Source organism: Syzygium oleosum, unplaced genomic scaffold (assembly GCF_021117445.2).
Source record: "Syzygium oleosum isolate NSW1041296 unplaced genomic scaffold, Sole_v2.1 Sole_v2.06, whole genome shotgun sequence".
Taxonomy (NCBI): Eukaryota; Viridiplantae; Streptophyta; class Magnoliopsida; order Myrtales; family Myrtaceae; genus Syzygium; species Syzygium oleosum.
The window spans coordinates 2918768-2989751 of record NW_026607490.1 but is presented as its reverse complement, the minus strand read 5'-3'; the positions used below and the strand labels follow the sequence as shown (position 1 = coordinate 2989751).

The window sequence follows — 70984 nt, the reverse complement described above, 5'->3', positions numbered from 1 at the left end:
GTGATCCTATTATAGAGGAAGGACATATTATATTTTAAACACAAATAGTCACGACAATATTTTAAGCACAATTAATCAGATATATTAGAATACATACCTGATTTGCTTCCGAAAGTAACAAATACGAAAATATCCTGCCAGAAATGCCAAAAATATACCCGTCAAAATTTGAATTAAGAACGTACCTTTCTTTGTGAGTCTGAAATGGACATTCATATGGAGAACAATTGAGTCTGAAAAATTCCTGTCTAACAAATACTTCAAGAAAATGGATAAGTAATGCACAGTTTATTTCTAATGTACTCAAATGAAGACTTATCAAGAGGTTTTGTGAATATATCAGCTAATTGATTCTTAGAATCAATGAATTGAATATTCACATCACCATTTTGAACATGATCTCTGATGAAGTGATGCTTGATTTCAATATGCTTAGCACGTGAATGAAGAATTGGGTTCTTGGTCAAATTGATAGCACTTGTGTTGTCACATTTGATTGCAACACTTGAATCTTCAATAGCAAAGTCTCGCAATTGTTGCTTCATCCATAGAATCTGTGCACAGCAACTTCCCAAAGCCACATATTCTGCTTCTGCTGTAGAAAGTGCAACTGTATTTTGCTTCTTTGAGTACCAGGATACCAACATGTTTCCAAGTAGTTGACATGTTCCTGTAGTACTTTTCCTGTCCACTTTATATCCAGCTAAATCAGCATCAAAATAACCAGTAAGAATAAAATCTGAATCTTTGGAATACCAAAGACCTAACATTGGATAAGTTCCAATGTATTTGATTATCCTTTTAACTGCAGAAAGGTGTGATTCCTTTGGGTCTGATTGAAATCTTGCACACATACAGACACTAAATAGAATGTCAGGTCTAGATGCAGTAAGATATAACAATGATCCTATCATGCTTCTATATACCTTCTGATCAACCTTTTTACCATTTTCATCTTTGTCCAGTTTGGATGATTAAGACATGGGAATGTCTATTTTCTTGCAATTCTGCAATCCAAACTTTTTGACAATCTCCTTTGCATACTTCTCTTGGCAAATGAATGTACCACCTTTGGTTTGTTTCACTTGTAGGCCGAGAAAGAATGTCAATTCGCCCATCATACCCATTTCAAACTCATTCTGCATATTCTTGGAAAATTCTTTGCAAAGCAGTTCGTTAGAGGATCCAAAAATGATATCATCAACATAAATTTGAACAAGTGAAAAATCCTTATCTTTTCTCTTAATGAACAAGGTTGTATCAACCTTACCTTTTGTGAAGTCATTTTGCAGAAGGAAGTTACTTAACCTCTCATACCAGGCACGAGGTGCTTGTTTCAGACCGTAAAAGGGCCTTTTTGAGTTTATAGACATAATCAGTCTTCCTTGGTTCTTCAAAACCAAGTGGTTGTTCCATATATACTTCTTCTTTGATATATCCATTCAGGAAAGCACTTTTCACGTCCATTTGAAACAATTTAAAGTTATGGAAACAAGCATAAGCTAATAGTAGCCTAATGGCTTCTAACCTGGCAACTGGTGCATAGGTTTCATCATAATCTATGCCTTCTTCTTGAGAATAGCCTTTTGCTACCAGTCTTGCTTTGTTTCTTATGACTTTCCCTTTGTCATCCAGTTTGTTTCTGAGTACCCATTTTGTTCCAATTACTGGATGATTTTTGGGTCTTGACACAAGTTCCCATACTTTATTAATTCTGAACTGCTGAAGTTCCTCCTGCATAGCTTCAATCCATTTTTCATCTGATAATGCTTCACCAACTTCTTTTGGTTCTATTTTTGATATCAATGCCAAGTTACTGATGTTCTCTTTGTGTTTAGATCTAGTCTTGATGCCATCTTCTATTTCTCCAATGATGAGGTTCTTCGGATGACTGGATTTATGTTTTCAGTTTCTGTCAAATCTTTCCTTCTGAATATCATCAGACTCTGAAGGTTCTGATTGAGTCTGGATTGTATCTTCTTTTCTTTCTTCTACAGATTCAACGATCTTTGGAGATTCTTGTTGAGCTTCAGATATCTCTTGAATATTGGAAGATGGTTCAGATTCATCTTTGTGAGTCTGAATATTTTCATCAAACCTTACATTCATTATTTCTTCCACAGTTTGAGAATTCTTGTTGAAGACTCTGTATGCTTTACTTGTGGTAGAATATCCAAGAAAAAATCCTTCATCTGCTTTCTCATTAAACTTACCAGAGCGATCATTTGGATTTTTGAGTATAAATCATTTACAACCAAATATACGAAAATATGAAATATTGGGCTTTCTACCTTTGTAAAGCTCATAGGGGGTTTTCTCAAGAATGGGTCTGAGAAAAACTCTGTTAATAATATAACATGCTATAAAAACTGCATCTGCCCAAAAATGAAAAGGAATCTTGCTTTCAATCAACAGAGTTCTTGCCATTTCTTGCAAAGAACGATTTTTTCTTTTCACAATACCATTTTGTTCTGGTGTATAAGGAGTAGAAAAATTGTGTTGAAAGCCATTTTCCTCACAGAAATCTGAAAATTTTTTATTTTCAAATTCTCACCCATGATCAGTTTTAATGCAGGAAATGATATAGCCCTTTTCATTCTGAACTCTTCTTGCAAATTTTGAAAAATATGAAAATGCTTCATTTTTATGAGCAAGGAAGAACACCCATGTAAATCTTGTGAAGTCATCAACAATAACTAAATAATATTTCTTACCACCAATACTTTGTGTTCTGGTTGGTCCAAATAGATCCATATGAAGAAGCTGCAAATCACGATTAGTGGAAACATGATGTATAGACTTAAAAGAACTTCTTACTTGTTTTCCTAGAGTGCAGGCATTGCATAACTCTGTTTTCTTGTATTCCAAATCTGGCAGACCTCGAACCAATTTCTTGTTTGAGATTTTTGAGATTTGTTTCATACTGATATGCCCCAATCTTCTGTGCCATAAATCTTCATCCTCTTTGATTGAGATCAAGCAATGAGTGGAGTTTGGATTGACATCTAGAAGATAAATATTGCCATGTCTTCTTCCTGTGAATGTTTTTAGAAGAATCTTTGCTTGTTCCTGAGCATGTATCTTCTTGAAAATTGATTCTGAAACCTGTATTACATAGTTGGCTTATGCTTATCAAGTTGTAGTTGAGTCCTTTTACCAATGACACATCATTGATTGTGAGTCCTCCAATTTCAACCGTTCCTTTGCCAACTATTTTTCCTTTGTTATTTTCTCCAAAGAAAACTTTTCCACCATTCAGGCTTTGTAGTTCAACGAATATGCTTGGATCTCCTGTCATGTGTCTAGAACATCCACTGTCTAGGTATCACTTTCTTTTTCTCTTTGTGGTAACTTGCAAAAATCACAACATCTCAAGTTTTCTTTGGTACCCAAATTTGTTTGGGTCCTTGAGAATTAGTATAGGCAGTCTTAACAAAGTCTCTTCGAATAGGTCTCCAGACCTTAGGACATTCATTCTTAAAATGTTGTGGATCTCCACATTTTGAGCACTTGAGTGCACTTCGGCCAACAGGTTTGACAAAATTCTTTTTGAAATGATTTTTATAAACTTGTCGAGGAGGTTTTTGTCTTAATCTCTCCTTGACTTTTGGAAAATCAATTAAGCTATCACTTTCCTTCACAAATCCGAGACCAGATTTGTTGTAGTAAAGAATTTGTATAGAAATGATATGCTTCAAGGTTTCTGAACCTTTTGAAAACTTGGAAGTAATTTCTGAAACTTCCTTTTTCAAAACAGCATTTTCTTTGGAAAGAAAATCTCGACTTTCCTTGACTTGATGAAATTCTTTTTGAAGGAAATCAATTTTTTTTTTGTGAAACATCTTGTTGCCTCAGTGATGAATTTTCCTTTTTCAAAGAAGAGATTCTTTTAAGAGCAGCCTTAAATTCAAAGCATAATTCATCAATGTAATTTGACACTTCAATAGGCATTTCAGAATGCTTTACCTCAATCTCAACTTTAGCATCAGAATCAGAATCTGAGTTTGAGTCTGACTTAGCCATCAGACAGAAGTTTGAGATATCTTCATCACTGTCTTCACACTCTATATCACTTCAGGTTTGTGCCTTTAAAGCCTTCTTTGCTTTCTCAAATTTGGTCTTCTTTTTCAGAAGTGGACAATTTGGCTTGATATGTCCATGTTTTCTACAGTGAAAGCAGATTACTTCCTTTGATTTTTCTGTCTCATCAAGAGCCTTCTTCTTCTCAAAAGGCTTCTTCCCTTTGAGGTTTCTTCCTTTGATTTTCATTTTATTATACTTCTTTATGAAGAGAGCCAGCTCTTCATCATCAACATCTTCATCTTCAGAATCTGCATCAGAATCAATGTTAATTTTTAATGCAATTGACATTTTACCTCTGGATTCATTCTCCTCATTCCGTTGCTCGGTCTCATATGATTGAAGAGTTCCAATTAACTCATTCACTGATAGAGGCATGATCCTTTGTGTCTCTCGAAGAGATGTTTTGATATTATCCCACTGTTTTGACAGTCCTCTCAGTAGTTTGTTGACTTTCATCGCATCTGAGACTGGTTGTCCTTAGTATGCAAGGCCGTTTACTATGTCAGCAAACCTGTCATACATATCAGCAATTGATTCTTCAGGCTTCATTTTGAAGGCTTCATATTGATCAAGCAATAGATTGATTTGAGTTTCCTTGGCTCGATCTGTTCCTTCATAAGTAGTATAGAGAGTATCCCAGATATCCTTAACTGATTCACAAGAAGCAATTTTTTTATATTCAATAGGTGCTAAGGCACAATAGAAAGAATAAATTGCTTTGGAATCTAAGGCTTCTCTTTTTGATATCTCAGTTTGAGATAATGGAGGATCTGCTGGTATGCTTGCATCTGCCTTTTCTTTTGAATCAGAAGATTTTGGTTTGACTACTCTGATGATGACATCCCATTGCATGTGATCAATTGACTTTATGAATGCCTTCATCTTATTCTTCCAGACACTATATTCCTTGCCATCGAAATATGGTGGTCTGTTGTTGCTTTGTCCTTCAATAAGACCTGGAGCACTCAAGCTAGCCATATAGATCGTGAGCTCAGAAGTAAAACACTTCAATAAACGAGCAACCTGCTCTGATACCAATTGATAGAGCTAGCAAGGATCACATAGAGGGGGGTGAATAGGTGATCTTAAACAGTTTTTAATAATTTAAGCGGAAATGAATGAACACAGTTGAGTCTGAATAAAATTCAGATTCAAAACAGTTTATATAGACAGTGCTCTTGATGTGCAGTATGTAAAGTAAGAGATAAGGGATAGAAAAACTGCACGCAAGTTTATAGTGGTTCGGCTTATAGCAAGCCTACATCCACTCTCCCACGCTGACAGCCTACCGGCTGAATTTCACTATGTAATCAAGAGGAATTACAGCTTTTGAGTGACAGCACTATTGTGTATGATAGGACTCTCTATCTCACACAATCACTTTTACAAAGTATCCCTCAAGATCTTAATGTTTTGGCTCAAGAAAGACAAGAGAAAGGATCGGAGTATGCTCAGACTTTGGATTTGTTGATTCTTGATTCTGTACATCCTTCTGCTGCTCGTTGATCTCCTTAAATACTCCTCCACTTCCAAACTAGCCGTTGGACAGCTTTCAGAGGATCATCTTCCAATCTTCACCTTGGACAGATTTGTATAAAAATGATTGAGTAGCCGTTGGATGACAGATTCTGAATCCCACTGATTCTGGTCGCCCATCCAATCAGAATCTTGGTTTCTATAAGTAGAGCTTTATCCGTTATAATGCATACTTGTCGTAATGTTTGATTGTCAATCAATTAGACTGAGATTGAGTCAATCAAAACTTTTCTTCTGTGAAATCCACGCCAGATCACTAGCTGTTATTTTTCGTTACGAGTTACGCATGCAACGTCTGCGTCCGAGTAACCTGCGCGTGCGCGTGCAACGTGCTGCGTGCGCATCTACGTTTGCGTACGAGATAACTTCTGCGTCTGCTTTTCAGAACTAAGATTATGTGGGTCTTCAGTAAGATATGAATTTATAAAAGTCTGAGTGACTTTTATGTTAAAGTCTGAACTTCTCATTTTGACAGCTTGTAAAGTCTGAAAAACTTCCTTCTGAGCTTCCAGAATATATATACCTGGAATAAAATGTTTCAGAATAAGTATCAGATTTATAATAACATGGAAAGTTTTGTCAACTTCAAAATCATTAGGAGTTTTTCTCAACAACCTGTATATGGTGACACATCTTGTCTAGGTGTGTTGAAATAATGTCATTGTCACAGCATTTCTTTAGAATTTCATGACATTTATTTGCAAAGGATGTATGCACACCAGTAATGAATGTAAATAGTATTTTTTTTCCAACTCATTGTCTGATGACGATTCGCATTGATGATTGCAGCAGATATAAATGTCATCTCTTGCACAATGACTTGACTGAGGAAGCGAGGCGCGTTCTCCACCAGCCCGTTGCTCCTGGGGTTACCGGTGAACGATAACTAACTGGTTTCGTGAATGGACCACCAAAGGACCCAGCGTGGTGACGAGAGAGCAGTTGGGAAAGGGATGACAAAGATATATCAAGGGGTAAAAGAACAGAGAGACAATTTCATCAATGTATAGTAGGGCTATCTCTCTAAAATACACTTGAAGCGGCTATAGGTACATTTTCTGTGTGCATGGCGGTGAGATTTGGGTGAGAGTTTCAAGCTCAGGTATGACCATGAGCTTTTTCATACGTTATAGCCGATCTTGTTTCGAATGAAAGGATATCAGACGAATTATTCTTCTTTGGAAAATCAGTCCGAACACCAACCTTGGAATCCTCTCTTTTTAATTCCTAGCAAGTTTACAAGGCTCGATGCGTCGCATTGGCCGTAACGTGTTTAACTTACCTCTGCAGCAGCTTATAACGGAGACCAAACGCAACACTCTCATTCTTTCTCTGTCAACAAAGTAAAACCCCATCACAAGAATCCAATTACATGCATGGTTTAGATAAGTCCAATGCCGTAGACTGCTCTTTCTTTTCGGATCATTTACAATGCCGTTGGCTATGCCAACTGTACGAGTGCTCTGCTCTTCCCACATAGGAGAAGTGCGAGACTAATGAACATTGTTTTGCAGGTCAACCTACGAATCAAGCACGCACACGTAAGCAGTTCAATCACTAATTAGGATTATAAATTGTAAGAGTTGGCAATGTGGTTCACATTGTGAAGCGGAAACAATCACGTATACATAAGCTGCATATGCGAAAGAGTGGATCGTAGGAGAATCGTGCTATTGCAATACGCGAACGACGAAGATGGCTGCTTTGTATGTGCGCAACTGCATGAGGACTTTACTCTTTGTTTCTCTTCTCAGTCTCGTGTTCTCCTTGGATAAGGGTTATGCACAGAGAGTGCAATACAAGCCGGAGAGCCACCACATCTTCCAATTCAGCTCTCTATTACCTTCTGCTTCTTGCACATCTTCAGGTATTGGTACTAACAAACCCTTCCCCCCCATAAAAAATATATATATGTATGTATATTTATATTGTGTGAGATGATTGTCCTTTTGATTTTTCTCTGTCGTGATTACTCTTTTGATTTTTTAGTGTCATGATTGCCCTTTTGATTTTTCACTCTCATATGTGATTGCTAAAGTGATTTCCCAATCTTATGCATTGACTAGTTATATAATATATATATGTATGTAAATGTAATGTGGGTGAATCTCATTGATTGGTGATAATATATGTTGTCCTGTCTCAGTGATGAGTCGGTCTCTCAATTACCGTGTCACCTCAAATAGGGTGTCGTCAATCCATGTCGGAATCTATCGATCCTAGCTAAGATTAACGATTTCAAAGCATCAACCTTGTGTGAGGAAATTAATGGAAAAAGAAGAAGAAGCTAAAAACAGGAAGATTTTTTGGAATGATCAAGTCCTAGAGAAAATTCACATTAATCTAATTCTGCATTAGATTAGCTCCTACAAGCTATCATAGTATATTATGATGCAGGTGGTATCCGGAAATCGTCCCTAGAAGTAGTGCACAAGCACGGTCCATGCTCTTCGAATGCTCAAGCCAAGCCTAACGCGCTCAACTACACGAAAATCCTGGTTGGAGACCAATTGAGGGTTGATTCGATTCGATCAAAGATCTCGACGAGCTTAGGAGGCTCAAAGGTCACTCTCCCGGCCATGCTCGGCATCCCATTCGACACGGTCGAGTACGTTGTGACCGTTAGCATCGGCTCGACACAGTCAAACCTCACGCTCATCTTTGACACAGGCAGCGACCTCACTTGGACTCAGTGCGAGCCTTGCTCATACTGCTACCCTCAATCCCAGCCGATCTTCGACCCATCTCACTCCTCGTCCTACGCTAATATGCCGTGTACCTCACCTGTGTGCAGTGCTTCTGGATCAGGTACATGTCTTTCAAGTACACATAGTTCTCTCTTTTTCTAAACAAGGACTGTGCCTCACAAGATTATGATTTTATTGAATGAGAGCAGCTATTTCAACAAGTTGCTTGGGCTCGACTTGTTATTACCAAATAAGTTACGGCGACAGTTCGTCTTCGTCCGGGAACCTTGCGACAGATACGTTGACGTTGACGTCCATGGATGTGATAAGCAACTTCCAATTCGGGTGCGGTGAAATCAATTATGGCCTCTTTGGCGAAGTGGCCGGCCTGCTTGGCCTTGCCCGGGACGGCTTGTCGATCGTGGGACAAACCGCCAGCAAGTATGGCCAATATTTCTCGTATTGCTTGCCCTCATCGTCCAGCTCAACGGGGTACTTAACATTTGGCAACACTAGTGAATCGCCAAAGTCATCAACCTTCACAACGATGGCAACAATTCCAGGAAGCCCATTTTTCTATGGCATCAACATAATGGAAATTGCTGTAGGAGGGACTACATTGCCAATCCCGTCGACAGTCTTCACAAACGCAGGGGCGATCATCGACTCTGGGACCGTGATCACGCGACTGCCCCTGACGGCGTACAATGCCATGAGGACGGCTTTCCAGAAAGAGATGGCGAGCTACAAGAGGGCACAGGGTGTCGGAATCTTAGACACGTGCTATGATCTCCGCAACACACAATCGGTCGTGGTCCCAAAGATAGGGTTCACTTTCAGCGGAGGGGTGTTCGTGGACTTGGACCGTAGCGGCATATTGTACACCATAAGCGATGCGCAGGTTTGCCTTGCGTTCGCGCCGAACAGTGATGACACCGAGATCGCCATTTACGGAAACGTGCAGCAAAAGACGTTCGAGGTGATCTATGATGTTGCCGGAGGACAACTAGGTTTTGCCCCTAATGGTTGTCCATAAACTGAAGTATAGAGCGACAAAGATAAAACATACAAAATAAAGAATGTGACATCCTTATGACGTCACATTTTGGGTCTCATGGAAGCCAAGAAATAAGTAAGAGTCTGTTTTGCGATGTCTACTTGTGGTTATGTTGGAATGTGGCTGTCCAGTATATAATTAATTATGTGCTGGATGGTGGCTGTTCAGGATATATATACTTACGCGGTTATCTTCTATTCCTATTGGAGCTTCCTTGTTCTCCCTTGTTCAAGAAGAGACATATTGTAGATCTTCCTATCCCTAAACTTCTCTCTGGCTTGCTCATTTTTCATAGAAATTTCTTACAAAATCCCGGTTTATGTGAGCCAAACTCACATGAATCATCAAATCAGGTAGAGACTCGCATGATTTGATGTTTCATATGAGTTTAGCTTACATGAATCGGACCGTGTTTGCAATAATTGCTCATTTTCACGGTCAGAACAACAAAAGAAAAAGCTACCAAATGGAATCCGTGATAGGATGAAGCTAACACCATACATCTGATAATCAAAGAACTAATCAATCATACGCAGTTGATGTGGTTTTGTAGATCGACTAGATGGTTTTCTTGAATGAGCAGTTGGATTTACAGGTATGAATCTGAGTTCTTCCAATATGTAGTCCACGGACGTGGTATAGTGTCTTGGGCAGCCAGTGACCATATCCGTGATGACGGAAAATGTGATGAGCTAATTGGATTCGTATTGGCAAGGGTTGTTCTAGCAAAAGAAAGTGAGGTGAGCGTCTACTGTCATTGGGTGATCACTTTTATTGAAGCTTCTTACTATATCGTTCTTCCTCAAGCACTATTGGAGCCGGAAATGGATTCTCTGTTATGAAACTGAAGAAGATTCTGGGGGGTGTGTTAATATAGCTTTACGCTTTGATGCCATAAGAGTACGAGTTTCTGAATTTGAAAATTCTTTCAATTAAAATTGTGCTTGCAGATCATGGATCTGCTCAACTCTGATTCCGCAGAATCAAAATGGTCATTAGTCTACAATTTGACGCTGGGACTGATGGATAGTTACAGAAATCTTGGAATACGTGGGTCCGTGTTCTCTTTCTCTGTGGCTTTTTATCCTATTCTGTGAGCACTAAAGGAACCAACTTGTTCTTTGATGTTCAGCCTCTTCCCTTATTCTTGAGGTTATCAAGTATGCCTCTAGCATCCCAACTAGTCGAGCTGTTTATTTGCATGTGATAGCTTACAACTTTCCCGCCATACACCAATACAAGAAAATGTCATTGGGTTTTTATCTGATTGATGGCCAGCATTATCATTCGTACCTGTTTGTTTACTTTGTAAAAGGGTGTCAGTCTCCTTGCTCACCAGTGCAAGTTTCCAAACAGCTATATGGGACTGTGATGCTGTATTTGCCATTGGCTGTTTTTTATTTGGTAAAAGAAAGAATGCATGTTATTCCTCTTATTCTTCTTTAGATTCTGTCGGGTGACAGTTTCCTTTGCCAGAACGTCATCTGACTGAAAATTTAAGTTCCAATGTTTTAGGTCATTTTCTATGTGCTCTGTTAGAGCTTCTTCTAGATGATCGATTTCCTAATCTTCTCTTGCTAATTTAACTACCGGCATGGCATAGATGCTCCTGGGTTCTTATACTCTTCAAGTTTGATTTATTTAGTTGTCCAAGGTGTCATCACACTGATTTTGAGACTATCAAAGTTGTCCAAAACAAATTAAAGAACAAAAATATACAGAGCGGTTTCCGTTGATTACTGCAGAGCTATGGAGCATTGAAGGAAGGTTGGTGGAGGGTCCAGATGCAATGAAGCTCATCCTCCAATATAGGCAGCACAGAACAAGAGAATCCTCGAGTCTCAGAGAGTTGGGAATGAATGTATTCTATGTGTACGTTTTGTTAACCAATAGTCAGTATTTTAGGGAAGGATACGGATATACCGTCGGCTTTGTACTTTTTGTTCGTACCAGCATACGGTAATGAACGTGTGTGTGTGTATTGTTTCCCAACTCATTGTTTGATGATGATTCATACCTTGAAGATTGCAGCTGATAAGGATGTCATCTCTTGGAAAATTACTTGACTGAGGAACCAAGGCGCATCCTCCACCGGCCCATTGCTCTAGGGCTTACCAGTGGACGATAACTAACTAGTTTCATGAATGCACCACCAACGCACGCGGCGTGGCAACAAGAGAGGGGTTGGGAAAGGAATGAAAGAGAGATTTAATCCATGTCTGAAGCACAGTGACAATTTGATCAATGTACTGTAGAGCTATCTCTCGAAGATACCCTTGAAGGGGATGGAGGTGTGATTTGGCCGAGAGTTTGAAGCTTACATATGACCACGAAAGCTTTTACATATCATAATACTGATCTCATTTCCAATGAAACGATATTAGAGGAATCATTCATCTTTGGATCCTCTCTTTTTTTTATTACTGGCAACTATACAAGGCTCAAACCCTCGTATTCGCCATCATGTTCAACTTATCTCTTCGATGGCTTATGACAGAGGCCAAATGCAACAATCTCATTCTTTCTTTGTCAACAAAGTATAACCCCATCACAAATATCCAATTACATAAATGGCTTAATTTAGATAAGTCCAATGCCGATTACAATGCCAAATATATGTGCGCTCCTCTTCCCACGTGCAGGAAGTGCGAGACTACAGAACATTGTTTTGCTCCGTCAAACTATGAATTAGGATCATGAATTGTAAGAGTTGGCAATGTGGTTCACATTGTGCAGCGGAGACAATTGCATATATATATAAGCTGTTTATGCGAAACAATGGATCCTAAGAGAGTAACGCTATAGCAATACATGCATGTCGAAGATGGCTGCTTCGTTTTTGCACAACTTCATGAGGACTTTACTCTCTGTTTCTCTTCTCAGTCTTGCGTTCTCTTTGGATGAGGGTTACGCACAAAGAATACAAGTCTGAGAGGCACCACATCTTCGAAGTCAGCTCGCTATTGCCTTCTGCTTCTTGCACACCTTCATCTACTAGTACTAACAAAACTCTCTCTCTCTCTCTCTCTCTCTCTCTCTCTCTCTCTCTCTCTCTCTCTCTCTCGTCACTATTATAATGTATGCCGTCCCGTCTCAATGATGAGTCAGTCTCTTAATTACCGCATCACCTCAGATAGGGTGTTGTCAAACCATGTCAGAATCTATTAACCTTAGCTAGAACTAATGATGTTCAAAACATCAACCGTGTGTGAGGAAATTAATGAAAAAAAGCTAAACTGGTGGACGTTTTTGGAATGATCAAGTTCCTACTGAAAATTCACACTACTAGAGGTGGTATCCGCAAATCATCACTAGAAGTACTGCACAAGCACGGTCCATGCTCTCCGCACACTCGAGCCAACCCAAACACACTTAACCACACGAAAATCCTGGTTGGAGACCAATCAAGGGTCAATTCGATCCAATCTAAGATCTCAACGAGCAGCAGCAACAACACCAACAAAGGAGGCAGTTTAGGAGGTTTAAAGGCCACTGTCCCAGCCAAGCTCGGCATCCCATTTGACACGGTTGAGTACGTTGTGACTGTTGGCATTGGCTCACCAAAGCCATCGAAGATCACGCTGATCGATCTTCGACACCGGCAGCGACCTCACTTGGACTCAGTGCGAGCCATGCTCATTCTGTTACCCTCAATCTGAGCCGATCTTCGACCCGTCCCACTCCTCATCCTATGCTAGTGCACCTTGTACCTTGCCGGTGTGCAGTGGTTCTGGATCAGGTATATATCTTTAAAAAACACACGGTTCTCTCCTTGTTCTGGATAAGGATTGTGCCTGATAAGATAATGATTTTATTCATGAGAGCAGGTATTTCAACAAGTTGCTCTGGCTCAACTTGCGATTACGAAATAATTTACGGCGACCTATCAGTTTCATCTGGGAACCTCGCGACCGACACGTTGACGTTGACGTCCACGGATGTTATAAGGAACTTCCAATTCAGGTGCGGTGGATTCAATTTTGGCCTCTTTGGCAAGGTGGCTGGCCTGCTTGGCCTAGCCCGGGACGGCTTGTCGATCGTGGGACAAACTGCGAGCAAGTACGGCCAATATTTCTCCTATTGCTTGCCCTCATCATCCAGCTCAACGGGGTACTTGACATTTGGCAAGACTAGTGAAACGCCTAAGTCGTTAACCTTCACACCGATTGCAACAATTCATGAAAGCTCAGTATTCTATGGCATCAACATAGTGGAAATCACAGTAGCCGGGACTAAATTGCAAATCCCGTCGACAGTCTTCTCGAAGGCAGATGCTATCATTGACTCCGGGACTGTCATCACGCGATTGCCCCCGACGGCATACAATGCCATTAGGACGGCTTTCTGGAAGGAGATGGCAAGCTACAAGAGGGCAAAGAGCTTCGAAATCCTAGACACTTGCTATGATCTCCATAACACAAAGTCGGTCGTCGTCCCAAAGATAAGGTTCACCTTTAGGGGAGGCGCGTTCATGGACTTGGATCATAGCGGCATATTGTACACCATGAGCGATTCGCAGGTTTGCCTCGCGTTCGCGGCAAACAGCGACAACACTGACCTCGTCATCTACGGAAACATGTAGCAAAAGACGTTTGAGGTGATCTATGATGTTGCCGGAGGACAACTAGGTTTTGCCCCTAATGGTTGTCCATAAACTACAACTATAGAGCCACAAAACAGACATAAAAAATAAAGAATGTGTCGTCTTTATGATGTCACATTTTGGGTCTTATGGAAGTCGAGAAATAAGTTGAAGAGTCTGGTTTGAAATGTTTACTTGTGTTTATGTTGGATTGTGGCTGTCCAGTGTACAAATAGTAATGCGGTTATCTTCTTCTCCTATGGAAGCTGCCTTGTTCTCCCTTGTTCAAGAAGTGACATATTGTTTTTTTTTTTTTGGTAAAGTAAGTAACATATTGTTGAGCTTTCTTTCACTAAAATTTCCTTTGGCTTGCTCATTTTTGTCATGGATATTTCTTACAAGATCCCGATTTATGTGAGCCGAACTCCCGTGAATTGCAAAATCAGGTGGGCACCCTCACGATATGGTGTTTCATGTGAATTGAGCATACATGAACCGTGATTGCGCATGTAATAGTTACTTGTTTTTCCGATCAGAACGACAAAATGAAAAGGCTAAAAGCCACGTCTTCTCGGAATTGATTTTGTGTTAAACAAATGGAATCCCTGATAGAATGAAGCTAGTACCACACGTCTGATCATCAAAGAACTAATCAATCATATGCAGTAACAAGAAAATTTAGTGCATATGGAGTTCGCAAGGTCGCTTTTGATCACATGAGCTCGTTTATTGGATTCAGCAAGTCCCAAAATAGGAACTGCAATATCATACAAGTGACAGAAGCAAAAACACAAACAGAATTAAATTCTCCAACCATGAACTCCCCCACACATGTGGTAGACTTGACTAATGACTTCATCTAACACGCATGGCTGCATATCTTAATAACTACTTATCATAATCTCCATCGTAAGAGAAGGGGACACAGGGCTCAGCAACCATGATCAAGGGAGTCTTCCTGCTAGAAGTGATCCCAAAAGTCTCAGACATGTCCAGGTCTCCTGCCTTAAGCCCATCAGCCAGAGACCAGTCGAAGTGGTACAGGAGCTGAGCCAAGGGAAGCTCAATGTTTGCAATCCCAAAATTGATCCCAGGACAAATCCTCCTCCCACCACCAAAGGGTATGTACTCGAAGCTCGATCCTCTGAAATCAACTGAAGAGTTCATGAACCTCTCGGGCACAAATGACTCAGCGTCTGACCAGAACCCGGGGTCCCTCCCCACTGCATAAGTGTTGATCACAATCTTGGTCTTCTTGGGGATCTCGTAGCCGTTGATCGTGCACGCCTCCCTCGACTCTCTGGCCATGAGCGGGCCCGGCGAGTGCATCCTCAGGGTTTCCTTGACTACGAGCTTCAGGTACTCGAGGCCCTGGATGTCCTGCTCGCGGACCTGGGTCTTGCCCTTGAGGACGGCTCGGACCTCGGCCTGCGCCTTCTCCATCACTCTGGGGTTTCGCAGCATCTCGGAGAATGCCCAGTCTATGGTCGTCGAGGATGTGTCTGTCGCAGCAGAAAATATTTCCTGCACATAACAAGAAAAATTACGAACAGATTGATCTAAGATTTCAGAATGATGTCCATAAAAAGTACATGAAAGATAAAGTGTCATATGATATGATGAGTTGGTAAATATTTTTTTATTAAGACTTCTTGCCACCCACACACACACACACACACACACACACACACACACACACACACACATATATATATGTATGTATGTATGTATGTATGTATATGTATCAAAGCAGTTCACACTGATTAGTATATATTATATACATTTGCAGCCGTATAGAAATAGTTGCATTAGATCAGATGTCGCAACAAACATGTATGGAAGTGTGGCGTCATCGAGATGGTCAAACTTGGACTCGAAGGCTATTTAGAGCTTTGAATAAGTGTGTGTGTATATATATACAAAATAAAATTTATGGAGACTGTATTTTTCTGAGCAAAACTATATATGGAGATCACTTCGAATCTCACGGAAACTTTAAAACAAACTCTTGATTTGGGAATAACATAAAAATAACAAGGGGAAAACTCTATGATCCACCAAGCGATGTATTCTTGTGATGCATCTTGAGAACATTAGGGTTTCATGGATGTGGTCATCATATTTTCTATCAAGAATACATATTAGACGATCCATTCCATGGTTAAAATTCTCGTATGCCGACTCTATATTGATTAATAAGAGCTCTTTTTTGCAAATATAAGTAGGTAATTAAATGACTTAAATCGAATATTTCGTAGCGAGTGTGAGATCCTTATGATAAAGCCAAAACGGACTGCTAGCTAGCGCTAGCCGCCCCTCCCCTTCACTTCACTTATGAAAGAAAAGAAAGAAAAGTAGAAAATTTATAGTATTTAAATAGTACATGCATATATAAAAGATCAAGCAGTATAAAAGCTCATTAATAACTAAGATAGAAGAAAAGTACATATTTAGTGAAATTATTCATGAAACAGGCCTTACCATGACAATATTTTTGATGACGTGTGGCTTGATGAAGTAGTTCATTTCACTACTCTTTTGGAGATTCAAGAGCACATCCACAAGATCTTCTCTTGCATTTTTGTCCTCGTTGTTCCCATCGTTTCCCTTCAATTTCTCCCTGTGTTCTTCAATGATGTGATCAAGAATCACATCGATCTTCTTGTGCAGTCTCTCCCAAGCCGGTTTCATTCTTGAGAGATAACGCAAGAACCAAATTGAAGGGAAGAGATCTGGGAGCTCAAATCCACCACCAAGCAATGTCACTTCCTTGAGGAAAGACAGGAACTCATCTCTATATTTACATCTCTCACCAAATGCTGCCCTAGAGGTGACGTCGTTAATCAAGTTCAGTACCATCTTGCTCAAGTTCATAGGCTTTCCTTGAGATGATTGTATTGCTTTCATCATGTTCCAACACTCTTGCTCTCTTATGGATCTAAAAGAGAGGACCCTCTTCATGCTCAGGAGCTCCAGCACGCAAATCTTGCGCATCTGCCTCCAGTACTCGCCGTAGGGCGAGAACACGAAGCTTGAGTTCTCATAGGACATGACCTCAAGGGCGGTGATCTCGGGCCTCTGGGCGAAGGTGAGCTCATTCTTGCCAAGGATTTCCTTGACCATGTCCGCCGACGAGATGACAATTGTCAGGATCTCGCCTAGTTGGAGGCGCATGATCGGCCCATGTTTCTTGGCCAACTCCCGGAGCGAGTGGTGAGGGAGCGACCCTGTCATCTGGTGAAGGTTCCCCAGAAGGGGGAGCATCTTCGGCCCTGGAGGCAATTTCGAAGAAGGGTCTTTGGCATTATTGGATTTTTTCCATTTCTTTAGAATGAGGAAGAGGAAGAGGAGGGAAGCGAAGATGACAGAAGGAGAAGGCAACAGGATTGCCATTGAAGAGAATATTGTCATTGCTGCGGAGGAAGGAAGTGGTATGTTCGCATGCAAGGCTTCAGACGTGGTATAAGCTCTTCTTGTGCTCTGACTTATATAGTTGATGGATATTAATAAAATAATGATGGGGTTTACATCTATCTTTGACATTTGAAGTTAAGATGCATTAATTCATGGAACGGTCTCTCTTCTGAAAAATCTTCTTTAGCTTACAAAAGCTGGCAGCTAAGAATTGCATGAAAATTATCAAAAAAGTCCTAAAATTATTACATTTTTGCTAATTCAGTCCCAAATATTTTAACAGTGTCAATTGAGTCCTAAATCATTTCACGGCTTGCCAATTGAGTCCAATCGGCTAATTTTGGTCTGAAATTGCTTATGTGGACACCGGCCGTCCCATGTGGCACGGCTGCCACTGACATGGACATTTTTAATAATTTTTTTCAATTTTTCATAATTTTTTTGGTTTTTTTTCTTTTCTCTTTCCTTTTCTTTACTTTTTATTGTTTTTTGGAGTGAGGGCCGGCAACCCTCACCGACTCTGGGCAATGGCGTCACGGCCCTCGCCCACGCCCTCGCCAGGTCTAGCCCTCACTCCAAAAAATAAAAAAAAGTAAAGAAAAGGAAAAAAACTATAAAAATTTAAAATATTATTAAAAATATCAATGTCAGCAATTTTCGGCCAATTCTTCTTGTACAGGCATGAATTCAAGCTTCATTTTAGAATTCCACGACAAACAAATAGAGATTGGATCATTAACTTAGCGTGCCACGACAAAACTTCTGTGTGCTTTCGGAGCTCGATCGATGACACCATTTATTTAATTTAATTATAGTGCATGTGTTGAGATTCATAGATTTCTCTTTTTTCTCCTTTGGAATTATAACGTCGTTTGGATGGGATGAGGGTCCGATGTATTGCTCGGACAACATTAGAAAAAGTATCGGGACATATCGTAGGACAATCTAGACTAAGAGGCATTTGTATTTTCAGCAGAATGAATGTTTGTGAACCAAACCCATATCATCATGCGACAAGTTTGTTGATACACCTGTTGAAAACTCAACGTAATTCAAAGTCTGACCGTGGACCATTGACAATATTGACAATTCCATAAGCATGTGGGCTTTGCCGGAGCATAAAGTTTACAATTAGCCACCATAGCAACAGATAAGATTAGGACCTAAGCAAATCCCTAAAATACTTTATTCAGGATATCATCCAGACCTCGGGATCCCCTGAATTTAAAGCAGAAAGAGGGTATTTTCACCTCCCCGGGAAGAAGAAGATTTGGAAGAGATTGAGAGGGCAGAGCATGCGGACACCGGCAAGTTAAAATAAGGAGCATATCCGTGAAACCCGGCGTCACTGCAATGCAAACGGATAGACTGCGAAGACCCCTGTCAAAGTTTCGGCTCCCTTCCTTTAATGAGGATACTCTTAACCGAACACCAAGAATCCAAGAGAAGCCCCTGGTTTATCAATCACATTTCAAGAATTAAACATGAAATACTCGATCATTTGCGGGCTTCTAATGCGTTTTTTCTCTAGATTACATATTCGAATAATGGAATGAGTTCCATGATTGAACAAAATAATGTAAAATATATACTGAGATCACTTTTACTAGATTGAGTTAAGAAAACATATACCGAGATCACTTTTACTAGATTGAGTTATGAAGTTATTTTTGCCGTATCACTTAATAAATGAATTGAGTATGTAACCCAATTTCTAACTCCTCTAGAGCTACTCTATATTAAAAAAAAATGGGTAATAGAATATGGAAGCCTAAGTAGATGTTTTCTATTAGCAATAATAACCATGAAGAAAGATCAAATTGGGTTGGATAGGGAAAAAACCACCAAAAACCCCAAACTTTCCCACTTGTGACACATTTACCCCGAACTTTTTTTTGTGACACCAAAAACCCCAAACTTTGTTATTTGTGACACATTTACCCCGATATACATTGTCCATGGGCATTTTCGTCTTTTTAGCTTTTTCTTTTTCTTTTTACTTTTTTTTCTTTCCGGCGAGGCCCCGTCGGGCGAGGGCCGCCCTCGTCGATCCGGCGAGGGCCGCCTCGCCGGCGTCGGGCGAGGCTCGCCCTCGCTCGCCCGAGGAGGCGAGCCGCCCGCGCCGGCGAGGCTCGCCTCGCCCGGGCGAGCGAGGGCGAGCCTCGCCGGCTCGGGCGAGCCTCACCGGCTCGGGCGAGGAGGGCGAGGCTTGCCGCGTGCCGGCGAGCCTCGCCCGGCCCGGGCGAGGAGGCGGAGGCTCGCCCTCGCTCGCCCAAGCGGGCGAGCCTCGCGCGGCGTCGGGCGAGCCTCGCCACGGCCTCGGGCGAGGGAGGCGAGGCTTGCGCGTCGGCGAGCCTCGCCCTCCTCGCCCAGGCCGGGCGAGCCTCGCGGCGTCGGGCGAGCCTCCTCCTCTCGCCAGCCAGGGCGAGGCTCGCCCGGCGCCGGCGAGCGAGGGCGGCCTCGCCCGACGCCGACGAGCGAGGGCGGCCTCGCCACGCAGCGAGGCCGCCCCACGGAAGAAAAAAAAAAAAAGAAAAAGAAAAAGCTAAAAAGACGAAAATGCCCATGGACAATGTATATCGGGGTAAATGTGTCACAAATAATAAAGTTTTGGATTTTTGGTGTCACAAAAAAAAGTTCGGGGTAAATGTGTCACAAGTGAGAAAGTTTGGGGTTTTTGGTGGTTTTTTCCCTTATAAGATAGCATGTTGGACCTACCAAGAGGGCTCTCAAATCGACGTCGGTCAGCAATTTCAGCTGGCGGCTTGGAAAGGTTGGCGGCGGCTTGGAAAGGTTGGCGGCGGCTTATATCCTGTATTTGTCTTTCGAAGGAATTTGTCTCTATGTTTGCTTCCGTACCTTGGCAAGTTTATATGTTTTTGGAATGAATTTTCAACTATAAAATCGTCCAACTTCGTCTGTATTTTCATCCAGATAGGAAAATTATCTAAATTTATTGTGGAAATGTTAATTCAATTCTAAATTTTTCAATTTTATCAATTTAGTCCCAAACTTCATCTTTATTTTCATCTAGATAGGAAAATTATCCAATTAATCATAAATCCATTGTTCAAGTGCCAATTCAGTACTAAATTTTTCGATTTTGCCAATTTAGTCTCAAATCTTTTTGTGCAAAATTTCAATGTAAATTGACATATGCACAATAGATTTAAGACAGGTTGGACAATTCCTGCCATTGTTACTCATCAGCCAATCAATGCAGAGAGGCCCAATGGCAAGTCCAAATATATACAAAAAGAGGGGGGAGGGGGCGGGGGATTCCAACAAATACATCTCATCAATAAAGTAACTGTGTGTTGTACAGTTATTCGGTATGTCATTTTCTAGATCATAAAATTTTCATTTTAAGACACATAACTTAGCACAAAATATTTTTTTTTCTCAAACGTTGTGTGATATGGAGGAGCATCACAAGACAAGACAAAAGTTCGTTACACAATCCATCAACAACAGCCCCATCAAAACCCACCACTAGCACGACATTGTCTACTTTGGTTTCAGATCAGCCGAACTTTCACAACCCAGAAGTACGAGACTTATTTACTTATATAATTATCCAAGTTATAACGATTTGAGATCAAAGACATATTAAATGTGTAATATCCTTCCGGTCACGATATCATTACATGCAATCTCACCCACATATCGTTTTGCTCATAGCTCATCGACTTTAGGGCAACATTGTAACGTTCCTTACTGGTGTGAGGTTGTAGATTTATCTATCAGTGAAACAGCATGAGATCATCAATATATTCGACTCGGAAAACGAGGAAAAAACAGATGAGAGAATGAAGTCACCATCCACATCTTGCGAGGAACGAAATCCGACATGGCCTTGCCCCAAAGTTGCCAAAGCAACAACGTGGGTTTGAACAATGGGAGAGAACGTCCCTTCGTTGAATCCGAGAATTCAAGATTTTTCTTCCGACAAATTAAATGGCGGCAATTTGACTACTCCTTTGATTTTTGCTTCGCATATGAAGTCAAGGATTTTGATTGTTATAACTAGCGGTCACTGATTACACCAACCCATGCCGCGAAATTAATTGTAACGTGAGGCTGCGCTTGTTTTTGCGAAAAAATAAATTATTTAAAAAATGTTTACCTAAAAAAATCATTTATGTTTTTTGAAAAAATTAGTCAATTGAAAATATTTTCAATATCGACAACAGTTTATGTGTAAATATTTTCGTGGACGATGAAAAAGAATTTCCGTTCATTCATTTTGTAAGAAAATACAACCGATCATTTTTAAGGAAAATGTTTTCCAAATCATCTATTTTTCGCGAAACAAACCATGCCCAATGAATTTATTTTCTACATATATGGGTGGATGCACTCGAGTGCAATGACGGACCGAAAATTCGAGACTAGAGGTAGCGAAATAAAAAAATTCAGTTATTTATCATATATAAAGTTTTTCGAAAAAATTTTCCTCTTAAAATAAGAGAAAATTTTTACCTTGAGAGCTAGGGCCACCTAAGTAGCACCGACATGCGACATGCGACACGCGACACGCAACACAACACGATACGCCGATACGTCATTTCTCAAAAAATAGAGAAATCCGATACATTGAGACACGTTGTATATTTAATGTATATTTTTATATATACATAATCAATGATCATTTTATGATTATTTCAATCAAATTAATTTGATTTAAATTCATAAATAAATAAATAAAAGAGTGTCGGTGTCCAACACTTGTCCGACACAACACTGAAGCCCCGGAGGGTGTCCGTGCATCCTAGGGGGCCACCGCTAGCTCTCTAAGTCTTGCCGAAGCTTGAGCGAAGGCGGGAAAATTACCAAAAAAGTCCTAAACCTTTTGCAGTTGTGCCAATTCAGTCCTAAACCTTTTTTTTTGGCCAATTCAGTCTTAAACCTTTTGCAAACCAGCCAATTCAGTCCTTTTGGCCAGTCGGCGTCCACGTGGCAATATTTTAATATTTTTTTTTATTATTTTCGAATTTTTTTTCCTTTTTTCTTTTTTTTTTCTTTTCCTTCTCCCCCCTGGCCTGTCCGGCCAGGGGGGAGGCTCGCCGGCGAGGGCCCAGCTCCGGCGAGGCGAGCTGGGCCCTCGCCGCCGCTGGGCGAATAGAATATGGGTAATAGAATATGGAAGCCTAAGTAGATGTTTTCTATTAGCAATAATAACCATGAAGAAAGATCAAATTGGGCTGGATAAGATAGCATGTTGGACCTACCAAGAGGGCTCTCAAATCGACGTCGGTCAGCAATTTCAGCTGGCTGCTTGGAAAGGTTGGCGGCGGCTTAGAAAAATGATACAAAATATATATATATATATATATATCCCGCATTTGTCTTTCGAAGGAATATGTCTCTATGTTTGCTTCCGTACCTTGGCAAGTTTATATGTTTTTGGAATGAATTTTCAACTATAAAATCGTCCAACTTCGTCTGTATTTTCATCCAGATAGGAAAATTATCTAAATTTATTGTGTAAATGTTAATTCAGTTCTAAACTTTTCAATTTTATCAATTTTGTCCCAAACTTCATCTTTATTTTCATCTAGATAGGAAAATTATCCAATTAATCATAAATCCATTGTTCAAGTGCCAATTCAGTACTAAACTTTTCGATTTTGTCAATTTAGTCTCAAATCTCTTTGTGCAAAATTTCAATGTAAATTGGCATATGCACAATAGGTTTAAGACAGGTTGGACAATTCCCGCCATTGTTACTCATCAGCCAATCAATGCAGAGAGGCCCAATGGCAAGTCCAAATATATATATAAAAAGAGGGGGGAGGGGGTGGGGGATTCCAACAAATACATCTCATCAACAAAGTTACTGTGTGTTGTACAGTTTTCGGTATGTCATTTTCTAGATCATAAAATTTTCATTTTAAGACACATAACTTAGCACAAAATATTTTTTTTTTCTCAAACGTTGTGTGATATGGAGGAGCATCACAAGACAAGACAAAAGTTCGTTACACAATCCATCAACAACAGCCCCATCAAAACCCACCACTAGCACGACATTGTCTACTTTGGTTTCAGATCAGCCGAACTTTCACAACTAAGAAGTACGAGACTTATTTACTTATATAATTATCCAAGTTATAACGATTTGAGATCAAAGACATATTAAATGTGCAATATCCTCCTGGTCACGATATTATTACAGGCAATCTCACCCACATACCGTTCTACTCATAGCTCATCGACTTTAGGACAACATTGTAACGTTCCTTACTAATGTGAGGTTACAGACTTATCTATCGGTGCAGCAGCGTGAGATCATCAACATATCCGACTCAGAAAACGAGGAAAAAACACCTGAGAGAATGAAGTCACCATCCGCATCTTGCGAGGAACGAAATCCGACATGGCCTTGCCCCCAAGTTGCCAAAGCAACAACGTGGGTTTGAATAATGGGAGAGAGCGTCCCTTCGTTGAATCCGAGAATTCAGGATTTCTCTTCCGACAAATTAAATGGCGGCAATTTGACTACTCCTTTGATTTTTGCTTCGCATATGAAGTCAAGGATTTTGATTTTTATAACTAGCAGTCACTGATTACACCAACCCATGTACACCGAACTTAGTAAAGCCAAAAAGACCGCGAAATTAATTGTAACGTGAGGCTCCGTTTGTTTTCGCGAAAAAATAAATTATTTGAAAAAAATCATTTATGTTTTTTTGAAAAAATTAGTCAATTGAAAATATTTTCAATATCAACAGCAGTTTATGTCTAAATATTTTCGTGGACGGTGAAAAAGAATTTCTGTTCATTCATTTTGTAAGAAAATACAACTGATCATTTTTAAGGAAAATATTTTCCAAATCATCTATTTTTCGCGAAACAAACAATGCCCTATGAATTTATTTTCTACATATATGGGTGGATGCACTCGAGTGCAATGACGGACCGAAAATTCGAGACTAGAGGTAGCGAAATAAAAAAAATTCAGTTATTTATCATATATAAAGTTTTTCGAAAAATTTTCCTCTTAAAATAAGAGAAAATTTTTACCTTGAGAGCTAGGGCCACCTAAGTTGCACCGGCATGCGACATGCGACACGCGACATAACACGATACGCCGATACGTCATTTCTCAAAAAATAGAGAAATCCGATACATTGAGACACGCTGTATATTTAATGTATATTTTTATATATACACAATAAATGATCATTTTATGATTATTTCAATCAAATTAATTTGATTTAAATTCATAAATAAATAAATAAAAGATTGTCGGTGTCCAACACGTGTCCCACACGACACCGAAGCCCCGGAGGGTGTCCGTGCATCCTAGGGGGCCACCACTAGCTCTCTAAGTCTTGCCGAAGCTTGAGCGAAGGCAGAGAGGGTCAAAAGTCACTTTGGGATCAAATTCTTATGGTCAAAATTGATGGAGTTTCCTCAAACATTGACCAGCAATGTTAGGCTTAAAATATTTGAACAAATGTTGCAGGATTTTTTTTTTAATAATTCATCGTTCCAAACCGGTAGATATCTAAAGAAGTAGGTAAGTCGAAAAAACGAGCATTGGTAATTGACCAGCAAAGTAATTGTGTGTAAGGTTATTAGGAATGTCATTTCCTAGATCATGAAATATTAATTTTAAGACACAACTTAACATAAGAAAAAAAAAAGAATTCCTCAAACCTAGCGTGATATGGAGAAGCATCACAAGACAAGACGAAAGTTCGTTGCACAATCCATCGGCAACAATCCCACTAAAACCCACAATTGAAACGACATTATCTACTTTGATTTCAGATTGCTCGAACTTTCACGGTTAAGAAGTACGAAACTTATTTACCAGTATAATTATCCAAGTTATAACGACGTGAGATCAAAGACATATCGGAAGCGCAACATCCTCCCGGTCACGATACCATTATAGGCAATTTGACTCGCATCCATATCGATACTACCGATATCGTCCATTCTACTCATAGCTCATCGACTTTAGGACAACATTGTAACGTTTTTTACTGATGTGAGGTTACAGACTTATCTATCGGTGCAGCAGCGTGAGATCATCAACATATCCGACTCAGAAAACGAGGAAAAAACATATGAGAGAATGAAGTCACCATCCACATCTTGCGAGGAACGAAATCCGACATGGCCTTGCCCCCAAGTTGCCAAAGCAACAACGTGGGTTTGAATAATGGGAGAGAGCGTCCCTTCGTTGAATCCGAGAAAGTCAGGATTTTTCTTCCGACAAATTAAATGGCGGCAATTTGACTACTCCTTTGATTTTTGCTTCGCATATGATGTCACGGATTTTGATTTTTGCAACTAGGCATGAGTCACTGATTACACCAACCCATACACACTGAACTTAGTTAGTTAAGCCGAAAGGACTGAGAAATTAAAGGCATATTCCACGGGAAATGAATTAAGCGTAAAGTAAAGTTCAGTTTGTTTAGCGAAAAAAATAGATGATTTAGAAAATATTTATCTAAAAATGATCGTTTATATTGCTAGAAAAAATTAGTTAATGGAAACTATTTTCATTATCGATAATAATTTATATCTAAATATTTATGTGAATAATGATAAAAAAATTCTTTTGATTTATTTTTTTAAGTGGTCATTATTAAGAAAATATTTTTTTAAATCATTTATTTTCGCGAAACAAACAAAGCCTAATAAATTTATTTTCTACATATATGTGTGGATGCACTCGAGTGCAACGACGGACAGAAAATTCGAGATTAGTGGAGGCGAAATAAAAATAAAATTTCAGTTATATATCGTATATAAAGTTTTTCGAAAATTTTTTCCTTTTAAAATAAGAGAAAAATTTTACCTTGAGAGCGGGGGCCACCACTAGCTCTCTAGAAGTCTTGCGATGCTTGAGCGAAGGCAGAGGGTCAAAAGTTACTTTGGGATCAAATTCTTAGGGTCAAAATTGATGGAGTTTCCTTAAACACTGACCAGTAATGTTAGGCTTAAAATATTTTAATAAATGTTGCAGGATTTTTTTTTAATAATTCATTATTCCGTACCGGTAGATATCTAAAGAAATAGGTAAGTCGAAAAAAATGAGGGTTAGTAAAAGTGTCTATCGGTCATCCGATTCCGAGTACAATGATAATCTATTGACACTTCTATGAAATTATAAAAAAAAAATCATATTTTACAAATTTGCAACTTTTTTTAACAATGTTTATCTGTCTTTCTTACCAAACTTATATTTGCCAACTCTTATTTGAATTTACTGATCTTTATTGGAACGATCACCAACTTCTTTTCCAAATTAAATTACCATATAATTTTGGGTTACCAACTCTCATTTAAGTTACTAGCCAACTTTTATTTGGCTTTTTTATTTATCAATTTTTGTAATCATTTACCAATTTTTATTTGTTTCTCTTATATGCATGTTCAATTTATCAACCCTTTTGCGAACTTACCCTTTTTTATTTGCATGATTTACCATCTTTTTTCCATCAATTTATTGATTAATTTTGGATTACCAACTCTCAGTTGAGTTGCTTACCAAATCCTTTTGGTTTTTTTTTCCTAAATTTACCAACTTTTCCGTTAAGTTGCCACTTGTATTTGCTTTACTTAAGAACTATTTAAATCTACCAATTCTTTTTATAAGTTACCAACTTCAGTTAGAACGGTTACCAACTTTTATTTGATTAAGTTACCAAATACTTTTGCATTACTATATAGAAGGGCAACATAATTTAGTATTTTAGAATGGTCAAGCCCATATGAAAAAATAGAAAATTCAAGATAATGCGCCAAAATTGATCTAAAATATCACTTTCAATAACACTAAAATGGAAGATATCATTGCCTAGAAACGAGCCCAACAGAATTTTGATGGCAATGTCTGCTCAATGAAACTTCTCCAATCACCCATGATATTTTCTAAGTATCAACCAAAGCCATCGCATCTTTGATTGCAAAGTCCCGTGCATTCGTCACTTTTTGTTGTCGATCGAGAGAGGCCGCATTAATTGATTCATAAGGCAACATTTGACTCCAAATGATGCCCACCTTGGGCAATTATATCGGACACTCCTTTTGAGCACTCGGCTTTCTTGAAAAAAGCCAGATCGTTACCGCGACATTTTCATGCGTATTGTATTATTTATCGAATGACGGTCAAAATCAAATGAAGCATTGCAAATGACACTGCCCTATGAATATACTAAGCTTAAATCTCTTTACAGAACCAATATTGTCAAGCAAGTGATAAAGCCATTCAATGGCCGAAAAAATCTTCCACTCTTCAGGTTTGACTTCGATCCCTCGGTGGGGTGCAATCTTCAATGTTGGATGCTTATGATAGCGAACCTCCCAAATTCATCTGAGCACGAAAATTCTTGGTCAAATTTTCGCGCTGAAAACCCAGTTGAATCTTTCAATTTTGCACGCCGGAGAGGGTGAGAGTCACAGAGAGAGAGAGAGGAGATCCAGACGAACAATTGACAAATTTGTACTTAGATCACAAAAATATATGGAGTCAAGGAGGAGGAAAAATTTATAAAAGGGTGGTCAAAAGTCGCAATTTATCATAGTGAAACCTTGAGATAAAATGTCGGCTGACACTGTTTCCCACGTACCATGACACCAGCAAGAGGTTCAGCTAACGAAATTTCAGTACAGTAATCTCTTGCTATCACAATCAAGCAAAGAATTTGCATCACATCACCCCTGCAATATACCCTATATTCAAGAAGACGGATCGAGTTTCTCATCCTTAATGATTATTTAATCGAGTCTCTTTCGGCCCGATTTACTTCATATTGGGTTTCGCCTTATAATTGTCGTATTAAGGCTCCGTTCGTTTGGCGGAAAATATTCTCCTTTTGGAAAATATTTTTTCGGAAGTCATTTTCCTGGAAAATGTTTTCCCAGAACATAATTTTCCGGTGTTCGGTGATCAATATGAAAAAGTTTCGGAAAAATATTTTTCGGCGGAGGCGGCGGCGGTGACCGGCGGCGGCGACCGCAGCGGCGGCGACGGCGGCGGCCAGCGGCGGACGGCGACCTTAGTGAAGAAGAAGAAGAAGAAGCTCAAAAAATGATTTCCGCTTTTGAAGAAGCGAAGTCATTTTCCATGACTTAGGCTATTTTGTGAGGGGAAGGAAAATATTTTACCACGGAAAACGTTTTCCGCCCCCCGAATACCGGAAAATCCGGAAAATATTTTCCGGGAGAATATTTTCCGCCAAACGAACGGAGCCTAAGTATTTCAAAATACCCGTTTTCCCTACGTTCGCTGGTCCCACATTGCTTGAAAATCTATCCCTTAGTTGTTTTGACGATTGGGTTTCCTTTATTAGATTGTCAACAACAAGAAAAATGCGGCGGGCTTACGTGAGGCCTGGCCCATTGTCGAATTTTTTAAATTTCGTCTTGAAATTTTATCTCGAAAAGTCTATCAATGAGTAAATAAAAATACCCTTACCGTACCTTGGCAATTAGTCAAACTAGTTGTCGTAGCCAGTCGTTTCTCATTTGATCTTCTAGTTGTTACGGTGTTTTATTTACCTAGCCGTTTTCTTATTCTCCTCTTCCATGTTTAGTGCATCGAAAACACCATATGTAACACTCTCTTCTCGCATTTTCTCTGCTAGTTTTACATTTCTCGCCATTTCTGTTTCGTTCGGGTAGTTCAGTGCACACTAATCGAAAATTTTAAGGAAGATAACCATGTTCTTTCGAGGGGCGAAAATTATCTTAAAAACAATGCTTGCTTGTCTCAGGTATCTAGGAGCTTTGAATTTGGTGGTTCTCGTCGTTTTCACAACAAAAGGAGTGTTTGAATTTAGTTGGAATTTTTCCAATTTAGACGCTAGGTACATCCCAAGTACTTTTCTTCTGCTTTGACCGTCGAAACTCTCTTTCTCATATAGTCAAGTGTCATAAAATAGACAAGTGAATGAACGAAATTTTCAGCTGTAAATAAAAGGGTTTGGCTTCGAGTGTCACCACTAAAGGAAAGTCGAAAGTAAATAGTATTATCACATAAATTGAGCATTTCCTCAAGTTATGTTCGATCATTACTAATTCAACAAGCGTTAAACAATAGCACCTCATCAGTTCGTAGTCTCGTATCGACATATCATGCGAGATAAGCATTAATCAGACGACATACTCCCTTGAAGAATGAAAGGGGTCGCTGGACCACATGGTATTTTTCGAAAACAACGTTTTGTTATCCTATGCACATTTTGCTCAATCTATCCAAGATCCAAGAGCGAGATCTATAGAGCACATAACTCTCTCTTAGTTCGCAACTCAAACGCACATAAGGGATGCTTTTATAAGTCACATAGTCGTAAATTATGCAACTATATCAGCCAGTACACCATAAATAGCATCGTTTTCGCAATTATTGATAACAAAAAAAAGGGGCTCTATAACTTTAATTATGGTGACTTTCCAATTATCACCAAATCAAAGCAGCAACAACTAGTTACCGGCGCTAAATCCATATTTCCAGATTTTTGACTTCTCATCAAATTTCATTTCTGAAAACTACAAGTTACTGCATGCCACTGTATTTTTTTTTAATTATTCTTTTTTGTCCCTTTTGTATGTAAAAATCTATGATAGTTGAAAAAAACAAAAAAAAATTTGCTTTGAAAGGAATAAAGCAAAAAAAAGACAACATAAGATCGGTGTGATTTATCAGTTGGTCATTAAGGAAGATAGTCAATGGTCAAACGTAGGAACATTATTTTGTCTGATTGCGCGTCTGAAGCGAAGTAAGTCTCAGGTTGGCGGGCTGATGATTATGAATATTGTTTTTAACTACGTGCCAAAAAAATCCTCTCGTCGAGCGTCAATCCGCAAGTGCATGCGACATGCATGGAAGTTCCATGTGTCCGATTCAAGAGGTGAGAACTTCTCTGCATTAGCCAACACTTGATGAGTTTATTCAACCCTAGTGATGAATTGACATGTAATTAGTCAAGTAATTAAGGTTTAAAGCAGCGAGTTGCCTATGTTGAATTAGTCTTATCAATGCCTACATATATATTGTTAGCTAGGAGTGTAAAATTCAAAAGCACGCAAATCTCTTGTCAGGGGAGTTTCAATGGACCTTATATCCATTTAAGTATCTCTTCTCCCGTCGGTTTTAAGCTTTTGAGTTGGACTTTCCGATATAGTATCATAAATAGGCCTGCCTCGGATTCATGTTGCGTGTGAGGATCCTCGTTCGCTAGCGATCCATACTTGTTGTTCTCGATCCGAGTTGTACGTAAGCGTAAGAGGAGGCGCAAAAGTATCCACATTGCTCGTCTGTGGGATTTGAATAGATCTTAGACTCTGATTATTTTGCGAAAAATGAAGAATTTGGAAAACATTTCCTTGAAAATTATCACTTGAATTGATCGGTCAAAGGAAAATATTTTCATTTGGGATGATAATTTATGTTCGAAAATTTTCGTGGACAGTAAAACTATGGAAAAAGTTTGATGTCCGGCTAAAGTTAATAAAAAAAATGATTGGGCTTTATTGGCAATTTGATCAAAATTAAAGGGTACTCGAAGAAGAAAAGTTGTTCAAGAAAGGGAGAGTATCAAAGGAGCTAGACAACGTGGGCCGGCCTACGTCATTGCTCTTTCCTACTATCAAGCCCAGTATATGCTTTTTCAGTGGAGCAAAGGCTTGAGTTAGACGCACAACCTTCTAGTATTTCATTTCCATCTTAAAGCTTTGAGTTGCTTAGACTTCCGCCCGTTTGTTTTGCGAAAAATTGATGATGTGGAAAGCATTTTCTAAAAACAATTGCTTATATAAACTTACAAAAATAAATGAGCGAAAAATATTTTCATTGTCCGCGAAAAATGTTTAGATAAAAATTATCGTCGACAATGAAAACATTTTCAATTGACTGATTATTTCAAGCAATACAGCCATGGTGACAAGCGAGGATAACTAACTAGTTTCATGAATGCACCATCGAAGCGCATGGCGTGGTGACAAGAGTGGTGTCGTGAAAGGGATGAAAGAGATATTTTAATCCATGTTTGAAGCACAGTGACAATTTGATCAATGTATAGTAGAGCTATCTCTGGAAGATACCCTTGAAGGGGATGGAGGTGTGACTTGGCTTGAGAGTTTCAAGCTCACATATGACCATGAAAGCTTTTTCATATCATAATACTGATCACATCTCCAATGAAACGATATTAGAGGAATTATTCATCTTTGGAAAATCAGTCCCAAAACCTACTTACGGATCCTCTCTGTTTTTTTTTTTTTTTGGTGAATTACTGGCAACTATACAAGGCTCGAAACCTCGTATCGGCGGTCGCGTGTTCGATTTACCTCTTCGACAGCTTACGACAGAGACCAAATGCAACAATCTCATTCTTTCTTTGTCAACAAAGTAAAACCCCATCACGAATATCCAATTACATACATGGCTTAATTTAGATAAGTCGAATGCCGATTACAATGCAAGTATATGTGCGCTCTTCTCTTCCCACGCGCGGGAAGTGCGACACTAAAGAACATTGTTTTGCTCTGTCAAACTATGAATTATCAACATGTATTGTAAGAGTTGGCAATGTGGTTCACATTGTGCAGCGGAGACAATTGCATATATATAAGCTGTATATGCGAAAGAGTAAATCTTAAGAGAGTAACGCTATCACAATACGTGCATGTCGAGGATGGCTGCTTCGTATTTGCAAAACTTCATGAGGACTTTACTCTCTGTTTCTCTTCTCAGTCTTGCGTTCTCTTTGGATGAGGGTTATGCACAAAGAGTGCGATACAAGTCTGAGAGCCACCACATCTTCGAAGTCAGCTCGCTATTGCCTTCTGCTTCTTGCACACCTTCATCTACTAGTACTAACAAAACCCTCTCTCTCTCTCTCTCTCTCTCTCTCTCTCTCTCTCTCTCTCTCTTTCATATTTGTGTGATGATTTTCCTTTTGATTCTCTGTTGTAATATTGTCATTTTAATTCTTCGTCGTTGTGATTGCCCTTTTGATTCTTATCGTCGTGATTATTTCTTTCGATTCTTCGTTGTCATATGCAATTCCTAAAGTGATTTCTCATTTTTGTGCATTGACTAATTATATTTAATATATATGTAAATGTATTGTAATACATGTAATGTGGCTGAATCTCATTAATTTGTGATAATATATGATGTCCTGTCTCCATGATTAGTCAATATCTCAATTACCGCATCACCTTCGATAGGGTGTTGTCAATCTATGTCGGAATCACATTAATTTAATTCTGCATTAGATTAGCTCTTGCAAGCTCTCATAGTAATATCTTGATGCAGGTGGTATCCGGAATTCGTCCCTACAAGTAGTGCACAAGCACGGTCCGTGCTCTCCGCATGCTCGAGCCAAGCCAAACGCGCTCAACCACGCAAAAATCCTGGTCGGAGACCAATCGAGGGTCGATTCGATTAGATCAAAGATCTCAACGAGCTTAGGAGGCTCAAAGGCCACTCTCCTGGCCACACTCAGCAGCCCATTCGACTCAGTCGAGTACGTTGTCAATGTTAGCGTTTGCCCAACAGAGTCGAACCTCACGCTCATCTTCGACACCGACAGTGACCTCACTTGGACTCAGTGCGAGCCATGCTCAATCTGCTACCCTCAATCCGATCCGATCTTCGAACCGTCTCACTCCTCGTCCTACGCTAATATGCCGGGTACCTCACCCTGCTGAAATAATAGTTATTTTCTGCACGTTTAGCTGATGATTTGTTTCTTAGTTGTCCTAGTCTTTAGGAGTTAGTGGAGTAATTGGTTTACGCAGATCATGGGTGGTTATGGTCATATTTTTTGGTGGTGTTTCTGTCATGTATTGCCTATTTTTAAAGACTTAAAAATTCTGAATGAACAGAGAGCCTTTGCCTCATCTCTCCTCTTCTTTAGATTTTTTCACGCTTCAGTTTTTTATTGTTCTTGAGTCTTCATTGGTATCAGAGCCTTGAGACCCTAAGAGTGAACACACGTGAGGCAGCAACAATTTTCTTTCATCTATTTTTCATTTATCCAATGGCCACAGATTCCAATTTTGTGCAAGCAGCCATCCCACGCTTTGATGGTCACTATGACCATTGGAGCATGCTAATGGAGAATTTTTTACGGTCAAAGGAGTATTGGCCAGTCGTCGAATCTGGAATTCAAGAGCCACCAGCAGGCACGGCTTTGACAGATTCCCAGAAAGCAGAACTGGAAGCTAGAAAGCTGAAGGACTTGAAGGCAAAAAATTATCTCTTTTAGGCTATTGATCGTCCCATCTTGGAAACTATTCTTTGCAAAGAAACTTCCAAGGATATTTGGGATTCTATGAAGAAGAAATATCAAGGCTCTGTTAGGGTGAAGCGTGCACAGCTTCAAGCCTTAAGAAGGGATTTTGAGACACTAGCGATGAAGGATGGAGAATCTGTCACCAACTATTGCGCCAGAACAATGGAGATCAGCAACAAGATGCGATTCTATGGCGAGAAGATGGACGACGTCATCATTGTGGAAAAGATTTTGCGTTCCCTGACACCAAAGTTTAATTATGTTGTTTGCTCAATTGAAGAGTCGAAAGACATAGATGCACTCTCTCTTGATGAATTACAAAGCTCCTTATTGGTCCATGAACAGAAGATGAACAGAAGTTCAGCAGTAGAGGAGCAAGCGTTGAAGGCTTCTACCAATACTCATTCCAACAATTTCAGAGGAAGGGGTAGAGGTAGAGGTAGAGGAAGGGGAGATCGAGGAAATAGAGATTTCAGCAGGAATTTCAAAGCCAATAATGACCAATCTCAAGGCAAAGGCAAAGGACGGAATCTTGACAAATCCAAGGTAGAGTGCTTTAGATGTCATAAATTTGGTCATTATGCATCTGAATGTTATACTAGGCTGCCTAATGATAAAGAAAAGCAAGAGAATTCAAATTTTGTCGAAAAGGAGGCAGAAACATTGTTGATGGCTGTTCAAGATGAAAAGAAACCCGAGTCAGATATTTGGTATGTGAATACAGGCTGCAGTAATCACATGAGTGGAAGTAAGTCTTCTTTTTCTTACCTAAATGAAGATTATCATTCTACTGTGAGTTTTGGTGATCATTCTACTGTGAAAGTGATGGGAAAAGGTGATATTAAGATAAAAACCAAGAATGGTTTTGTGGAAACAATCTCCAATGTGTTGTATGTTCCTGACCTGAAAAGTAACTTATTGAGTGCTGGTCAGTTACAAGAAAAGGGTTATGTTATCACTATTAAGAAGGGTGTTTGTGAAATTTATGATTCTGTTAGAGGTGCTATTGCAGTTGTTCATATGAGTTCAAACAGATTGTTTCCATTAAAGATTGAAAGTACTCAATCTTGTTTGATGGCTGAAATGAAAGATCTCTCATGGTTGTGGCATTTTCGCTATGGCCACTTGAGTTTTGGTGGATTGAAGACCCTCCAACAGAAAAACATGGTGACAGGTCTTCCTCAAATTACTACTCCTTCCCAAGTTTGTGAAGAATGTGTTGTTAGCAAACAGCATCGTTATGAATTTCCCAAAGGGAAGTCATGGAGAGCAAAGGAAGTTTTGCAGCTGGTGCACTCGGACATTTGTGGTCCAATAAACCCATCTTCTAATGGAGGTAAAAGATACTTAATTACCTTCATTGATGATTTTCCAGAAAAAACTTGGGTTTATTTTTTACGGGAAAAATCGAAGCTTTCTCTACATTTAAAAGCTTCAAAGCTCATGTTGAAAATGAAGCGAGGCAAAACCATTAAAACCCTTCGAACGGATCGTGGTGGTGAATACTTGCTCAAAAGAATTTGAAGTTTTTGTGCGAGCATGGCATTCGAAGAGAGCTTACAGCTGCATATACACCACAACAAAACGGTGTATCTGAGAGAAAAAATAGAACCATTCTCAACATGGTGAGAAGCTTGTTAGCAAGAGGAAGAGTTCCAAAGACTTTTTGGCCGGAAGTAGTAAACTGGAGCATTCATGTTTTGAACAGAAGTCCAACTTTTGCTGTTCAAAATATGACACCAGAAGAGGCTTGGAGTGGGAGAAGACCAACCGTGGATCACTTCAGAATCTTTGGATGCATCGCGTATGCCCATGTCCCGGATGAGAAAAGGAAGAAACTTGATGACAAGGCTGAAAAATGTGTCTTTCTTGGTGTAAGTGAGGCATCCAAAGCATATAAATTATTCAATCCACTGACAAAGACGATTGTGATCAGCAGGGATGTTGTTTTTGATGAAGAGAACATTTGGGAATGGAATAGGCAGCAGCCTACCCAAGTCCTTTATGACAATGATGTTGAATAGGAGCAAATTTCAGCACCTTGTATGCCCGAAAATTCATCAAACACAACTTCTACAGCCGCTGAAACTTCACCAACAGTTGCTGAAGTCAATGAAGAAGAAGCTCAATCTCTTCGCCGTGTTAGAAGAAGGCCTGCTCGGATGGAAGATTATGAGGTAACTGGAATTGAAGATCCAATTACTCACTTTGCTTTCTTTTCAGACTGTGACCCTACAACTTTTAAGAGTGCTGTCAAAGAAGAAAAATGGCAAAAAGCGATGGATGATGAAATTGATGCCATTGAAAGAAATGATACTTGGGAGCTATACGATCTTCCGAATGGACACAAAACCATTGGTGTATGTTGACACCTATTTTTAATATCCTCAAAAATTAATTACACAAAATTTAGGAATTAATTTTCTTTAATTCCTAAAACAAAAAAATATTTCTATTTAAATGCATTGCATATAGACATTAGGCATATGTGCATTAATAGGGCCTATTAGAGCATATTTTCTTAAATTTTAAACAAAAATTTAAAAAAAAAAAATCGAAATCGATTCGGGCCGGGTCGGGGCTGAGCCGACCTGGCCTTTTTCTTCCTTTTTCTCTTTCTCCCCCACGCGGGCCCAGCCCACTTCCTTTTCTTTTCTCTCCCCCCCGTGGCTAGGCCCAGCCCAGCCCAGCTTCCTTTCCTTCTCTTCCCCCTGCGCCGGTCATTCTCCTCGCCCCTGTTCCCCCCTGTTCGCGACGGAAGCGTGACGCACGGCGGCGCCGCTTCTCGCCGTCGCTGTCTGGCCAGAGGAGGGCCGGGTGAGCACGCCGACGGGACTGGCATTAATTGCCAGTCCCGTCCTCCCCGTTGTCCCGGCCTTCCTTATCTCTTCCTCCCTCTCAGCTCGCTATTCCTCTCTGCCCCGTCTCAGACCTGCTCCGCCCCTGCTCTGCACCGGCCTGCAAATGGCCACGAAAGTCGTGGCGTGGCGTAGGCCGGTGCAGGCCATCGTCACGCCGACGCGGCCGGGCCCAGACTCGTCGTCGTCGGCTATGAAAGACAGAAAGAGAGAGAGAGAGAGAGAGGGTCGGCCGAATTTCGAGAGAAACGGAGAGAGAGTCCGAGAGAGGCCGGAGAGAATCAGAGAGAAACCGAGAAGCCTCGGAGGGGTCTTGCAGGTCCCAGCCGGTCTCGTCGTCACCAGCAAGCCGACCGGCAACCCCCGGAAGCAGCCGCGGTCGGCCATTTTCAAGAAAAAACAAACAGAGGAGAGGGAGAGATTGAGCGAAAATAGAGAGATAGAGAGTGAACTGAGAGTCCTCAGGCCGTGAGAAGGAAGCCCGTCGCCTCGCCAACGCCGCCGACCAGCCGGAAGCCTCCCAGACACGCTGTCGACGGTGAGCTCTCCCCCCGGCCCGAACCGCTCTATTTTCCCCTGCTTTTGCTCCCGGTTTGGCCGGGACCCGTGCCAGCCGTTTTGCGCGAGTCCCGGCCCATACCGCCGTCCCCCGCCGTCCGTGCATCGTCGTCAAAGGTAAGAAAGGGTGTCCCGAGGACGGCGAGGCCTCGAAACAGTCGGGATTCCCCTTTTTGCGGCTGCTCACCGTCTATTTGATAAAATGCCTCAAATAGGCCGTTTTTAATTACCTCGCCGGGCGTAAGCGTCAGACGGTGACCCCAGGGCGGCCAGGTGAGGCTCGGTGAAGTTCCCGAAGCCGATTTGGGGCGGTGTTGGCTTGGTAGGCCGGCGAGCGGCCGATTTCTGCTTTCTCCGGCGCCCGCGATCGTCGGTTCGGTCTGACCCGGTTCAGTTGACCCGACCCGGTCAATGCCCCAGGTCGGATCTGTTGACTCGGGTCGGTCCGACCGACCCGGTTCAGCCAATCCGACCCGGGGTCAACGACCGGGTCGGATCCGTTGACCCGGGTCAGTCCAGCCGACCCGGTTCAGCCGATCCGACCCGGGTCAACGACCGGGTCGGATCCGTTGACCCGGGTCAGTCCAGCCGACCCGGTTCAGCCGATCCGACCCGGGTCGGGTCCGTTGACCCGGGTCGGTTCCGACCCGGTCCGGTTCCGCTTTTTTATTTATTTATTTATTTTTATTTTTATTTTTTTAAAAAAAATTAAAAAAAATTAATTATTATTTTTTTCTTTTTTCTTTTTCCTTCCTTTTTTTATTTTTTTTATTAAAAAAAATTTCGTATTTTGTTTTATTTATTTTATTTTTTTTAAAATTTTTTTTTATGTGATATATTGTTGTTGTTTTAATCTAATGTGATATTATTTTGTAAGTTTTTGTCTTGTTTAAATTAGACAAGCCTGAGGTTGCGCGGTAGTATTTTGCATGTTAGTTTTTATTACCGTTGTATTGTTATGCATGTTTTTAATACAATTGCATGAGTTGTGTTTTTGAATGTCATCGACTTAGTTAAGGTTAGAACCTTAGGTTTGCATGAATTGTTGTGTTCCTGACTGCTGATCGTTTCTGATTATGCACTCGCTTGATCACCTCACATGTTAGGAGAAAGGTCCTAAAATCAATTCAAATTGCCTGACAAATGTTTTCATAAATGAACAGGGTAAAATGGTACCGAAAGGGCATTAGTTATCCAACTAGTGTAACCAAGTCCCCGAACTCATTTAATCTCTGGTTCGTAGGAATAGGGTGATTCTCCCGTCACCCTATTTGGATTTCTAATCGACCCACCCCAAATCGATTAGTGGCGACTCCTCGATATAAACCACTTGCATGTTAAAAACTTAAACCCTAAGTCGCGATATGGTATGGGCTTGGGAGAGCCCGAGTTAAGTCCCGAACCTAGACTTAGCACGTACCAGGCGAGCCCCCCCTTTTTTTGCATGTTCAATCAAAAAGGGCTCGGGAGTTCGGTCGCGACAGACTGGCGACTCCGCTGGGGACTTGCATTTTTTCAAAGTGGACTTAAGCCAAAAATTTATCCTGTTCAAAATGATTTTTGTTTGGCAGCAAGGACTCCAGGTATGATCCTGACATTAAGGTGTTATTTGTCTTGCAGGTTCGAATTGATTGTTTATAATTTGTTGTGCATGCTTTAATGATTTAGCACTACACCGTTGCACACACAATCACGCTGCCGGACCTGGGCCGCGATAGGGCATATTAGGATGGAGTTAAGAAAGATACGACGTCGAACGCGAGCCCGCGATGTAGAGGTTGCCTTTCTTTTCCCCGAAATTTATTTCTAAAAATCGTAAAGAAGTATCTTTAGCCACTATTCGCGTGACTATAAGATATTCCTTTCGATTTGGCCGAGGTTAAAAGGACTTGACACCAACGCGAGACTGCGACGGTTAGGCACCTTTTTAATTTCATTTTGCTGAGCCAGTCTAGATAGAAATCGAACCTCACTCCTCATGTGTATGTCGTTGTGATTGCCATGGTTCAAGGAAAGGTATATATTCTATCCCTTCTCATTTTATTACTCAGCCTACTTATTTATTTGATTTGTTAATGTTAGGCCACCCGTTGATTGCATTCTACATACGATGGGAGGAGCTGATATCCAATCCGTCCCCGCTCCTAAGAAAGAGTTGCTAGCATGGTGGGACCGACGAGACGAGGGATACGCTTATTGCAGAACTTATCCGTGAAAATAAGCGGCTCCGAGGGACTGTAACTTCCCCATCGTTTATAGAATGAGCATCCGGGAATGGCGCCATTTTTGTTAAAAACCCCGTCTTTTATATTTCCCTGTATTTATGTTTAGGGGTTTTGGTTATCTCCTGTAAAAATGTTTATGGGTTGTACAAATGTTAATATAACTCAGGCCGTTTTTTATGCTTTAAATAAAATTTTTTGCCCCTTAATGACACCATCACGGACTTCGGCCCAGTGGTATCCGGGGATGTAGCGTCACGGTCCGAGGCGACCGGGGTTCGAACCCCGGGAACGCCGCCTGTAATGTTAATATTAATAAAAACCCTTTTTGCTTATTTTTTCTTTGCAAATAAAGAAAATATGCAATAATAATATGACTAAGTCATAGAATGATTCTTTATTGGGTATTATACTCATTCATATACGCGTTTTCGCAGGTAGCTACAAAAAATGGCCGAAGAAAACGTCCGTCTCAACAACATGAAAGACGAGATAAAGATGGTCTTCAATGCGATCCAAAATCTCACAAAGCAGGTGGAATCCATTCAGGGCAAACTCACACCCACGCCTGCAGCAATTGAAGTGGTGTTACCACCACCGTCTACTGGAAAAGACAAGACCTCCGCCGCCGATAGCAACATGCCCCGCTGAGGACGATCCGCTTCCCTCATGTCACGGGAAGCTCGAACTTGAAGCTCATCACCGGGCGATGTGACAGCGGACAAACGCCTTGCAAAGGTCGAGGAGATGCTAAAACAGCTACAAGGCCCGTAGAATGCTGTCCCACTTGACCTGTCAATATACAAACGGGTCAAAGTACCAGAAAAATTCAAAATGCCGGAATTCGAGAAGTATGACGGTACCTCATGCCCCAGACATCATTTGCACATGTATCATGTGCGGATGACCCAGTACGTTGACAACGAACCCCTCATGATTCAGACCTTTCAAGCAAGTTTGACGGGGCCAGCCCTGACATGGTATATGTCAAAGGATGTGGATACTTTTAAGTCTTGGGATGATGCCGCCGATGCATTCCTCAAGCATTATCAATTCAACCTCGACGTCACCTTTACTCGTGACGATCTGGAATGCGCTGAGAAGAAGAAGAGTGAGTCCTTCAAAGAGTATGCCACCGGATGGAGAAACTTGGCCGCCCGGGTTACCCATTGACTCACGATCATGAACAAGTGAAATTGTTCATAAAGTCTCTTCCATATGAATACAGACACCGTTGGTTGGTGCCACTGCTGAATCCCTTAATCGTCTTGTTCCTGTGGGTGAACGAATCGAAATGGGATTGCGTGAGGGGTGGTTTACAGACCCCACTTCCACAAGCAAGAAACTCGGCATGAAGAAGGAGAAAGAACCCCTGACAGATGCGGATGTTGCATACACCCAAACCGTTCGTCCTTCCCCAATGATTCAGATGAGCAGTGGACAGCAACCGGCCTCAGGCCGCAAGCCGCCCCAAAGGCGAAATAACAAAAAACAGTTCACGCCACTCCCTTTGCCTATGTCTCAGATCTTGCCTATTCTCTTGGAAAAGAGGTTGCTTGCTAAAGAGCCAAAGCGTGAAAATCCTGAGCGTTTCCCCAACTACGATCCCTCCGAGGCATGTGACTATCATTTGGGCGAAATGGGACATTCCGTCAATGACTACGTTGTTTTGAAAAATAAGGTCCAGAAATTGCTGGATGCAAAGATGTTTTCATTCCGCAACGCACCACCCAATCAAGCAGGAGGCACGGATATCGTCATTGAGTAAACTGTAGACTCAATTTTCCTCCTTTAGAATAGAGGCATATTTAATAGTTTAAATCCTCCTATGTAGGAGCTTTTCTTGCTTTCTAAAAGTCCCAGTTGTTTTCTAAGATTCCTAGTTTTCTGAATTTGTAATTATGCTTGGAATTTTAGTATTGCAATTTCCATTCCAACAAATGTAATTCGCTGAACTATTCAAAAGAATTACAAATGTTTTGTTTTGAGGGCCCGAGGAAGTATTCCAAACCGGCCCGTTGATGATATCCAGCCATGTAAAGGAAAGTGTTCTGAGGCCCGGGCTTCCTCATGCTTCCTTGTTTCTAAGCTTTTGAAAATAAAACAAATGTTTTATCATTTTTCAAAAGGACAAAAAAGAATAGTGGAAAAGCATGCGTGCTCATAGCCCTGTTTGTTTTTCTAACGCGCTCACTTCGTGTCTCAGAGCATACTCCTTTTTAATTTATTATTACGAAAGGGACATTTGGAAATGACACAAACTGAAGAGCACATTAGCCCCTGGTAATGATCGCGGACCAACTCATCTGATAGGAGCAGTCCAAGCGAAGATCATCCAACCTTCAAATGAAACATGGGGCAAATCTCACTACTACCAGTGGGTGATATCAACCCCAGAAAGTCAAAGAGAATGCTGACCATTCCTTGACCCCATGATGAGCGAAACATCATTTCGTACAAAAGTCGGGGGCAGATCAAGAAAAGATTATCCCTTTTGAAAGAAAAGGTATGTCTTATTCCTTAACAAATTTTGGAAATGACATTCCATCCCTTTTCTTTTGCAGATAATGAACTGGGGAACATGCTAGACTCTGACGTGCTAGCGAATCGGATAGAGCACCAATGTCGGGACCTCTCGAATGAAACATGACGAAGAAGTGCTTAATTAGAAGAGTAGACTAGGGGGCATGCGATCTCCCAGTCCATCAAAAAGGGTGTATTTCGTTCCTAAAGTTCATCCACTTTAGCATAGAAATAACATATCTTTTCCTTTTACATAGGACAAAATTGAGTAAAGAACACTCATGGTACAAGCAGCTGGAAAGGACTTTGCATATGACAAAATGGCGTCAAGGCAGATCCTGACAACCATAGAAGTATCGATGGTAGTCATGCCCATGTTCGTCAAAGACCTTTAAAGCAGAGATTAGCTTTGCTGCGAAGTTCTCCACGCAAGCAATTGCACATGCCTGTGCAATCGGGAATCGGAGCATCCACGAGAAACCTCTCAACATGCTGGAATCGCATTGACACAAAGATCCACTGACAATAGAACCCTCTATTCGGGAGCACCCCTAATTATAGAGGATTTCATTCGAGCTTCGAGACCGAGAATATGGAGGAGCAGACTGAGACAGAGAAGGCTGAACAAAGTAAAGAGGAGAAAAGACTCTGCTAGCTTTGAAGGCAAAATGGAAGAAGGGTAATTTGTATCGTTCTCAATTTACCCTCAATTATTTCATTTCTAACATAAGCTCATGTTTTTGTCAGAAAAGAATTATCGACATCCGAGGAAACTCAAGGAGCTGTCAATCTAATTTCAAATGAAGGGAATCACGAAGGGTAATGTGGTATCGTTCCCAATTCCTGTTCCTCAAAGAGCCGTTCATTAACACGGTCTTTTTCATTACCTTGCAGGTTTGCCCTACTGTTGCAGCATATGTAAGTATCTCTTTCTCTAAAAAATTCTCTCATACGAGTACAAAGAAACAAAGGAGGAGGAAACATGTTAAAGCAAACAAATGTTTAACCTTCCCCCAAGTGCATTGCATGTCTTTTGGAAAGAATTTCGCATGGTAATTTTACCTGTTTAATTCACCAATTCCCTGTGAAAATCTGGACAATTCGACGAATGGTGTCGAACTGCTCCGATGTATTGAACGAGGTGTCTCAGGATGATGAGAGGCAATCCTTAGTCTATACACATTCTCAAGTACCAAACCCATGTAAGATGAGCGAAAAGGTTCCACTTCTACAAGGTAAAGGGGTTTCTAGCATAAGGTACGGTAGCCAAAATGATGAGAGGCAGTTCATTTCTCTGCCCCATATACTACCATTAATCCTTTGCTTGACCATTTGAGCCCATATACTTGGAGGTTCTTTTTAAATTACCCCTGTCAAGAACCACCCCACATTGGGGCAGCTTGAGGTAAATCGGCATCACAGGGAGAATTCAAATTCAGAGGGAGCAAGAAGAGCATCCCTCCCTTTCGATCACCGCCTCTGTGACTTCGGCCTCGTCGTTTTCACGGATCCGGTGGTCCTCGACAGGGTCCTCCAAGACAAGCACACCATCGACGGCTGAACAGTCGAGGCTAAGAGCGCTTTGTCAAGAGAGAAGCAGCAAACTAAAGCTTGTCCAAAATGTCAACATCTTATTGATAACAGTGATGAGCAAGACAAGAAGGATGATGAGTTTGTAATATCTAAAATTTTCTATGATCATCACCTGCAACAGCTCTCACAAGGTGAAAAAGATGAATAGAAATTTTCTTGCTCTCACTTGCATTAATCTTTGAGTGTTTTTATTGCAGATGAACTCTCACAATAATTTAAGTGCCCTAGGATGACGAAGAGCGGTTCTTCTTCTATCCCATACACTCATATCCCTTGCTAGCCCAATTGAGCCGATAATTTTATTTCGTACCAACCCAGTTGGTGATCATCCCCTACACCGGGGCAAGGCAAAAGTCACCACAGCTTAAGCATCAGGGTCCAAAGCACCGAATCAAGATGAAGACTCCAAGAGCCTAATAACATTGTTCTGCTCAAATTTGTTTAGGCTAGTCCTGACAATACCAAAAGAGCAGCAATAAAATGCTGAAAACTAGGGGCATGAAAAAGCAGTGTGCCTGGTAAAAGCAAGGACAATGCCCATGAATAAAAAAAAAACAAAGAAAAAGAAAAAAGGAGAAGAAGAAAAACGATGAAAAAGACGACCCCAAAGGGTTAAACTTGAGTTCTTCTTCGATACAAATTCCTACTTTAGGAACTCTGTCTTGACAAAGATCTGTCACATGATAGATGAAGACAAGCCTATTCTTGAGAAAGCAATTGGAACAGGGATAGAATGGTATCCAGGAAAATGCTTGACGCAGAAGCTCCTCAAGAAAATGTTGTCAAAGATGCTAAAACACGGGATTACCCAGGGAGTTGTCCAAGAGGATCCTGATGATGAAGAAAAAGACAGGTGACAATGCCAAGATGATCACCAACTCTCACCCTTACATACATTTTTGAGCCTAACGATCTTTTCGTTTCTCAACCTGTGAACTCAACCCACGTTACATCCCTCATGAAGTCTCTTCTGATTAGGGCACTTGATTTAACGTGAAATTTTACATGTTTATAAACAACGCTCGAGGAAGTGCGAGCAAGATTATTTCTATCTCGTTTTGCAGGGTTCTCGACTTGTAAACCCGGAGATGATTGCAGAATATTTTCTTTCATGGCCTTGACTCGGACAATTTCCTTCGTTAAGCCATTGACCAAGCCTACATTACGACCCTGAAGAAGACCTCTCAGATTGGAAGCGTCGTACCGCTTGCGAGAAAACTCAGACCCTTGCGGATGTGATAACGGTCAGATTGAGTGTTTTCGATATTCCTGCATTAATGGACGGGACAAACAACCCTTTTCAATGAGAGCGAGTGGAAAGTCCTTTCTGACTGAGAATCCCTCGTTCAGCATCTCGAGAAGTCGATCTCCCAAGCGAAAATTGTCTTGATTGACCCTCGGTGGATGTTTGGTGATGCAAACATGGCAAAATCATCATGCATGAACTTTCAAATACACATTCTGGGATAGCCTAGCTTGTCTATCCTTGATGAATGCATGCATGTTTGCGCTAACCCTCTTTGACAGGTAAAATATCCTCAAAGACTCAAAGAACATATGACCTTTGGAGCGTCTCCAAAGATGTCACAAAAAATTTCTTCTGTTCCCCAAGTGGAATTGACACAGCATGCTTTTGCAACTCAGAGTTCTAATCCCCAGTGATAGAACACGAAAATTCGGGCGCTGGAGAAGCCCTCATTATCATCACAGAAGAGATGCCCTGAAAAAGGTCGGGTATTCAGCAGATGATACATCAAACCTCCGGGTAAGAAATCCCAGGTATTTTATCAGATTTCTTTTCAAACTACCCAGAAGGTAAACGGGGTGTTTCTTTGAAAAAGAAAAGCATCTTGACTAGCTGGTCAAGATATTTCATACGATATTCAAGAATAGCTTCAGTTGTCTATTTCTCCGATGAATACGTATGTCTTCGCAAAGAAAAAACTTGTCTGACAGGAGACACGCTCTTAAGAGGCAGGAACGTGCCCAGGTAAGTACATTTTACCCATGCCGGTTCCAAAAATCCAGGTACCTATGATTGTTATGGTACCCCCCTCTGAACATCGGATTGACCCCGTTGTTCACCCTCTGAACATTGGATTGACCCTGTTGTTCACCCTCCTGAGCATGGGACTGACCCCCATGTTCACATCAAATCCTCGGGCGAGGACTCCCAGGTGCTCATTGTTTGAGCCTTTTCAAGACCTGCTGACGAGGACCCACTAGGCAAACAATCAAATCCTCGGGCGAGGATCCCCAGGTGCTCATCGTTTGAGCCTTTTCAAGACCTGCTGGCGAGGACCCACCAGGCAAACAATCAAATCCTCGGGCGAGGACCCCCAGGTGCTCATCGTTTGAGCTTTTCAAGACCTGCTGGCGAGGACCCACCAGGCAAACAATCAAATCCTCGGGCAAGGACCCCCAGGTGCTCATCGTTTGAGCCTTTTCAAGACCTGCTGGCGAGGACCCACCAGGCAAACCGTCAAACCCTCGGGCGACGACCACCAGGTACTTTGACAAACAAAATCCAGTCAGTCAAGGCGACCGAAGAAAGGTTCGGGTCCTAGACAGACGATTTCCCCAGTCAAGGCGACCGAAGAAAGGTTCGGGTCCTAGACAAAAACAATCCTGTCAAGGCGACCGAAGAAAGGTTAGGGTCCTAGACAAACCTTTTTCCGTCAAGGCGACCGAAGATAGGTTCGGGTCCTCGACACACAATATCAACCATCCGGAATTACTCTACCCTTCGGCAAGGTAAGTAGCCCGGGTATGTTTTTATTTGCTTTAGCATGCATCATCTTATATCGCATCATAAAAAGGGGACTCGGTCTCGCCAAAAATAACATTCATTGAGCATGCATGGGCCAAATTTAGGTGTCATTTTATCTTTGAACGTAACCTCTGCGAGCTCAATCTCTGCGAGCTCACCTTCAAAGAGGGGCAGCTGTTGACACCTATTTTTAATATCCCCAAAAATTAATTACACAAAATTTAGGAATTAATTTTCTTTAATTCCTAAAACAAAAAAATATTTCTATTTAAATGCATTGCATATAGACATTAGGTATATGTGCATTAATAGGGCCTATTAGAGCATATTTTCTTAAATTTTAAACAAAAATTTAAAAAAAAAAAAATCGAAATCGATTCGGGCCGGGTCGGGGCTGAGCCGACCCGGCCTTTTTCTTCCTTTTTCTCTTTCTCCCCCACGCGGGCCCAGCCCACTTCCTTTTCTTTTCTCTCCCCCCCGTGGCTGGGCCCAGCCCAGCCCAGCTTCCTTTCCTTCTCTTCCCCCTGCGCCGGTCATTCTCCTCGCCCCTGTTCTCCCCTGTTCGCGACGGAAGCGTGACGCACGGCGGCGCCGCTTCTCGCCGTCGTTGTCGGCCGGCTGAGGAGGCTGTGTGAACGACGCCGACGGACCGGCATTAATTGCCGGTCCCGTCCTCCCCGCTGTCCCGCCTTCCTTATCTCTTCCTCCCTCTCGCTCGCTATTCCTCTCTCGCCCGTCTCGCACTGCTCCGCCCACTTCGTATCGGCTGCAAATGGCCACGAAAGTCGTGGCGTGGCATAGGCCGGTGCGAGTATCGTCACGCCGACGCGGCCGGCCCGCTCGTCGTCAGTCGGCTATGAAAGACAGAAAGAGAGAGAGAGAGAGGTCGGCCGAATTTCGAGAGAAACGGAGAGAGAGTCCGAGAGAGGCCGGAGAGAATCAGAGAGAAACCGAGAAGCCTCGGAGGGTCTTGCAGGTCCCAGCCGATCTCGTCGTCACCAGCAAGCCGACCGGCAACCCCCGGAAGCAGCCCTGGTCGGCCATTTTCAAGAAAAAAAAACAGAGGAGAGGGAGAGATTGAGCGAAAATAGAGAGATAGAGAGTGAACTGAGAGTCCTCAGGCCGTGAGAAGGAAGCCCGTCGCCTCGCCAACGCCGCCGACCAGCCGGAAGCCTCCCGGACGCGGCTTGTCGACGGTGAGCTCTCCCCGGCCCGAACCGCTCTGTTTTCCCTCGCTTTTTGCTCCGGTTTGGCCGGGACCCGCGCCGGCCGTTTCGTGAGTCCCGGCCCATACCGCCGTCCCCCGCCGTCCGTGCATCGTCGTCAAAGGTAAGAAAGGGTGTCCCGGGACGGCGAGGCCTCAAAAGCAGTCGGGATTCCCTTTTTGCGCTGCTCACCGTCTATTTGATAAAATGCCTCAAAGAGGCCGTTTTTAATTACCTCGCCGGCCGAGCGGCGGTCGGACGGTGACCCCGGGCGGCCTAGGTGAGGCTCGGTGAAGTTCCCGAAGCCGATTTGGGGCGGTGTTAGGCTTGGGTAGGCGGCGGCGGCCGATTTTTGCTTTCTCGGCGCCCACGACCGTCGGTTCGGTCGGCCGGTTCGATTGACAGAGCCGATCAACGCCCCAGTCGGATCCATTGAATCGGGTCGGTCGGACCGACCCGGTTCAGCCGATCCGACCCGGGTCAACGACCGGGTCGGATCCGTTGACCCGGGTCAGTCCAGCCGACCTGGTTCAGCCGATCCGACCCGGGTCAACGCCCCGGGTAGGGTCCGTTGACCCGGGTCGGTTCCGACCCGGTCCGGTTCCGCTTTTTTTTATTTATTTATTTTTATTTTTATTTTTTTAAAAAAAAATTAAAAAAAATTAATTATTATTTTTTTCTTTTTTCTTTTTCCTTCCTTTTTTTATTTTTTTTATTAAAAAAAATTTCGTATTTTGTTTTATTTATTTATTTATTTTTAAAAAAAAAAAATTTATGTGATATATTGTTGTTGTTTTAATCTAATGTGATATTATTTTGTAAGTTTTTGTCTTGTTTAAATTAGACAAGCCTGAGGTTGCGCGGTAGTATTTTGCATGTTAGTTTTTATTACCGTTGTATTGTTATGCATGTTTTTAATACAATTGCATGAGTTGTGTTTTGAATGTCATCTGACTTAGTTAAGGTTAGAACCTTAGGCTGCATGAATTGTTGTGTTCCTGACTGCTGATCGTTTCTGATTATGCACTCGCTTGATCACCTCACATGTTAGGAGAAAGGTCCTAAAATCAATTCAAATTGCCTGACAAATGTTTTCATAAATGAACAGGGTAAAATGGTACCGAAAGGGCATTAGTTATCCAACTAGTGTAACCAAGTCCCCGAACTCATTTAATCTCTGGTTCGTAGGAATAGGGTGATTCTCCCGTCACCCTATTTGGGTTTCTAATCGACCCACCCCAAATCGATTAGTGGCGACTCCTCGATATAAACCACTTGCATGTTAAAAACTTAAACCCTAAGTCGCGATATGGTATGGGCTTAGGAGAGCCCGAGTTAAGTCCCGAACCTAGACTTAGCACGTACCAGGCGAGCCCCCCCTTTTTTTGCATGTTCAATCAAAAAGGGCTCGGGAGTTCGGTCGCGACAGTGTAAAGTGGGTCTTTAAAACAAAGTTGAAAGAAAATGGTGAAGTTGACAAGTACAAGGCACACTTGGTAGCCAAGGGATACAAGTAGCAATACGGGATTGACTATACTGAAGTTTTTTCTCCAGTTGCAAGACATGACACAATCAGATTGGTGGTTGCATTGGCGGCGCAGAATTCTTGGCCTATTTTCCAGCTAGATGTCAAATCGGCATTCTTGCATGGGTACTTGGAGGAACAGGTATTTGTCGAACAACCCCCTGGTTATGTCAAGATTGGAAATGAGCATAAAGTTTACAAACTGAAGAAAGCTCTTTATGGGCTAAAACAAGCCCCAAGGGCTTGGTATAGTCGCATTGAGACTTATTTTCTTAAAGGTGGTTTTTCGAAATGTCCCTATGAGCATACACTTTTTGTTAAGATTGGAGATAAAGGGAAAATGCTCATTGTGTGCTTGTATGTTGATGATCTTATATTTACTGGAAATTGTGATGTCATGTTTAAAGAATTCAAGAAGTCTATGATGGATGAGTTTGAAATGTCTGATCTTGGTATGATGCATTACTTTCTTGGCATAGAAGTGGTACAATCGAGTGATGGGATCGTCATTTCTCAAAAGAAATATGTGGGAGAAATTTTGGATAGGTTTCAGATGAAGGATTGTAATCCGGTAAACACTCCGGTTGAGTTTGGCTTAAAGCTACACAAAGATCATGAAGGGAAGAAGGTTGACAGCACACTTTACAAACAAATTGTGGGCAGTTTGATGTATCTAACTGCAACAAGACCAGACATAATGTATTCTGTGAGTTTAATCAGTAGATATATGGAGAATCCTACAGAAATGCATTTGTTGGCTGCCAAGAGAATCCTTCGTTACTTGCAAGGAACTAGAGACTTTGGGCTATTTTACAAGAAGGGTGAAAAGTCCAATTTGTTGGGGTTTACTGACAGTGATTATGCAGGAGATCAAAATGATAGGAGGAGCACTTCGGGTTATGCTTTTATGTTCGGGACAGGTGCTATTTCGTGGTCATCCAAGAAGCAACCAATTGTCACCTTGTCAAGTACAGAAGCCGAATTTGTTGCTGCTACAGCTTGTGCTTGTCAAGCTATTTGGTTAAGGAGAATTCTTGAAGAGTTGCAATTCAAGCAGCCAGGAGCTACTAAAATTTTTTGTGACAACAGCTCAGCAATCAAACTCTCCAAGAATCCTGTGCTACATGGAAGAAGCAAGCACATTGATGTGAAGTTTTATTTCTTGAGAGATCTTAGCAATGATGGAACAATTGATCTAATCTACTGCAGGAGTGAAGATCAGGTTGCTGATATATTCACCAAGGCCCTCAAGATGGAGTCGTTTGTGAAGCTCAGAAGGTTACTAGGTGTCCGCACGCTGAAAACAGTCAAGGCTTTAAACTGAATGTTAGCAAACATCAGTTTAAGGGAGGGATTGTTGAAATAATAGTTATTTATCTGCACGTTTAGCTGATGATTTGTTTCTTAGTTGTCCTAGTCTTTAGGAGTTAGTTGTCCTAGTCTTTAGGAGTTAGTGGAGTAATTGGTTTACGCAGATCATGGGTGGTTATGGTCCTATTTTTTGGTGGTGTTTCTGTCATGTATTGCCTATTTTTAAAGACTTAAAAATTCTGAATGAACAGAGAGCCTTGGCCTCATCTCTCCTCTTCTTTAGATTTTTTCACGCTTCAGTTTTTTATTGTTCTTGAGTCTTCACACCCGTGTGCAGTGCTTTCGGATCAGGTACATATCTTTCAAGTACACATAGTTCTCTCTTTTTTCTAAACAAGGATTGCGCCTCAAAAGATGATGATTGTATTCAATGAGAGCAGGTTGCTCCGGCTCGACTTGTAATTACCAAATAAGTTACGGCGACGGTTTGATTTCGTCTGGGAACCTCGCAACAGATACGTTCACGTTGACGTCCACGGATGTGGTAAGGAACTTCCTATTCGGGTGCAGCGAAATCAATTTTGGCCTCTTTGGTAAAGTGGCCGGCCTGCTTGGCCTCGCCCGGGACGGCTTGTCGATCGTGGGACAAACCACAAGCATGGCCGATATTTCTCGTATTGCTTGCCCTCATCGTCCAGCTCAACGGGTACTTAACATTTGGCAAGACTAGTGAATCGCCTAAGTCATTAACCTTCACACCGATGGCAACAATTCCAGGAAGCTCATTATTCTGTGGCATCAACATAGTGGAAATAGCGGTAGCCAGGACTAAATTGCAAATGCCGTCGACAGTCTTCTCGAAGGCGGATGCTATCATTGACTCCGGGACCGTCATCACGCGATTGCCCCCGACGGCATACAATGCCATGAGGACCGCTTTCCGGAAGGAGATGGCGAGCTACAAGAGGGCAAAGAGCTTCGAAATCCTGGACACTTGCTATGATCTCCGCAACACAAAGTCGGTCGTCGTCCCAAAGATAAGGTTCACCTTTAGCGGAGGCGCGTTCATGGACTTGGATCATAGCGGCATATTGTACACCATGAGCGAGTCGCAGGTTTGCCTCACGTTCGCGGCAAACAGCGACGACACTGACATCGTTATCTACGTAAACATGCAGCAAAAGACGTTCGAGGTGATCTATGATGTTGCCGGAGGACGACTAGGTTTTGCCCCTAATGGTTGTCCATAAACTACAACTATAGAGCCACAAAAATAGACATAAAAAATAAAGAATGTGTCGTCTTTATGATGTCACATTTTGGGTCTTATGGAAGTCGAGAAATAAGTTGAAGAGTCTGGTTTGAAATGTTTACTTGTGTTTATGTTGGATTGTGGCTGTCCAGTGTATAAATAGTAATGTGGCTATCTTCTACTCCTTTGGAAGCTACCTTGTTCTCCCTTGTTCTTTTTTTTTTTTTTGAAACAGTGTTCTCCCTTGTTCAAGAAGTGGCATATTGTAGATCTTTCTTTCACTAAACTTTCCTTTGACTTGCTCATTTTTGTCATGGATATTTCTTACAAGATCCCGATTTATGTGAGCTGTACTCCCATGAATTGTGAAATCAGGTGGGCACCCTCCCGATATGGTGTTTAATGTGAATTGGACATACATGAACCGTGATTACGCATGTAATAATTACTCATTTTTACAATCAAAACGACAAAATGAAAAGGCTAAAAGCCACGTCTTCTCGGAATTGATTTTGTGTTTTAACAAATGGAATCCCTGATAGAATGAAGCTAGTACCACACATCTGATCATCAAAGAACTAATCAATCATATGCAGTAACAAGAAAATTTAGTGCATATGGAGTTCGCAATGTCGCTTTTGATCACATGAGCTCGTTGATTGGATTCAGCAAGTCCCAAAATAGGAACTGCAATATCATACAAGTGACAGAAGCAAAAACACAAACAGAATTAAATTCCCCAACCATGAACTCCCCCACACATGTGGTAGACTTGACAAATGACTTCATCTAACACGCATGGCTACATATCTCGATAACTACTCATCATGATCTCCATCGTAAGAGAAGGGGACACAGGGCTCAGCAACCATGATCAAGGGAGTCTTCCTCCTAGAAGTGATCCCAAAAGTCTCAGACATGTCCAGGTCTCCTGCTTTAAGCCCATCAGCCAGAGACCAGTCGAAGTGGTACAGGAGCTGAGCCAAGGGAAGCTCAATGTTTGCAATCCCAAAATTGATCCCAGGGCAAATCCTCCTCCCACCACCAAAGGGTATGAACTCGAAGTTCGATCCTCTGAAATCAACTGAAGAGTTCATGAACCTCTCGGGCACAAATGACTCCGCGTCTGACCAGAACCCGGGGTCCCTCCCCACTGCGTAAGTGTTGATCACAATCTTGGTCTTCTTGGGGATCTCGTAGCCGTTGATCGTGCACGCCTCCCTCGACTCTCGGGTCATGAGCGGGGTCGGTGCGTGCATCCTTAGGGTTTCCCTGACCACGAGCTTCAGATACTCGAGGCCCTGGATGTCCTGCTCGCGGACCTGTGTCTTGCCCTTGAGGACGGCTCGGACCTCGGCCTGCGCCTTCTCCATCACTCTGGGGTTTCGCAGCATCTCTGAGAATGCCCACTCTATGGTCGTCGAGGATGTGTCTGTCCCAGCAGAAAATATTTCCTGCACATACAAAGAAAAATTAGGAACAGATTGATCAAAGATTTCTGAATGATGTCCAAAAAAGTACATGAAAGATAAAGTGTCATATGATATTAAACCTGTAACGTAGCAATATCACACAAAATCAGTATATACCGAATGATATGACAAGACACAATCGGTGATGACTGAAATATGGGTTTATATTTTGCATAATATGGGACAATTAGATAGGATATAGAGTGTACTTAGAATGACGAACAAATAATGATTTGGTAAATATTTTTTTTACAAGACTTCTGGCCATATATATAGATCAAAGCAGTTCAAACTGATTATAAATAGTTGCATCAGATCAGATGTCGCAATAAACAGGTACGGAAGTGTGTCGTCATCGAGATGGTCAAACTTGGACTCAAAGGCTCTTTAGAGCTTTGAATAAGTGTGTGTCTATATATATTCAAGATAAAATTTATAGAGATTGTATTTTTATGAGCAAAACTATATATGGAGATCACTTGGAATGTCACGGAAACTTTAATACAAACTCTTGATCCAGAAATAACACAAAAATAACAAGGGAAAAACTCTTTGATCCACCATGCGATATATTCTTGTGAACGTTAGGGTTTCATGGATGCGATCATCATATTTTCTATCAAGAATACATCTTAGATGATCCATTTCGTGGTTGGAATTCTTGTATGCCGACTCCATACTGATTAAAAAGAGCTCCTTTTTGCAAATTTAAGTATGTAATTAAATGATTCAAATTGAATATTTTATAGCAAGTGTGAGATCCTTATAATAAAGTCCAAAACGGACTACTAGCTAGCGCTAGCCGCCTCTTCCCGTAACTTCACTTATGAAAGAAAAGAAAGAAAAGTAGAAAATTTATAGTATTTAAATAGTACATGCGTATATGAAAGCTCATTAGTAAGTCAGATAGAAGCAAAGCATATATTTAGTGAAATTATTCATGAAACAGGCCTTACCATGACAACATTTTTTATGACGTGTGGTTTGATGAAGTAGTTCATTTCACTACTCTTCTGGAGATTCAAGAGCACATCCACAAGATCTTCTCTTGCATTTTTGTCCTCGTTGTTCCCATCGTTTCCCTTCAATTTCTCCCTGTGTAGTTCAATGATGTGATCGAGAATCACATCGATCTTCTTGTGCAGTCTCTCCCAAGCCTGTTTCATTCTTGAGAGATAACGCAAGAACCAAATTGAAGGGAAGAGATCTGGAAGCTCAAATCCACCAGCAAGCAGTGTCACTTCCTTGAGGAAAGAAAGGAACTCATCTCTATATTTACATCTCTCACCAAATGCCGCCCTAGAGGTGATGTCGTTAATCAAGTTCAGTACCATCTCGCTCAAGTTCATAGGCTTTCCTTGAGATGATTGTATTGCTTTCATCATGTTCCAACACTCTTGCTCTCTTATGGATCTAAAAGAGAGGACCCTCTTCATGCTCAGGAGCTCAAACACGCAAATCTTGCGCATCTGCCTCCAGTACTCGCCGTAGGGCGAGAACACGAAGCTCGAGTTCTCATAGGACATGACCTCATGGGCCGAGATCTCGGGCCTCTGGGCGAAGGTGAGCTCGTTCTTGCCAAGGATTTCCTTGACCATGTCCGCGGACGAGATGACAATGGTCAGGATCTCGCCTAGTTGGAGCCGCATGATTGGCCCGTGTTTCCTTGCCAACCCCCGAAGCGAGTGGTGAGGGAGCGACCCTGTCATCTGGTGAAGGTTCCCCAGAAGGGGGAGCATCTTCGGCCCTGGAGGCAATTTCGAAGAAGGGTCTTGGGCATTATTGGATTTCTTCCATTTCTTTAGAATGAGGAAGAGGAAGAGGAGGGAAGCGAAGATGACAGAAGGAGAAGGCAACAGGATTGCCATTGAAGAGAATATTGTCATTGCTTTAAGGGAAGGAAGTGTGGTATGTTTACTTGCAAGGCTTTGGATGTGGTATTAGCTCTTCTTGTGCTCTGACTTATATAGTTGATGGATATTAATAAAATAATGATGGGGTTTACATCTATTTTTTACTTTTGAAGTTAAGATGCATTAATTCATGGAACGGTCTCTCTTCTGAAAAATTGTCTTTAGCTTACTAAAGCTGGCAGCTAAGAATTGTACGAAAATTGCCAAAAAAAAAAGTCCTAAAATTATTGCATTTTTATCAATTAAGTCCTAAATATTTTAATTGTACCAACTAAATCCTAAATTTTTTCCCATTTTGCCAATTGAGTCCATTTGCCTAATTTGGAACGGAAACTGCTAACATGGATGTCGGACGTCCTACGTGGCACGGTCTGGCTATGACGTAGACATTTTTAATAATTTTTTCAATTTTTCATAATTTTTTTTTGGTTTTTTCTTCTCTTATCTTTCCATTTCTTTACTTTTTATTGTTTTTTGAAGTGAGGGCTGGCAACCCTCACCAACTCTGGGCGAGCCACGCCCTCACCAAATCTGGCCCTCACTCCATAAAACAAAAATAAAAGTAAAGAAAAAGAAAAAAAACATAAAAATTTAAAATATTATTAAAAATGTCAACGTCAGTAATTTTCGGCCAATTCTTCTTGTACACGCATGAATTCAAGCTTCATTTTAGAATTTCATGACGAACAAATAGAGATTGGATCATTAACTTACGTGCCACGACAAAACTTCTGTGTGCTTTTGGAGCTCTATCGATGACGCCATTTATTTAATTTAATTATGGTATGTTGAGATTCATAAATTTCTCTTTTTTCTCTTTTGAAATTATAGCGTCGTTAGGATGGGATGAGGGTCCTAGATATTGCTCGGACAACATGTGAAAAAGTGTTGGGTCATATCATAGGACAATGTAGACTACGAGGCATTTGTGTTTTCAGCAGAATGAATGTTTGCATACCATGCGACAAGTTTATTGATACACCTGTTGAAAACTCAACTTAATTCAGAGTCTGACCATGGACCATTGACAACATTGACAATTCCATCGCATAAGCATGTGGCCTTTGTCGGAGAATAGTTTACAATTAGCCACCATAGCAGGACCTAAGCAAATCACTAAAAAGTTTCATCCAGGACATTGTCCGGACTTCGGGATCCCATGGATGTAAAGAAGAAAGAGGGTATTCCCATCTCCCACGGGAAAAAAAAAGGTTTGAGATGACATGGCATGTGGGCATTGGTACATTAAAATAAGAATTGCATCTATGGAGCCTACCATCACTGCAATGCAAACGGATAGGTTACAGAGGCCCTTATTGGAGTTTTGACTCTCTTCCTTTGATGACGTTACTCTTAACCGAACACCAAGCATTCAAAAGAAGCACCTGATTTATCAATCACATTTCAAGAAATAAACTTAAAATAACCGATCATTTGCAGGGTTCTAATGCGTTTTTTTTCTATAGATTACAAATTTGAATAATGGAATGAGTTCTATGATTGAACAAATAATGCAAAACATACGCCAATATCAATTTACTAGATTGAGTTATGAAGTTATTTTTGCCGTATCACTTAATAAATTAATTGAATGTGTAACCCAATTTCTAACTCCTCTAGAGCTACTCTATATAAAAAATGGGTATTAGAATATCGAAGCCTAAGCAGATGTTTTCTAATATCATAATAACCATGAAGAAAGGTCAAATTGGGTTGGATGAGAGAGCATGTTGGACCTACCAAGAATGCTCTCAAATCGACGTGGGTCAGCAATTTCTGCCGGCTGCTTGGAAAGGTTGGTGGCGGCTTAGAAAAATGATAGATCATTTTTCTAAGCCGCCGCCAACCTTTCCATATATATATATATATATGTGTGTGTGTGTGTGTATGTATGTATGTATGGTATTTGTCTTTCCAAGGAATGTGTCTCTATGTTTGCTTGCGAGTACCTTGGCAGATTTAAATGTTTTTGGAATGATATTTCAACTACAAAATCGTCCAACTTCGTCTTTATTTTCATCTAAATGGGAAAATTATCCAATCAGTCCTAAATATATTATACAAATGTCAATTTAATTTTAAACTTTTCTAGTTTGTCTATTTAGTCCCAAACTTCATCTTTATTTTCATCTAAACAGGACAATTATTCAATCAATCTTAAATCTGTTGTTGAAATGCCAATTCATTATTAAACTTTTCGATTTGTCAATTTAGTTCCAAACTTCTTTGTATGAAAATTTAGTGTAAATTGACATATACATAGTAGGTTTATGACTAATTGAATAATTTCCGCCACTGTTACTCATCAGCCAATCAATATAGAGAGGCCAAGGGTAAGTCTAGAAACATGTACATATATAGAAAAAGGGGAGGGGTGAGAAAGTTCGTTGCACAATCCATCGACAACAATCTCACCAAAACCCACCATTGAAACAACATTATCTATTTTGATTTCAAATTGCTCGGACTTTCACGGCTAAGAAGTACGAGACTTATTTGCCAGTATAATTATCCAAGTTATAACGATGTGAGATCAAAGACATATAAGATGCGCAACATCCTTCCGATCACGATACCATTATAGGTAATCTCACCCACGTACCGTTCTACTCATAGCTCATCGACTTTAGGGCAACATTGTAATGTTCCTTACTGGTGTGAGGTTGTAGATTTATCTATCAGTGAAACAGCATGAGACCATCAATATATTCGACTCGGAAAACGAGGAAAAAACAGATGAGAGAATGCAGTCACCGTCCGCATCTTGCGAGGAACGCAACCCGACACGTCCTTGCCCCCAAGTCGTCAAAGCAACAACGTGGGTTTGAATAATGGGAGAGAACGTCCCTTCGTTGAATTCGAGAATTCAGGATTTTTCTTCCAACAAATTCAATGGCGTCGATTTGACAATTCTTCTGATTTTTGCTTCGTATATGAAGTCAAAGATTTTGATTTTTATAACTAGGGATGAGTCACTGATTACACCAACCCATAAACACTGAACTTAGTTAGTTAAGCTAAAAGGACCGAGAAATTAAAGGCATATTCCATGGGAAATGAATTAAGTGTAAAGTAAAGTTCCGTTTGTTTAGCGAAAAAAATAAATAATTTAAAAAATATTTACCTAAAAATGATCATTTATATAGCTAGAAAAAATTAGTTAATGAAAAATATTTTCATTATCAATAATAATTTATATCTAAATATTTATGTAAATAATGATAAAAAAATTATTTTGATTTATTTTTTTAAGTGGTCATTATTAAGAAAATATTTTTTAAATTATCAATTTTCGCGAAACAAACGGAGCCTAATAAATTTATTTTCTACATATATGTGTGGATGCACTCAAGTGCAACGACGGACCGAAAATTCAAGATTAGAGGAGGCAAAATAAAAAAAAATTTCAATTATATATCATATATAAAGTTTTTTGAAAAAAATTTCCTCTTTTAATGATGTGAAGTTACAGACTTATCTATTGGTGCAACCGCATGACATCATCAACGTATCCAACTCAGAAAACGAGGAAAAAACAGATGAGAGAATGCAGTCACCGTCCCGCGCGCCGGGCCGCCGCCTCGCTCGCCGCGTCTCGCCGCCCGCCGCCGGTGAAAAATATTTTCCGAAACTTTTTCATATTGTGGCGAATACTTTATGTTCGGGAAAATATTTTCGGAAAATGACTTCGGAAAAATATTTCCAAAAGGAGAATATTTTGGCCAAACGAATTGTCTTTGCCGAAGCTTGAGCGAAGGCTGAGAGGGTCAAAAGTTACTTTGGGATCAAATTCTTAGGGTCAAAATTGATGGAGTTGCCTCAAACATTGACCAGAAATGTTAGGCTTAAAATATTTGAATAAATGTTGCAGGATTTTTTTAATAATTCATCGTTCCATACCGGTAAATATCTAAAGAAGTAGGTAAGTCAAAAAACGAGCATTGGTAAAAGTGTTTGTCGGTCATCCGATTCCGAGTATAATGATAACTTATTGACACTTTTATGAAATTACCAATTCTTTTTCATATTTTACAAAATTTGCAACTTTTTTTAACAATTTTTATTTGTTATTCTTACCTAACTTATATTTGCCGACTCTTATTTGAATTTACCAATCTTTATTTGAATGATTATCAACTTCTTTTCCATATTAAATTACCATCTCATTTTGGGTTATCAACTCTCATTTAAGTTACTGGCCAACTTCCATTTGGCTTTTTCATTTATCGATTTTTTTATCATTTGCCATTTTTTTATTTGTCTTTCTTACAAGCACATTCAATTTATCAACTTACTAACTTTTATTTGTATGATTTACCACCTTTTCTCCATTGATTTACCGACTAATTTTAGATTACCAACTCTCAGTTGAGTTGCTTACCAATTCCATTCGGCTTTTTTTCCTAAATTTACCAACTTTTCTATTAAATTACCACTTGCATTTGCTTTACTTAAGAACTAGTTAAATCTACCAATTCTTTTTACAAGTTACCAACTTCAGTTAGAACGGTTATCAACTTTTCTTTGATTAATTAAGTTACCAAATACTTTTGCATTACTATTTAGAAGGGCAACATAATTTAGTATCCAAGAAAAGTCAAGCCCATATGAAAAAAATAGTAAATTCAAGATATTACGCCAAAGTTGACCTAAAATATCACTTTCAATAACACTAAAATGAAACATATCATTGTCTTGAAACGAGCCCAAAAGAATTTTGATGGAAGTGTCTGCTCGATGAAACTTCTCCAATCACCCATGATATTTTCTAAGTATCAACAGAAGCCATCGTATCTTCGATTGTAAAGTCCCGTGCTTTCGTCACTTTTTGTCGTCAGTCGAGAGAGACAGCATTAAGTGATCTGTAAGGCAACATTTGACTCCAGATGATGGCCACCTTGTGCAATTATATTGAATACTCCTTTGGAGTACTGGCTTTCTTGAAAAGAGTCAGATCGTTACCACGACGTTTTGATGCATATTGTATTATTTATTGAACGATGGTCAAAATCAAATGAAGCATTGCAAATGACACTGCCCTGTGAATAGACTAAACTTCCAATATTGTCAAGCAAGAGATAAACCATTCAATGGCCGAAAAAACCATTCAATCCTTGAAAATTATCGCTTGAATCGATCGGTCAAAGGAAAATGTTTTCATTTTGGACAATAATGTATGTTCGAACATTTTCGTGGACAATGAAACTATAGAGAAAGTTTGATGTCCGGCTAAAGTTAATAAAAAAATGATCGGGCTTTATTGGCAATTTGATCAAAATATAAGGGTACTCGAATAAGAAAAGTTGTTCAAGAAAGGTAGAGTATCAAAAGAGATAAACAACGTGGGCCGGCCAACCTCATTGCTCTTTCCTACAATAAAGCCCAGTAATTGCTTTTTCAGTGGAGCAAAGGCTTGAGTTTGACGCACAACCTTCCAGTATTTCATTTCCATCTTAAAGCTTTGAGCTGCTTAGACTTTCGCTCCGTTTGTTTTGCAAAAAATTGATGATTTGAAAAGCTTTTTTCCTAAAAATAATCGCTTATATAGCTTACAAAAATAAATAAGCAAAAAATATTTTCGTCATCCACGAAAAAGTTTAGATAAAAATTATCGTCGACAATGAAAACATTTTCAGCTGACTGATTATTTCGAGCAATATAGGCATCGATTTTAGAAAAATATTTTTCAAATTATTCATTTTCCGTGAAACAAAGGAAGCCAAACCTAATCCCTCCCGTCTCTTTGCTTGTGTATGTTGTGTCGTTGGGCCATTCCGCTCATAGTCTTAGAAATGGCGTGCATTCATTCTCGAGAAAATTACCAAAACAATCCTAAACCTATTGCAATTGTAGCAATTCAGTCCTAAACCTTTTGCAATTGTAGCCATTTAGTCTATCAAGCCAATTTTGGTCGGTCGGTGCTGACGTGGATGCCAACCGGTGTCGGCCGACGCTGATGTAGCAATTTTTAAATTTTTTTCGAATTTGTTTTTTATTTTTTTCTTTCTCTTTCCTTTTTTTTTCTTTCCTTCTTCCCTTGGCAGATCACCGGATTGGTCAGAGGCTAGGGCCAGTAAGGACCATTGGCTGGCGAGGGCGAGCCTCGACCTCGCTGTCACGAGCGAGGTCGAGCCTTGCCATGGCTGTGGGCGAGGTCGGCCATGGCAAGGGCAACAACCTCTTTGTCACTTTGGATGAGCTCGATCTCGCCAGACCTAGGTGAGGTCGAGCTTGCCCAACCATGGCGAGGCTCGCCCTCACCCGAGCTTGACCTCGCCCTTGCCCGAGCTCAACCTCGCCCAGTGAGCTCAACCTCGCCCAGTGAGCTCAACCTTGCCCAGTGACAGCGAGGTCGTCGCCCTCACCATGGCTAACCTTGCCCGCAACGGCAAGGTCAAGGGTCGGCAAGGCCGAGCCTCACCATCAGCCCTAGTCCTTGGCCTATCCGGCCAGGGGAAGAAGCAAAGAAAAACAAAAGGAAAGAAAAAGAAAAAGAAAAACATATATAAAAATATCGAAAAAATATTTAAAAAATCATCACCTCAGCATCGGCTAGCTAAAATTGGTTAAATAGACTGAATTGACATAAATACAAAATATTTAGGACTGAATTGGTAAAAAAAAAAGTTTATAACTGAATTGAAACAATTGCAATAAGTTTAGGATTATTTTGATAATTTTCCGTTTCATTCTCCCTCTCTCTCTCTCTCTCTCTCTCTCTCTCTCTCTCTCTCTCTCTCTCAAAACACGCTTCTAAATTTTTTTTTTCTTCTTTCAACGCATGATGAGAAAGAAAAAGCAGAGACTGGAACCCTAATCTTTTTTTCTTCTTTCAACGCATGATGAGAAAGAAAAAGCAGACTGGAACCCTAATCTCTCTCATCTATTTGCTTGTGAAGGTCGGGTTTCTCAATTTTGTGCCCCAGAAATGGTACATTCACCAAACCCTGCAATACATTTTTAAACTCCTCTCTCTCTCTCTCTCTCTCTCTCTCTCTCTCTACACATCACACATCCACATGGAGACGTCACACGAGCCTCCTCTTCCGATCACCTTCCTTGGATAAGGTCACAAAGGAAAATGAAGGGGCCACAATCTACTACCATGTTATGGACGATTGAGAGTGACCTCATGTTCCCTTTTTAAAACACTCGCACATGATATGTAAGGAATGGAACAACTTTTATAATTAGCACACGTGTATGTTACATATAGATTTAACTTGTTTATACTGTTACGAGTTCTAATGATTACATGTCCACATACCGGCGTTTGTATAGCCCCGTGGCCCTTTGTACGGATTTTCAGCTGCGGCCATAAAAACTCGACATGACCGATTTCTTCTTAGCTCCTTAAAGAACTTATTTCTGTTGCCAAAAGATGCCTTATATTACCAAACCATGGTTGGCTAGCCATTTTCCCATAGGCAATGAGCATATGGGACGCATTGATACATAATTATCAAGTATAGGGGCTATTACAGATGAAATCATTTGAAGGGATTTGTTTTCTATCTTTTATTTTGTGTTTCTGAATTCGAATGATCTAAAATTCGCATACATTTATGGCAAAAAAATAGATAAACACAACTAGCCATTACTAAATTTAAACTGTCAATGCCCGTTTGGTTTAGTATTTCAAATGGGCTTTGGGACTCTAAAATCCCGTTGGCAAATGCAAATGGTGTTTGGTTCGTTGTTTTGCTTAACTTTGGGCAAATGCAATTGCATTTCCAAAGGCCTTTGGTCCAAGGCAGGTCTGTAGGCCCTTTTTTTTTTGGTTTTTTGGTCGAAAGGTTTGGAGGCCCTTTGAAATGCTACATTTTCGAAATGCAAATACAATTTTTTTATCCAACTTTGCCATCGCTTAACTATCATAATTCCGAAAATGTCCCCACCTAATGTGACGTCAGCAACGAGCCAAATTTGGCGTCAACATTCTCGCCTGAGGTCATGAGACCTCAAGTGACAGTCACTTGGGTTGCCTGACCCAAGCGACAGCCACCTGAGTTCACGCAGCCCAAGCGACGATTACTTGAGGTTGTCAGACCTCAGGCTGCATCGCCTGGGATTGCGCTACCGAGGCTAAGGGGATAGTCGCCTGAGGTTGCCCGACCTTAGGTGAGGCAATCGACGTCAGATCTAGCTCATCAGCAACCAGATTTAACCTTGCTAGAGGCTCACCGACCGTTTTATCTTGCTGGTTTTGTGTTTTTTTATTTATTTATAAAAAAAAGCAAAAGTGCTTTTCAAAATGTGATTTTGCCAAACATCATTTTAAGCCAAAATTGTTTCCTAATCCTTTTTAAAATTACAATTTACCAAACACTATTTAAATTTTGGAAAACTCATTTAACTCAAAAGGCATTTACATTTCCCCAAAGCCGAACCAAATGGGGCCTAAATAAAAGCCATCAACTGGTACTCTAGAGATAACACTATGGGGTTTAATGCGTTGTCCGACATCTACATCTCCTCCGTTGGTGTTCTTTCATCCATTGAAACAGAAATTGGATATTTAGGGGGAGGAACCCGTTTGTCATTACTGAAATCCCAGTGCAGTCTCCATTGGTCACAGGTGTACTCGAGGAACTCCTCGAATGCCACTAAGTAGTTGCCTTGCTTTGTGATATTTGCAATCCTTCCCGTCCATCACCCGTCCCGATCGTAGGTCTCCACCTTCACATTTTCCTCCATGACTACGCCTCCCCTTCGTTCGGAGGCAAAGGCCGGATGAAGTTGATGCCGATGTACTCCCTCAGCCGAGTCTAGCCATCGTCAGAGAGGAGGGTGGTGTACACAATGAAGGTGCACCATGTGGATTTGGGGATGTCGTGATCTAAACCTCTCGCGGGTGCACCACCTAGGGATTCGGTTAATGAATTATTAAGTCTAGGTCTAACTCGGGCTCTCCCAAGCTTTTACCAATTCGCGACTTAAGGTTTAAGTTCTTAACATACAAATCATTTCAATCAGGAGTCGCCAATAATCTGTTTTTTGGTGGGTCGATTAGAAACCCAAGTGAAGTATTAGGAGAATTACTTTACTCCTATGAATCAGAGATTATGAATTCGGGGACTTTGTTACACTATATTACTCTAATGCCCTTTCGGTAACTTTTCTCTTTTATTTCAAAAAATATTTGCAAGTAGCTTGGATTGATTTTAAACCTATTCACTAACATGCGAGGTGATCATGCGGGTGCGCAACCAATAATAAAACACTCAATAATGCAAAGCAATAAATAAATTACAAGATAGGAACTTACCTCAAAGCAATGAAAACATCTGCAATGTTAGTTAAAAAATCACATTGACAATCCTAATATGATTTCTAATTAACACGCAATTTCACTCAAATCTTTTTTTAGGGTTTTCTCTGATTCAATGAAAACTAAACTTTGTACAATGCATTCTACGTCTAGTATGACATACGACATACGATTTATTTAAATGTCCTAATTCTAACAACAATTAAATGCACTATCTCTAATATGGCACGCAAATGAACCTAGACGTGAGATTTCTAATGACGAGAATTAATTAATATGCAACTACTCTAATATGACATGCACGTGGTATTTTTTTCATATTTTTTTAATTTAAATTCGGAATAAATAATTAACCTAATTTAAACATGTAATAATAAAATCCAAGAAAATAATCTAATCTATTCTAAGAAAATAATCAAAATTTATCCTAAATATACAATATATTATCTACTCAAATTTACCTAATCTTTTTGTATTTTTTATGGAAAGACAATTAATTCAATTCAAACAAAAGACAGAAAGAAACACAAAAAAGAAATATTAACATTTTATAAAACACAAAAGAACATATCTCGGGCGGGAGATTAGACAAGTTTAACCTCAAAAAAGTAATTTTTTAAGACCTAAAAATTATATAAAATATTACTCGAAGATAATAAAATTCCTATTTCAAATTGATATTAGTTCCTTCCCCGGCCTTGTGAATTTGCTGACTTAATACCATGCAAAAATCTACCAAGGAATTCAAAGAATTTGTCCCGGGTTTAGTCAAGTATCACCCGGAGCCGTACTCGATGAAATACAGCACTGCAAACGCTGTAAGAGGTGTAGAACAGCAGCTCGGATGCAGCGGGTGACGCTCAATGGCTTCGCGGCAAAGCAAAATTCGTTGCCGTTGGTTCAAACTATCCTGGAACGGAGCAGCGGGTTCACGCCTGATTACTGGAGCAGAGACGTCGTCGAGCTGGTAGGACTGATCGCGGCGGTGCAGCACGCGGAAGGATAGCGGCAAGCGGCGATCGCGGAGGGAGCTCTTTTGGCTGGACGTTGGTCACAGTCAGAGCAGCAAAATCACGGTGGCTAGTGAACAGGAACACAGCTGGAGTACCAGCTTGCGATCCGGCTGTAGGTTGAAGCTCACGCCGAAACACTAAAGGAGAAGGACGGCAACTCTCCCTCGCTTTCTTACTCTTCTCTCCTGTCTCTATGTCTCTGTACGTGTGTCGACGTACTATGCGTAGTCTCCCCTGTCAATGTTTTTGTCCTTTCTTCATTTGCTTTGCTTTTTGCCTTCTGCTCACGGATCCCGACGCACGAAGATTTTTAAAACATATTGCCTCTTTGCTTCTTTCCTTTGAAAATATGCCCAGCTCTTGTGATCGTGATCAACCCAAATATATCCTTTGGTTTTTTTTACCCTTACGGTCAGAATTGCTATGCTGAACAAAATCAGAGCCATTCATGGGTGTTGATTTTTCAAGATTAACCCTTCGCGAAAACGAATTCACTTCTGACTCTATTCAAACAAGATCCATTTCAAACCCTTATTTAAGAAACGATGAAGACTTCACGCACTTTATTTTCATGGAATTTTCCCCTATGATAATCGTACATTCAATTAAGTTATCACAGGATCACTTTATATGCGGGAAATTTTTTTTCCATCTATTTCATTTCTCAACGAATTCAAAGGCATTTATGTACTCATCCCTTATAAAAAGTATATATAAATTTTTTTTAGCTGTATTAATCAGGGTCATTTCATCTATTTACTGTGGTAAACCTTGGAGATAATAATTAATAACCGCGGAGAGTGAGCGTAGAGTGTCACCACCACAATCGGAACAAAAACAAAACAAGTTCGAAACCCTACGAAGAGGACTCTCTCTGTCTCTCTGGTTGACGAACGAAGCCGAAGCAGAAGCAGAAGAGGAAGAAGGAGGAAGAAGGAGGAGGAGGCGATCATGGCGTTCACTTCTCGCCTCTTGTCCAAGTCTCGGCAGGTGAGGACCCTCCAGATCTGCGCCGCCTTCTGTTCGCTTTTTCCCTCTCGTTCTTCTCCAAATGCCGTCGCAATTTCTGCCCGACGGTGCTCTTTCTTGTTCGCACTCGAGAAAATCGGGATTTTTTTTTTTTTTCGGGGGGTGTTCTTCGATCTGGGGCTAGCAATTTGGCTTGGGTCGATCGATTTCGAGGTCCTAATTTCTAGGAAACGCAGTTTCCGGGTGCGAAGCACGCATCGATTTTTGGTCGGTGGCGTAACGGGTGCATCGTTGGTGCTCGACATTCGCTGTAGAGATCGGACTTTTGTGCTCTGCGGGCCGCCGCTATCTCGTTGATGATCTGCGCCGCTTTGGAGTACCTTCTGTGTGTTGCTTTTCGTTGCGGAGCGGGCGATTCGCTTTGGCAATTGGGTTTCTGTGCACTTGAACGGATCTGTGCGTGGCTAGAAGTAACTGGCCTAAACTTGTCGTTTTTAGTTTCTTCCTAGGTGTTCCTTTTTGGTTGCTGACGAACTTTCGACCACATGATTAGCGTTAGGAGGTTTTTTTTTCTGCTGTCTTTAGTTAAAAACAGCGACTTTGATAGGGTCGTGTCTACTTGAGATGGAAATGACTGTCGTATTGCGGTCGATTAGCGGTAGCCTTCCTGCGTGTTTTACACCACTGTTTAGTTTTCTAATAGGTTTGTCAATTTATTGTGCGGACATTGTTTAATTTGACGTGCTTCTGCATTTGTTCGTTCAGTTATGTGGTACTCAGACGATTTTACTGCGGGAGCATGCTGTCCCTGTCCGTTTCTTTGCCAAAGAAGCTGCTCCTGCTGCCCTCAAGGGAGACGGTGAGTCGTCATAAACTTTAGTCCGTCCTGCTGCATTTGTAGTGGACATCAGTGTCTTTCAGGAACATTTAGTTAGTTATCATTACTTTGCTGACAAATGCTGCACCTTTTTAAGGTTAAAAGAAAGAACAAGCTTCTTATACTTCTTAAGCTACTCTTCCACTCTGTAAAGTTTGATGCATGCAACCTTACACAAAATCTTGCCGATGCAACTGATAAGTGCTACACGAACGAAATTTTTTCCAATGGTGGCTGTGGAAGATCATTGATCTGACTGAGGACTTATCTTGAGACTTCCCAGTGGGAATCTACTGGGAGAAAATAGCTGTAGAACTGAAGTAAAATTAATTTTGGATGTACTTTCATGATTTCATAATTGAGGTAGACAATTCCCAGCACCAAGGCTTATCACTGACAGAGTACTGACATTTTCATTGTTAAAATAGAGATGTTGAAGAATATCTTTCTGGAGGTCAAGAAGAAGTTTGAGACCGCCATAGGAATTCTGAGGAAGGAAAAAATTACCATTGACCCTGAAGATCCAGCTGCAGTGGCTCAGTACGCAAAGGTCATGAAGACAGTAAGAGAGAAGTAATCCTTCTGCTGCCTTTTCAGCTTATCCTTGTAACAGCTTTATCTTGCATCATGTTTCAAGCATCCTCCTTTGTTCTATTTCCTTGGAAGTAAGTGGTTTTTGTATGGATGTGCATTTTGGGTCTTGGATGAGATTGTAGATGCTTCTACTATATCTCTATTTGTCCCATTATATTTTGGATGTTTGAAATGGATATGGAGCAGTTGGTTAGAGGCGGAACTTTTTAATGTCACTTTCACATATCAAAGAAAAACTACTTTTTGGGTGAGGATCTAATAAATGCCATCTCTGGAGTAATTAACTCAGTTCATGAGTGCTAGATTCAGCTTGTGGTCCAGGCACATGTGTCTATCACTATGCCTCCATGTCTGGCCCTTTCCTAATTTGTCAACTAAATTGGACTGTAGTTATCTAATCTCTTAATTGGTTGTGTTATGAATTGATTAGTCCTGGTCTTTTTATCCCACAGGGCAGACTTGTTCTCAGAGTCGCAAAGGATCCAGTACACTATTCAGACACGTACGCAGGACATACCAGATGCTCGTACATATCTTTTGACCTTGAAGGAGATTCGAATCAAGTATGTTTCACTCTGATATGTACTGCTTGCTTCTATAAGTATTTGTAACTTTGTAACACCTGTGTTTAGCTTCTTTTTCTAATGGTCCAAAATTTTACACGTGAACTACTTTGTTATACTATTTAATTGTTCTGGATTTGTATGAAATGCTCTGATAGTGTCTGCTCGTATATATGCTTATACACAAGCAAAAATGAGTTGTTTTCTATCCTTATTTTTAGTGAGTACTGAAAGCCAATGCTTTTTGCAGGAGAGGTCTTACTGATGACCTTGGCGCAGAGGTAATGATGATGGATGCATTGGAGAAAGTTGAAAAAGAAATTAAGAAGCCCCTTATGAGAAACGACAAGAAAGGAATGGCTCTTCTCATGGCAGAGTTTGATAAGGTCAATAAGAAGTAAGTGCTTGTGTTGCTAGGTCTTATTTCTCGGTTTTCTTGTGTAATGTGGCATGTTTACGCTTGCTTTCAATTTAAGTATTTTTCCAAAAACCTTATTTGTGGATTTTAAATTGTATTGTGTGTGTGTGTATGACAAAGGGATATGAATGTTTAATTATGCATTTCCGGAATTAAACTAATCTCAATGTGATTGACAAATGAAAATGGGAATTTATTTGACCATATGTTTCTTTTTTTTAAAATATTTTTGCTTAAAATAATTTCCAGTACAAGTAAAATGATCACATTGGCGTGCAAGGATTGATTTTGGATGAGAATAGCATTACATTCTACTTTTGCTGATATATGAGCCAAACTGAAGGTATACTGAAGTATGATTTGTTTAAGGTAGTTGAAGCACTACTCTGTTAACATAAGAGACTGAATCATTTGTCATGCTAGATTTAACATTTTTCATGTGGAAGGCGTAGAAGCATGTCTCCTGGAGGCATTTACGGCTCTTCTGTTAGTGCACTTGCCGGAGTCAAAATGCTAGTTGATAGCATGGGTGCTAGGTTCTTATTCTGCTCTTTGATTATGACTTAATTCTGACTGTGGTTGGATAAGAAGCTTTGATAATTGTTTGTTGCACTGAGTATCATGCAATGCTTTTCGGTTTTGGCTCTGCTTATATGTAGCTTCTTCAGTGTGCTGCTTATGACATTAGTTTATATGTCATGATGTTATGCTAGGCTTGGAATTCGAAAGGAAGATCTGCCAAAGTATGAGGAGCAGTTGGAACTTAAAATTGCCAAAGCACAATTGGAGGATTTGAAGAAAGATGCTCTTGAAGCTATGGAAACTCAGAAGAAGAGGCAAGTATTTCTGTACTTTCATCATCGAGGCGAATCAGTTTGTCTCGTGATGTGTGTAGATGGTGCATTTTTTTTGTGTAGATAAACTTATTGGGACCTCTGCTTGTGTAACTTGAGAACATTGTGCCTGTGCTTGAAATGTTCAAATTTTTCTATTGTTTGCTAAAGATAGAATATATGGAAATCATTATTATACTTAGGCTCCGTTCGTTTTGCCAAAAAAGGAAAACATTTTCCTAAACATGATCGCTTGTATCGGTTACAAAAATGAATGAACAAAAATTATTTTCATAATCTGCAAAAATCTTTAGACGTAAATTGTGTTTATAATCAAAGCATTTTTTTATTGGTTGGTTATTTTAAGCGATACAAGCATTCATTTTTAGGAAAATGTTTTCCAAATCATTCCTTTTCCAAGAAACCAACGAATCCTTAATTTGTGAACAGATTCATTGAAAGCAAATAGAAAAAATGCTGAAAGAACATCTGGTCTTAACTTATCTGGAAACCATCATTCTCTACAGCAATTTCTTTTAAATGACAGTTAGATTTGTAAGCAAAGGTTTGTTTGACCTAGATAGGCTATGCAGATGTGAAGTATAATTTAGGTGCAATTTTAATTATTGTAAAAGCTTTTGAAAAATTATTAACTTTGATCTATTGTTTCATTTCAGGGAAGAATTTAAGGATGAGGAAATGGTTGATGTGAAGTCCTTGGATATCAGAAACTTCATCTGAGACAAGATTCTGTTCAAATGGTTGATCAATTGTTGAAAGAATGGAGAAGGAAGTTAGTTTGACAATGCTTTTGCTTCTCCTTGTTTTCTTCAATAAAGTAATTGAATGGAAAATGCTATCCAGTGACTTGAGAGATTAAATGCTGTTTTTGATCCTTCTATCACATACCGTGATGTCACTGGGAGAGAGCATTTCTTATTTTGTGAATGCACTTTTAGACTTGCTGGAGGTTTTCCCTCGAGTCTGGCTTGCACTGACGACTATATTTGTGCTGAGTTCATAAATAGTGGCTCCTTGATATGTCATTGTTGGTCATATCGGGGTGCATGTGCACCCATTTTCTTTGAGTTACTGGATCTTCGGATCATGTCGTATGTGCGAAACAGAAAATAAATAATAATAATTCAAGTGCTGAGATGCACTGTGTTCTGCCTCAGCGCACCTCGGGATTCTTTTTCCCCTTAAAATGGTACTCGAGCAGGCCAGAGCACACTTAACAGTTCCGTCACGTTAGTGTTCTCCTGCGGAGCATCTTTCTTGGCACTGAAGACGACTTTTCCGTAAAGTCATTTTTTGTGGTTACTGATTATTTACTGGTCAGTTTACATACATGAATCTCATTGGAGCATTGCTCTTTAAATCATTTGAAAATCCTCTTCCAGTTTTACCTTGAATGGGCAAAACTAGGTTTCCTTTTCTGACTCATTTTATGTGGATGTGAACAATGGAGCCGTACCGCTTTGTAAACCCGAAGTTTGCCTTATTTACCGGATCAAAGGCTTCTACAGTTCAGTGTCGGGCAGATGACTTTCTTCATGCCTTATTTCACGGTTAAGGAGAGTTTCAAGCACCATCGCGTGGCACACATCTTGT

At 40.6% G+C, this 70984-nt stretch overlaps 6 protein-coding genes and 1 pseudogene across 6 annotated transcripts; 5 read left to right on the top strand and 2 right to left on the bottom strand.

Moving 5' to 3' along the window:
* The first annotated feature begins 7314 nt into the window (after nucleotides 1–7314).
* On the top strand, nucleotides 7315–9342 carry LOC115683002 (aspartyl protease family protein At5g10770-like). The gene is made up of 3 exons (XM_030607378.2): nucleotides 7315–7486; nucleotides 8017–8427; nucleotides 8516–9342. Exons 1-3 carry the CDS (start codon nucleotides 7315–7317, stop codon nucleotides 9340–9342), a joined length of 1410 nt encoding a protein of 469 aa, XP_030463238.2.
* A 596-nt stretch (nucleotides 9343–9938) lies between these two features.
* On the top strand, nucleotides 9939–10809 carry LOC115683003 (histone acetyltransferase MCC1-like). Its single transcript, XM_030607379.2, has 3 exons — nucleotides 9939–10103; nucleotides 10314–10413; nucleotides 10496–10809. Exons 1-3 carry the CDS (start codon nucleotides 9939–9941, stop codon nucleotides 10807–10809), a joined length of 579 nt encoding a protein of 192 aa, XP_030463239.2.
* Nucleotides 10810–12263: 1454 nt separating this feature from the next.
* On the top strand, nucleotides 12264–14017 carry LOC115683004 (aspartyl protease family protein At5g10770-like; annotated as a pseudogene).
* A 676-nt stretch (nucleotides 14018–14693) lies between these two features.
* On the bottom strand, nucleotides 14694–17392 carry LOC130138358 (premnaspirodiene oxygenase-like). The gene is made up of 2 exons (XM_056312173.1): nucleotides 16427–17392; nucleotides 14694–15469 (listed from the first exon to the last, which is right to left on the bottom strand). Exons 1-2 carry the CDS (start codon nucleotides 17354–17356, stop codon nucleotides 14834–14836), a joined length of 1566 nt encoding a protein of 521 aa, XP_056168148.1. The 5' UTR covers nucleotides 17357–17392; the 3' UTR covers nucleotides 14694–14833.
* A 33564-nt stretch (nucleotides 17393–50956) lies between these two features.
* Nucleotides 50957–51445, top strand: LOC115665795 (aspartyl protease family protein At5g10770-like). The gene has a single exon (XM_056312418.1). It carries the CDS (start codon nucleotides 50957–50959, stop codon nucleotides 51443–51445), a length of 489 nt encoding a protein of 162 aa, XP_056168393.1.
* Nucleotides 51446–52057: 612 nt separating this feature from the next.
* Nucleotides 52058–54844, bottom strand: LOC115665794 (desmethyl-deoxy-podophyllotoxin synthase-like). Its single transcript, XM_030587625.2, has 2 exons — nucleotides 53876–54844; nucleotides 52058–52901 (listed from the first exon to the last, which is right to left on the bottom strand). Exons 1-2 carry the CDS (start codon nucleotides 54803–54805, stop codon nucleotides 52266–52268), a joined length of 1566 nt encoding a protein of 521 aa, XP_030443485.2. The 5' UTR covers nucleotides 54806–54844; the 3' UTR covers nucleotides 52058–52265.
* An 11104-nt stretch (nucleotides 54845–65948) lies between these two features.
* Nucleotides 65949–70547, top strand: LOC115683066 (probable ATP synthase 24 kDa subunit, mitochondrial). Its single transcript, XM_030607475.2, has 7 exons — nucleotides 65949–66106; nucleotides 66851–66944; nucleotides 67391–67535; nucleotides 68009–68119; nucleotides 68370–68516; nucleotides 69251–69373; nucleotides 70048–70547. Exons 1-7 carry the CDS (start codon nucleotides 66068–66070, stop codon nucleotides 70109–70111), a joined length of 723 nt encoding a protein of 240 aa, XP_030463335.1. The 5' UTR covers nucleotides 65949–66067; the 3' UTR covers nucleotides 70112–70547.
* The last annotated feature ends 437 nt before the right edge of the window (nucleotides 70548–70984 follow it).

Coding starts and splice junctions, on each gene's coding strand:
- LOC115683002 (XM_030607378.2), top strand. CDS start 7,315: ATGGCTGCTTTGTATGTGCGCAACTGCATGAGGACTTTACTCTTTGTT. Junction 7,487..8,016: donor TGCTTCTTGCACATCTTCAG/GTATTGGTACTA, acceptor ATTATGATGCAG/GTGGTATCCGGAAATCGTCC. Junction 8,428..8,515: donor GTGCAGTGCTTCTGGATCAG/GTACATGTCTTT, acceptor GAATGAGAGCAG/CTATTTCAACAAGTTGCTTG.
- LOC115665794 (XM_030587625.2), bottom strand. CDS start 54,805: ATGACAATATTCTCTTCAATGGCAATCCTGTTGCCTTCTCCTTCTGTC. Junction 52,902..53,875: donor TCATAAAAAATGTTGTCATG/GTAAGGCCTGTT, acceptor TTGTATGTGCAG/GAAATATTTTCTGCTGGGAC.
- LOC130138358 (XM_056312173.1), bottom strand. CDS start 17,356: ATGACAATATTCTCTTCAATGGCAATCCTGTTGCCTTCTCCTTCTGTC. Junction 15,470..16,426: donor TCATCAAAAATATTGTCATG/GTAAGGCCTGTT, acceptor TGTTATGTGCAG/GAAATATTTTCTGCTGCGAC.
- LOC115683066 (XM_030607475.2), top strand. CDS start 66,068: ATGGCGTTCACTTCTCGCCTCTTGTCCAAGTCTCGGCAG. Junction 67,536..68,008: donor ATGAAGACAGTAAGAGAGAA/GTAATCCTTCTG, acceptor TTTATCCCACAG/GGCAGACTTGTTCTCAGAGT. Junction 68,120..68,369: donor TTGAAGGAGATTCGAATCAA/GTATGTTTCACT, acceptor TGCTTTTTGCAG/GAGAGGTCTTACTGATGACC.
- LOC115683003 (XM_030607379.2), top strand. CDS start 9,939: ATGAGCAGTTGGATTTACAGGTATGAATCTGAGTTCTTCCAATATGTA. Junction 10,104..10,313: donor TTCTAGCAAAAGAAAGTGAG/GTGAGCGTCTAC, acceptor TTGTGCTTGCAG/ATCATGGATCTGCTCAACTC. Junction 10,414..10,495: donor TTACAGAAATCTTGGAATAC/GTGGGTCCGTGT, acceptor TTTGATGTTCAG/CCTCTTCCCTTATTCTTGAG.
- LOC115665795 (XM_056312418.1), top strand. CDS start 50,957: ATGGCAACAATTCCAGGAAGCTCATTATTCTGTGGCATCAACATAGTG.